General features: G+C 49.9%; 1 protein-coding gene across 6 annotated transcripts; it reads left to right on the top strand.

Annotated features, from left to right (window-relative positions):
- Positions 1 to 23,028: 23,028 nt before the first annotated feature.
- KIAA0232 (KIAA0232 ortholog) lies at positions 23,029 to 60,728 on the top strand. 6 transcript variants are annotated; one of them, XM_023737968.1, is made up of 10 exons: positions 23,029 to 23,505; positions 25,386 to 25,884; positions 34,100 to 34,237; positions 40,384 to 40,450; positions 41,936 to 42,017; positions 44,111 to 47,396; positions 54,208 to 54,316; positions 57,422 to 57,516; positions 59,704 to 59,763; positions 60,027 to 60,728. In XM_023737968.1, exons 2-10 carry the CDS (start codon positions 25,654 to 25,656, stop codon positions 60,030 to 60,032), a joined length of 4,074 nt encoding a protein of 1,357 aa, XP_023593736.1. In that variant the 5' UTR covers positions 23,029 to 23,505; positions 25,386 to 25,653; the 3' UTR covers positions 60,033 to 60,728. The 6 variants fall into 6 exon arrangements, 5 of the variants coding, with proteins under 5 accessions (XP_023593736.1, XP_023593735.1, XP_004383554.1 ...); XR_002825188.1 differs by lacking the exons at positions 59,704 to 59,763; positions 60,027 to 60,728 and adding an exon at positions 55,423 to 55,540 and having other exon boundaries at positions 57,422 to 57,497; XM_023737967.1 differs by having other exon boundaries at positions 59,704 to 60,728.
- The last annotated feature ends 9,546 nt before the right edge of the window (positions 60,729 to 70,274 follow it).

Consider the following 70,274-nt stretch of genomic DNA (forward strand, 5'->3'; position numbering starts at 1 on the left):
AGATTGCCAGGGCTTTCTTCCAAGGCACCTCTGGGTAGACTTGAACCTCCAACCTTTTGGTTAGCAGCTGAGTACGTAATTGTTTGCACCACCCAGGAACCCCTACCCTATACTTTTCAGTAAAAGAAGAACTCGATGAACTTAATAAAGACTGGTTAAGATGAAAAGTTTTCACTTTAGTCTTATTATTACTCATTTAGCAACAGAATCCCCCTACTTCATATTTGGGATGACTGTTGAAGTTCTGTGCTTGATGTCATCATCTCCAAGGCTTTTTCCTGTCACTGGGTTCTCTCCACCACCCTTTCTCTCTTTGTGGGCTTGTCAGCAGTCTTGCTCCCGGTTTAGACGAAGAGAAGGTAGGTGCGGAAAACCAGCCCTAACCTTGAAACTATTTTAGTTAGATATTTAGTTACTACTTGTAAGTATTTAAGTATTTTTAAGTATATATGCGTTACTGGTTGACAAGTTGTATCCAGAAACTTTTGAAAGTGACATCAGTTCTTAAATAATACGGGATTCCTTGGCTTGCAGGCACATAGAAATTATATATCGATATTTAACTTACATTAACTGTTTATAATTACGAAGTTTTTATAATCATTAGAAATCTGTATATTCCTAATAAATCTGTTAGAGACCTGTCCCAAAGATTTGGGGATGATAGGACTCCCCAGTGGAAGTTGTCAATATTACTAGCGTCTGTATTAGAAATGAAAAGCATTAGGACAGTTAGAAGAGCCCTGGTGGCGCAGTGGTTAAGAGCTCGGCTGCTGACCAAAAGCTCGGCAGTTTGAATCCACCAGCTGCTCCTTGGAAACCCTGTGGGGCAGTTCAGCTGTCTTAGAGGGTCGCTGTGAGTCGGAACGACTTGACGGCAGTGGGTTTAGTTTTTGGTTTAGGACAGAAGGCTGATGGTTGAAAGTGTGCTTGAGAATGTGTGTGTGTGTGTGTGTGTGTGCGTGCGTGTTTCTAACTAGAGTGTGTAAGAGTGTGAGCTCTGGGAGTACAGGCCATGCGTGTGTGCGCACATGTGCCTCTAGCTAGAGTGTGTAAGAGTGAGCGCTGTGAGTGCAGGCCGGGGTGTGTGTGTGTTTACGTGCGTGTGTGCCTCTAGCACAGTGTGTAAGAGTGAGCGCTGTGAGTGCCGCAGTCTTTACGGTGCCTGGTGTGTGTGTGTTTATGTGCGTGTGTTCACGTGTGCCCTAGCACAGCGTGTAAGAGTGAGCCCTGTGAGTGCCGCAGTCTTTACGGTGCCTGGTGTGTGTGTGTTACGTGCGTGTGTGTGCACGCGTGTGCCGTAGCACAGCGTGTAAGAGTGAGCGCTGTGAGTGCCGCAGTCTTTACAGTGCCTGGTGTGTGTGTGTTTACGTGCGTGTGTGCACGTGTGTGCCCTAGCACAGTGTGTAAGAGTGAGCCCTGTGAGTGCCGCAGTCTTTACGGTGCCTGGTGTGTGTGTGTTTATGTGCGTGTGTGTGCATGTGTGCCCTAGCACAGTGTGTAAGAGTGAGCCCTGTGAGTGCCGCAGTCTTTACAGTGCCTGGTGTGTGTGTGTTTACGTGCGTGTGTGCGCGCGTGTGCCCTAGCACAGTGTGTAAGAGTGAGCCCTGTGAGTGTCGCAGTCTTTACGGTGCCCGATGCGGTAGCAGTCCTCAACAAATGCTTGAATGAAATGAGTCTGAAGTTTGCAGGGAAGAGAAGTGGAAAGAGATCTGCCTCTTTGCATTTTTAGATGGTTTGGTGATGTGGTTGTTACCTCGTGGTGGGGGCTGGGTAGAGAATTGGGGGGATTTATTTTTCTTTACAGCCAGGCATTTGTTCTGCCTGAATTACATTTTCCACAGTACCTGTGGAATCTTAATAGCCAGTACGTAACTATTCCAGAATTGTTTGTCCAGTTTGGAGGTTTGCTCAAGCCTTTTATTTTTCTCTCCACCTGTTGACCTTCTCTGAGGTGGCCATGTAGCGTTTTGCTCCTTGTTAGCGTCTTTCTTTAATGAAGAGAAAGCTGAAGTGGAACAGACACGTTTTTGGATCCTTTATTACGTGTTGCTGCTTTCTTTGGTCGCTGTAGGTCATTGAGTGCTGATGATGTTTTTGTTGATAATCTTGTGCTATTACCATCTGAGGGAGTTCCTTGTTTTTATAAACTTTAAATATTAAGTAAAACCTGTTAAACTATGTTTCATGTTTAACAAAACACTGTTTTGGATATAAATAGCTGCTGTAAAGCCTATTTACAAAAAAGAGAAAAAAAACCACTTTAAAAAAAGCCTAAAAGTGCCATAAGTTGCAAGATGAAAAATGAGTCTCTTCCTTTGCCCCCTTCTTATCCCGTACTCATCTCCCCTTGAAAACCACTGATAAGTTTGTTGGATATCACAGAAAAAAAAATTATGTGTATACTTCTGAAAAATGTGTCACGGTTTAAAATCCCACTCAGCCTTGTATCTGGGACGCTGTTGTCGTCGGCATGTGGAGCCCCCATCTCACCTGCTGTGGTTTCTGGTGCGTGGGCTTCCACTGTGGCGGGCCCAGCGGGTGGGCTGGGTCTCCTCCCTTAGTGACTAATGCGGTGTCACGGTGAACCCTCAAACACCCTGGTCTCAGTGAGCTCCTGTGAGTCATCAATCACCTGACTTTAAGCAGCCTTAACAGCATTGACCCAACAAGGTTCTAACCTGAATTATCATTGGTTGTGTTAGAATTTTGGGGGGCTATATTAGTTTTAATAACTTTAGACATTAGACTGGATATTGTCCTCTCTGAAGTGGTTCTGTCTGATATAATTTCAGAGTGTTCAGGAAGCACGAATCCTTTGTAGTTCACATTGAGTGTTAGGCTAATAGAAGTTATAATGGCTTCATGGGGGATCACCTAGGACCCCACCTTGGTTTCCTGCTTGCTGTCACTGTCTTGGGGCTCTTATTCATCTTCTAAGAAGGGTTCACACATTTTCATTTCGCTTTGGGCCCCTCCAATCAGGTAGCTGGCCCTAGAGACTTCTTTAAAAGAAGCGTAGGAAGTAGAACCTCCCCTCCCGGCGTCCCCCAGCCCTGTCCCCTGTCAGTGCGTGACTGCTGTTAGCAGTTGGTTTACGCGCTTGGAGACTGAAAAATGCAGCATACACACACATGCTTGGGTCTTTTTGAAAAACTACTGAATTGAAATTCATGCAAAGTCAATGTGTACTTTCTTGAACAACTCGATAATTGGTCTAGAATGCTATACACTTTAAAATTTAAAAAAAAAATGACTCTAAAAAAACCTAGCTGTACAGAATATTTGTTGAACGTGCATCCTGTGTCAGGTGAGAATAGCTGGTCTATGTCCCATTCCTGCTGTCACTGGCTGGGGGCAGCCCCAGGGACATGTGGCCTGGTGTCCATGCTGTGGTGGCGCTGAAGGTGCAGCTGTGGGAGGCTGTTGTTCAGTCTCAATCACCTTTTATAAGTGATTGTGGAGCCTTGTTGGCACCGTGGTTAAAGCGCTTGGCTGCTAACCAGCAGGTCAGCGGTTCAAACCCACCAGCTGCTCCAAGGAAGAAAGATGTGGCAGTCTGCTTCTGTAAAGATTTACAGCCTTGGAAACCCTAGGGGGCAGTTCTCCTCTGTTCTGTATGGCGCTATGAGTCAGAATGGACTCGTTGGCAGTGGGTTTTTATGTTGATTGTATTTGGAGAGACTCTGAGATGAGCTGTCAGTACCAGTACACTCCAGATGTCAAAGCCTTAGTGCAAAAAAAGTGAAGTGTCTCGTTAATGATCTTTTATACTGATTACATTTAGAATGACGATTTTGGATATGTCATCCAGTATAATGATGTTTTGGATATATTGGGTTAAATGAAATCTATTATTAAATTCAGTTTCACCTGTTTCTTTTCTTGATATGGCTACTGGAAAATTTAAAATCATCGAAGTGGCTCCTGTTGTTTTTCCAGTCGACGTGCTCATGGAGGAAGGAGTTTAGGGGGAGAAGGGCGAGGACTGGGCCTGTGGCGGAGGAGCCAGCTGAGGAGCCAGCCAATGCGCGCAGGGGGCGGAGCCATCCAGTACGCGCAGGGGGCGGAGCCAGCCAGGTGGGAAGAGCATGGTTGTGTTTGTGGCGGTCTGTGTGTAAGTGAGCTTCAGGGAGATTTCTCTTTATCTCGGGTAAAAGGAAAGTAGGCATAATCAGTATGTAATAGATGGGATAGGTTATTTACGAAAGTGAGCCTATCTATCTAGAGGATTGAATGTCTTCCTGTACTGTCTTTTTTTTAAGTGAGCTTCATCATGACAAGAACGCAACCTGTTCAAAGAAAGCTGTAATGCAGCCTTCCTGAGACATTAGGCACGTGCACAGTTACAAGATTTGGCCCAGTTATTGCAGGAAGCTGATTCTAATGACCCCTAAAGGTCAGAGAAGAGAGAGGCTCCTCTTACATCTTACAGTCTTATGATAAAACTATCTGAAGAATGTCTTAACTTCCCTTCTCTAACTCTGAACTCCTTGGGCTACGTTTTGATCCTTATTAGGTCCTTGAGGCGGCATGTTGGTTACCATGGTGGAGAGGGGTTGTTACCCTCCATCATGTAAACTTGTATTGGTTTCTGGTTTACACACTGGTCCCTCGAATGCTGGAGCAGCGTTGTTTGGCACCCTCAGCCCACCCGTCCGAGAGCTGTGGACAGACTTGGGCCACTCACCTACAGCACTGAGTCACAGCCTGCCTTGGTAGCTCATGACTGTTGCTGCTTTTTTTTTTTTTTTTAATTTCATTGTGGTGAAAATATACTTAACAAAACACAGCGTAATTCAACAATTTTTACACGTGCAATTCAGTGATGTTGATTACATTCCTCAAGTTGTGCAGCCATTCTCACTGTCCTTTTCCAAATCATTCCACCACTGTTCACATAAATTAAATGCCCCCGAAGCAAAAGTTTTCCCTTGCTCCCCTCCCCCCCAGTAACCCCTGATGATCTTTGGTTTCTATATATTTGCTTATTTCATATCAGTGAGATCATGCAGTGTTTGCCCTTTTGTGACTGACTGATTTTACTCAGCATGGTGTCTTCAAGGTTCACCCATGTTGTGGCATGCAGCAGGACTTCATTTCTCTTTATGGCTGAGTAGTATTCCATTGTGTGTGTGCACCGCATTTTATGTATCCATTCATGGACATTTATGTTGTTTGCACCTTTCGACTATTGTGGAAAGTGCTGCAGGGAACATTGGTGTACAGGTTTCTTTTTGTGTTCCTGCTTTCACTGCTTCTGGGTATGTACCTAGGTTTGGGATTGCTGGGTCCTATGGTAATTCTGTGTTCAGTTTGTTTGAGGAGCCACCAGACCTTTCCGCACCGGCTGCACCATTTCACATTCCCACCAGCAGTGGATGAGGGTTGCAATGTCTCCACAGCCTCGCTGACACCTGTTTTCTTTTTCTTTTAGATCATTGCCATTCTAAGAGGGGTGAGGGGATGCCTCATTGTGGTTTTGATCCGCATCTCCCTAATGGCTAATGATGTCGGACATCTTCTCATGTGCTTGTTGGCCATTTGAATGTCTTCTTTGGTGAAATGTCTGTTCAAGTCCTTTGCCCATGTTTTGATTGCATTGTTTTTATTGTTAGGTTGAAGTTTTATATGTGTTTTGGATATTAGATCCTTATCAGCTAGATGGTGCCTGAAAATTTTCTCCCATTCTATAGGTGGTCTCTTCACTTTGTTGATAAAGTTCTTTGATGAACAAAAGTATTTACTTTTTATGAGGTACGATTTATATATTTTGTCAAAAGGTGCTGATGCTTTTGTTGTCATATCTGATAATGCATTGCTAATAGCTAGGTCCCACAGCCTTGCCCGTACATTTTCTTCTGAGAATTTTGTGGTCTTAGTTTTCACACTTAGGTCTTTGATCCATTTTGAATTGGTTTTTGTGTATGGTGTGAGGTATGGATCCTGATTCATTCTTCTGCATGTGGAAATCCAGTTTTCCCAGCACCATTTATTCTTCCTTCCCCATTGAATGGACTTAGCACCCTTGTGGAAAATCAGTTGACCGTCGATGATGTATGGATTTATTTCTGGACCCTGATTCTATTGTGTTGGTCTATATGTCTGTTATTATACCAGTACCAGACTGTTTTAATTACTGTGGCTTTATAGTATGATTTAAAATCAGGAAATGTGTGTCCTCCTACCTTATTCTTCTTTTTCAAGATTGCTTTAGCTATTCGGGGTCCCTTGTCCTTCCATATAAATTTGAGGATTGATTTTTCTATTTCTGTAAAGAAGGCTGTTGGGATTTTGATGGAGTCATGGGCTTCTTTTTGGTATGTTGGAAACTCTAGCAGTACAGTATTAGACAAGTGTTTTTTTCTCTTCAAGCATCATAGTCTCTTCCTCTGCTTTTCATTCTCCCATTTTCAAAAAATCTCGCTTGCACATTGAAGAAGAGCAGTGTTCCTAACAGCGTCTCCCCTTCCTGTGTGATAGAGACTGTCATGGAAACAGAGACTCTGGGTGGAACTTCTCAGCCCTGCCAGGCAGCGGAAGATTCCACTGGAGAGGATCAGGTCGCGCCCTGCAGTTGGCCACGGGCTGATGTTGGGCCAGAAGTGCTCTCACTTTTCTCTCTGGCTCTGGGATCAGGCCTGTCAGCGTCTCAGAATGCCTCCAGGCCTGTGGGGACAGTGACCTACTTCTGGCACGCATGACCAAGCCAACAACTTCGGTTAAAAAGGATAGACTGAATGCAAAGTCAAAAGACTTTGCTTTAATTCTTCAAACCGTACAAAGGAAAGGCTACAAGTTAGCTGAGGCAGATAATGTGATGGAAAGGACACCAGCTTTGGAGCTTGGGGACAGCGGCCCTGGTTGTGACTCGGTGTGGGACCCTGAATACGTGTTTAAGTTTCTTTGTCCATAGATGAGGAGTTTGGCTTAGCTCTGTGTATCTTCTGTGAGGGCAGTGACCCGCACAGAGTGGTGCTCAAATATTTATTGCATGAACGAAGGGGTCAAAGAATTCGTGAGAGTCTGGGTACTTCAGGCCTGAGTCAGGGTGGGGTGGTGGGTGCCAGACAGTGCCCCACTGCTCACCTGCTTCCTGGTAGCCTGTTTTGGGTGCAGTACTGAGCTCTCCTGCTTACAGACTCTGTGAATGGCCCTGAATGAGAGGATCTCTCTGAGCATAAAGGTGGCACACTTCTGATGCTGACACCAGCCACTTCTTTTTCCTCACCACCACATCCCCACGTGCTGCTCACTGAGATGAAACTTACAGGACAGCCAGTACAGCTCAGTGGGACGCAGGAGAAAATGCTGCCAAGACGCTGAGTTGGGGTAAGTTACCCATACAGTCGGGACTCGTTTCCCAAATCCATCTTTTCTTGATAGTCAGATCTGTCGTAGAAGTTGGGGTTAAAAAAAAAAATCCACACCTACTAGGAACTATCCATTAGGCCCCAAGCTGGGTAGAAGGCATCCTTTTACACCATGTAACTGTTAGAAAGACCGCTGTGGAGATCAGGGATTGACTCTTCACATACATGGTTTTTGCTTCGAGATTAGTTTGATTTTCGGTTTATATGTGTTCTGTTTCCCTGTTGATGTAGTCTAATTTTATATTTGAAAATTTGGAGGAAAACAACTTGCCTGTTATACTTGTTGAATCAGGCAGATCAGGCAGAAATGTCATTTAGGAAAATGTTGTAAAGGTTCCAGTCGCTTACTGAAGATGCAGGACCAGGTTGGAGCCTAACCTCATGTGCCCATCACTACATGAAAGGTTTAGGTGGTGGGGCTGATAGAGCCTGACCTCATGTGCTCATCACTACTTGAAAGGTTTAGGTGGCGGGGATGATAGAGCCTGACCTCATGTGCTCATCACTACTTGAAAGGTTTAGGTGGCGGGGATGATAGAGCCTGACCTCATGTGCTCATTGCTACATGAAAGGTTTAGGGGGCGGGGATGATAGAGCCTGACAGCATGTGCTCGTCGCTACGTGAATGGGTTAAGGGATGGGGATGATAGAGCCTGACAGCATCCTTATCATTATGTGAAAGGGTTAAGTGGTGGGTTGTCATCAAGAACTGGTTAAGGAGGGTTTATTCAATTCAACAAACCTTGACAAATTGCCTATTAACGTGGGATGTAGTAGGAATACAGAAAACATCAATCTTCATAGGAAGTGTGGAAACATTTCCTGTGTGATCAGGTACAAGACAGAGGACACCCCACTGACACCACTTCTTCAGTGTGCTCCTCAGCTCCAGCCAACATGGAGAGAGAACAGTATTAACAGGCTTGGATGGGAATGCTGGAAGCAAAAAGCTACTGTTGTTTGTAGATGATGATTGCATAGAAAACTTAAGATACTCTGTGGTCCTATCTAGGAATAAAGTAATACTGAAGGTCTGGATGTCAAAAAATTGAAAGATATGAAAGGAGACCTAAACACGTGAGAGATGGCCCTTGGTGGTGGATGAGAAGACTCACTATAAAGAAGTCAGTTGTCTTCAGGCCGGTCTTTATAGTCAGTGCAGTTCCAATCAAAATCCCAGCAGGGACTTTCATAGGATGTGCGAGCTGATTCTAAAATTACAAAAGAGCAAAGGGCTGAGAATAGGAACGACTCTCCTGAAGACCTATCCCAAGACTTCATGTAAAGCTCTAGTAATTAAGACAGTGTGGTATCACCCTAGAGGGTCCCAGATAGACCTGTGGTTCTGTGGAATTTTGATCTGTGAGAGAAGTGGCATTACAGATTGGGGAGGGGGGGAGGCTGATGAGTGTTGCTGGGACAATTTGTTTTCCATACAGAAGAAAATGAAATTAGATCCTTTCATGATACCAGCTGGATTAAGGACTGGAGTGTTTGGTTAGCTTTCACTGGCAGTTGCGAGTCAGCTACGTGGCTCTGTTCTACGTGTCTGCTTCAGCCTGGAACCCAGGCTCAGGGGATGCCCCGTTGTGAACATGCTGTCCTTGACACAGGGAGGACAGGAGGCTGGGCCACACAGTCACTTTAAAGCCTCTGCCTGAACACAGTGTGTCCACCCCCTGCACACATGGGCCAGAGTGAGCCACCTGGGGCCACACAAGGACTGCTCCACCTGCTGGGAGGCAGCATCAGTCCCCTGGCAACAGCGGGGGCACACCATGCAGAGGGGCCTGAAGGGTAGCTGGGAACAATAACTCAGTCCACCCTAGATGAGAGAAGAAAAACGAATACTTTTAGAGGAAAATGTAGAAGGTTCTTCTCACCTTGGGGTAGGGAAGGATGTCTTCAAACAGTGTTTTCGGACTTCAAAGTACGTCACCTGGGGTCTTGATAAAATGCAGGTTCTGATTCTGTGAATCTGGGGCGAAGGCCAGGATTCTGCATTTCTAACAAGCTCCCAGGTGACCCCAGACCACAGTTTGAGTAGCAAAGTTTCAAACACAGAAAGTGCCAACAGTAAAAGGAAGAGATTAATAAATTCAGTGCATTAAAATTATGAAGCTTTAGGGACAGCATGAAGAAAATAAAATGATGAGTCACACAGTGGGAGAAATGTTTATGACTGAGAGCTATATACATATGCATGTACACGTATAGGACAAAGGACCAGTGTCCACATATAAAGAACCCCTACAATTCAGTGTAGTCCCTGGGTAGTTCAAATGGTGAACACTCTCGGCTGCTAACCAAAAGGTTGGAGGTTTGAGTCCACCCCGATGTGCCTTGGAAGAAAGGCTTGGTGGTCTACTTCTGAAAAATCAACTAACGAAAGCCCCGTGGAGCACAGTTCCACTCTGACATATGGTGTCACTGTGAGTTGGAGTTGACTTGATGGCAACTGGTTTATAAGTCAATAAAAAAGGGGCATACTGTACAACAATAAACAACAATGATGAATCTGTGAAAATGTCACAATATGGATGAATCTGGAGGGCATTATGCTGAGTGAAATAAATCAATCACTGAACGACAAATACCATATGAGACCACTATTATAAAAACACATGAAAATGTTTCCACACAAAAAGAAAAAATACTTGATGTTTATGAGGGAGCAGAGGAGTGGGGAGGGAAAAACACTCACTAGATAATAGATAACTGGTAACTTTGGTGAAGGGTGAGATAGTACACAATACTAGGAAAGTCACCACATCTTGACCAGGGCAGAGTCATAGAAGCTTCACAGACACATTTAAATGTCCTGAGAGACCGAGCTACAGGGCTGAGGTCTGGGGACCATGGTCTTGGGGGACATCTAGCTCAATTGGCATAACATAGTCTGTAAAGAAAATGTTTTACATCCAACTAGGGTCTTAAAAGCCTGTGAGCAGCCATCTAAGATACATTACCAGTCCCATCTCGGCTAGAGCAAAGGAGAATGAAGACGACCAAAGACACAAGGGAAGGATTAGCCCAAAGGACTAGTGGACCACAACTACCACATCCTCCACCAGACTGAGTCCAGAACAACTAGATGGTGCCTGGTTACCACCACTGACTGCTCTGGCAGAGATCACAATAGAGGGTCCCAGACAGACCATGAGACAATGCAGAACAATTCAAATTCACACACACACACACACACACACACACACACACACACACAAAAAAAAAAAAAAAAAAAAAATAGGCTTGCTGGTCTGACAGACTGGAGAAACCCCAAGAGTGTGGCCTCTGGATACCCTTTTAACTGAGTACTGAAGTCACTCCTGAGGTTCACCCTTCAGCTAGAGATTGTTGTTGTTAGGTGTTGTTGAGATGGTTCCAACTCATAGTGACCCTGTGTACAACAGAGTGAAGCACTGCCGGACTTGAAGCTGAAAGAACTGAAGAAAAAATTCAGGCGTTGAGTTGCAATATTGAAGGATGTAAAAACAGCATGGGGGTGGTGTCTGACCTTTTCTAACTTCCCAAGGGGGAAGGAGAACCAAGATCAACAGCCCAAGGCTGATTCCTATGAGGCAGAGGTCAGACATGCCTCCTCTCTCCGCCATCTTTACCAATTCTGACACCAACCATGGCACACTCTACTTCTCTGCTGGGTTCAGTAATTCATTGTAATGGCCACATAGAACTCACAGACTATACTCATGATTATGGGGTTTATTAGGGAAGTAACAGGTACAGTTCAGGCTCAGGAACACTCAGGATACAGTTCTTCCGTCAGGACAGCGTCTCCCCAGCTGTGGTCACAGGCACGCCTCTCCCTGACCGTAGGCCTCTGCCCAGAGGCGCTCAGCCTTCTCTCTCCGTGGACCTTCTCCTGCTTCCGAGTCTGTGCTGCTGTTTCTCAAGCTCTCTCTCTCTCTCCTGGGTCCATAAGCTTCTCAGCGCAAGGATCTTGGGTCCAAAGGATGCTCTGGCCTACTGGCTGTTCTTCCTTGGTGTGGTAGGGTCCTCTTCATTCTCGCCTCTGGGGTGGCTTATTTCAAGCCCAGCGGGATGGCAAAACTGACTAATCCCTTTGGTGGACCATAATTACCATATCTGCCCAGTCCCACCCAAACACTTGGGTGGGAGTTATAAGACCATGGCTAGAGAGGCCACACAAAAGTGATCCATCACCCTGCAAAGGATTCTGTGGGCAAAATACTAAATGATGCAGGAAGTATCAAAAGCAGATGGAAGGAATACACAGTCACTGTAACAAAAAGAATTGGTTGATGTTCAACCATTTCTGTACCAAAGAGAATTGGTTGTTATGTTCAACCATTTCGGGAGGTAGCATATGATAGGGAACTGAAGGATGATGGTACTGAAGGAAGAAGTCCAAGCTGCACTGAAGGCATAGGCGAAAAACAAGGCTCCGGTAATTGACGGAATACCAATTGAGATGTTTCAACAAACAAATGCAGTGCTTGAAGTGCTCACTTGTCTATGGCAAGAAATTTGGAGGACAGCTACCTGGCCAACCGACTGGAAGAGATCCTATTTATGCCTATTACCAAGAAAGGGGATCCCAACTGAATGCAGAAATTATCCAACAATACCATTTAATATCGCATGCAGGTAAAATTTCACTGAAGATCATTCAAAAGCGGTTGCAGCAGTACATTAACAGGGAACTGCCAGAAATTCAAGCCAGGTTCTGAAGAGGACGTGGAATGAGGAATATCATTGCTGATGTCAGGTGGATCCTAGTCAAAAGCAGAGAGTACCAGAAGGAAGCCAAAGATTAGACAGGTCTGCAGGGCCAACAGTAACACATGTGAGGGACATGCTTCGTAGTTCAGTCATGTATACGAGACTAATGGGCACACCAGCCCAAAAGCAAAGGCTAGAACTCAGGAAGGGACAGGAAAACTGGATGAACGGAACCAGGGAACCTGAGGTGGAGAAGGGGAGAGTGTTGACACATTGCGGGGTTGGGAGCCAGTGTCACAAAACGATTTGTGTGTTAACTGTTTAATGAGCAGTTAATTTGCTCTGTAAACTTTCAGCTAAATCACAATAAAAAAATAATTAAAAAAGGAACAATTTCAAAAGAAAACTGAGCAGGTAGTTCTGAGAAGAGGAAACATACAGCCAATAAACATATGAAAAGTGACTCGACATCATTAATGATCAGGGAAATGCCAGTTAAACCTCCAGTGAAGTGTTTTTTTACACGCACCACACAGACAAAAAGTCACCAGTCTTTCAGTGCCGACTATCGAGGACGTGTGTGAAGGGATGACTTCTACACATGGCTGTTGGGAGTATCAGCTATGTATTAAGTATTAGCCCAACTAATGTGGGAGATGATGTTATACTTTCGTGCCAGGTCACCATTTGTAGATCCTGTAACTTGGCAGTCCCATTCCTAGGTATATGCCCAGGAGAAGTATGTACCAGGAGCCAACTATAAGACTGTTGATAGCAGCAAACAGCTCAAATGTCCATTTACAGTGGCATTCATTAATGAGAGGTGGTTCTCATTTAGTCTCATTACACACTTAATATGGATCTCACTTGTTTTGCTTTAACAACGGTCTGTTTAGTACTTCTGATTCTACCTAGAACTGCTTCCAACCTATACCCCTCCCCCCCAAAAAAAAACCAAACCTGTTGCCATTGAGTTGATTCCAACTCATAGCGACCATATAGGGCCTAGTAGAACTGCCCCATAGGGTTTTCAAGAAGCGGCTGGTGGATTTGAACTGCTGACCTTTTGGTTAGCAGCCAAGCTCTTAACCACTGAGCCAATACTTGATCATTATATTTTTCTACCTTCTATTTTAAACATGGATGCTAACCAGGTCTGTTATGTATCTGGAGCTCTGGTGGCATAATGATTAAGAGCTTGGCTGCTAACCAAAAGGTCGGCAGTTGGAATCCACCAGCCACTTCTTGGAAATCCTGTAGGGCAGTTCCACTGTGTCCTGTAAGGTCACTATGAGTTGGAATCGACTTGACAGAACAGGAATTTATTAAGATATTTAATAGTTCCTGTTACTGTCTTGTCTGTAAGAACAATCCTACTTTCAGGAAGAGAATTAATTTTATTAATGTTTTTAAAAATATTTTATTGTGTTTTAAGTATTAGCTCAAGAGACAGGAATGGCCACATAAACCAGAGACTTCATCAGCCTGAGACCAGAACTAGATGGTGCCTGGCTACCACCAGTGACCGCCCTGACAGGGAACACAACAGAGAGTCCCTGATGGAGCAGGAGAAAGGTGGGGTGCAGAACACAAATTCTAGTAAGAAGACCAGACTTAATGGTCTGAATGAGACTGGAGAAACCCCGGAAAGCATGGCCCCCGGATTCTCTGTCAGCCAGAACTAAAACAATTTCCGAGGCCAACTCTTCAGACAGGGATTGGACTGGACTGTGGGACATAAAGTGATACACGTGAGGAGTGTGCCTTTTAGCTCAAGTAGATACAAGAGACTAAATGGGCAGCTTCTGTCTGGAGGTGAGATGGGAAGGCAGAGAGGGTTAGGAGCTGGTTGAATGGACATGGGGAATCAAGGGTGGAAAGGAGGAGTGTGCTGTCACAGAGCAATTAGAGTCACGTAACAATGTATGTATAAATTTTTGTATGGGAAAAAATAAATATTGTGTTTTAGGTGAAAGTTTACACAGCAAATAGATTTCCATTCAACAATTCATACACAGATTGTTCTGTGACATTAGTTACCATCCCCATAATGTGTCAGCACTCTCACAGTTTCTACACTGCCTGCCTGGTTTCCATCCATCCAGTTTCCCTGTCCCTCCTTGCCTTCTCATCTTTGCTTTTGTGTAAATGTTGACTATTTGGTCTCATACAATCAGTTGTTTAAAGGAACACATTCCTCACGGGTATTATTGTTTATTTTATAGGCCAAGAGTTTGAGTTTTGTTCTACTACAATTTTCTCTCATTCTAACTGGGACCTTCTATTGTGTCCCTGCTTTGAACGATCAGTAGTAGTAGCCGGGCACCATCTAGTTCTTCTGGTCTCAGGCTAGAAGAGGTTGTGGTTCACGCAAACCATTAGTCCTGTGAACTGATTTCTTCCTTGAGTCTTTGGTTTCTTTCACTCTCCTTTGCTCTATATGGGAAGAGACCAATAATTGTATCTTAGATGGCTACTTGTAAGCTTTTAAGGCCCCAGACACTACTCACCAAACTAGAATGGTAGAACATTATCTTTATGAACTAAGTTATGCCAGTTGACCCAGTTGTTCCAAAGGAATTCATTTTAATTTTAATTGGAGAATAGACACTTATCAGTTCATTTCTGATAACTTGGCTAGTAAAAATTCAATTTCTTCAGTTTTATGCAGTTCTTCCTGTTTGCATGGAAGGTACTGAGATCCCAGCTAGTTTTGTTGATTATAATATCTTACAAAGAAGACTGATTCGTATCCTAGGACTTGAACTGCTTCTAGAAGGGGGCAGAAAACTGCAGGTATTGTTGTCCATTTCTACATATTCTTTCAGATACCTGCAGTAAACAAGTTTATGTGGTCAGTTTTTACCCCTTGGTTCCTTTTGTCAGTGACAGAGTTCTAGTTTAGGTTGCAGATTCTCTATGGATTTTTTCTTCTAACCATAGATTGGCATTGAAGCCAGTCTACCTACTAAAAATAAACAATACCTTCTGTTCCAAATTGATGCACTGAGATCATGAAATAACAGGGAAGAATTATTTATAAATGCATAACTACCTTGTTACGTGTTTGTACTTGCTGGTTTACCAAGCAAATATTATTTAGGACAACGGTGAAAAATAGTAGAATCTAAAAGCCAGAATCTTAGTGTTTCAAACATCTGTTTTCTTTATTCTCTTTTCTGTGTTTTTCTATTTTTTGTTATATCTCACATCCTTTACTCCTTCCCTTTCAAGACGTTTCTTTGTGTGAAAACCCTGTAGACACCCAAAAGTGGATAATTATGAAAAGACAGTTGCAGATCATGCAGACCCTTGAGTGCGGAGTACTTTAACAAACTTACTGAGAAATTTGGAGTGAAGGAGGGCTGGTTAGAAAGGTGTAAGCTGCCGAAGTTCCACCCTAGGTCAAAGGGAGGTGTGGCAGCAGGCTTCAGAGGGAAGAAGCACCAGTTAGTTTGCTCAAGGACAAAGACCAAGGCCCACTAATACAGGCTCATAAATACGGAATGAACAAACCCGAGGGTCCTTGTCTTTGCATCACTAATACCACACCAGGACCTGATACACAGGAAGCCCCCAGTGTGTGTGTGTGTGTGTGCACATGTGTGAGAGAGAAAGAATGAGCTGGAGGCCCTGTAGGTGCAGAAGCTGACTAGAGTTGGGGTTTTTACCACAGCTGGTCCTGTGAATATTGTTTCATTTCCCAGTCCTCTCCTTTTCAGCATTTATTCCCCTCTGCGTAGATTTGGGACATGTCTCCGTCGGGTTCTGTAGAGAAATAGAACCAGTGAGATATACGTAGGTAGATGGATAGATAGAAAATTTACTTCGAGGGAATGACTAATGCGATTGTGGCAGCTGGCAAGTCCACAATCTGTAGGTCTGGCAGCAGGCTGGAGATGTCTGCAGGCTTGCATCCCAAGATCTGGTCAGGCAGTGGGAAGAGTGCAGAGTTGAGAGAGAGAGAGATCTGCCAAATATCTACTTATGGTCTGGAGGCAGACTACACACTAAGGAAACTCCCCTTTCAGCTGATTGGCTGATTACATTAGATTACATCGTGGAAGCTCATTACGTTCGTTACTTTACAGCAACTAGTCTAGCATTTGGCCAGAACACTGAGAATGGCCTACCTAAGTTGACACATAGAATTAGCCATCACAGGACGTTAGTTCAGCGTGGCTTTGAGCACCTGCCGAGGCCTAAGCGTTCTGCCCTGGAGTGCACAGCATGCGTCGCTTTTGGCCCTTGAGGACTTGAGCTCTGTGTGTGCAGTCGAGACCAGTGGGAATGGGTGTCCTCGTGAGGCAGAGGATGATGAGGACAGGGGATGCCCAGTGTCAGAGGAAGAGGGCAGGGAGCCCTAGGTGGTTAGAGAAGGTATCTTAGAAGAGGTAGGCAGGGTGGGCTTGTTGCTGTTGGGGTGTTCACGTTCCCGCCGTGCTCGTGCTTTGTGCGGCCTTTCTGCGTACACTTTGTTTTTATTGAATGGAGGATAACTCCTCTGCCTCTGACGGTCCGCGGTCAGCAGAAGGCTGCTTTCAGCCTTGTTAGGCTTTGGAGCTGTTGCTGTGAACTGTACGTTTACAGCCACCTAATCAAGAGCCCATGTCTTGCTCTGCTGCTCTGTCCCTCGGTGTAGTCACTAGGGTATTGCCAGTGTCCCTTCCCCCACTGCCCACCCTGTTGAGGTGAAGTAGGCTGCCAGACCTGCTCTGGCTCCAGGAGGGCTGGCAGAGCCCCACTGTGGCCAAGGCGCAGACTCCCTGGTTCTCTGCACCAGCAGGGCTCCAAGAGGGCTGGCAGAGCCCCTCTGTGGCCAAGGCACAGACTCCCTGGTTCTCTGCACCAGCAGGGCTCCAGGTGAGGCCATCTGCCTGTGTCCCTGAGAGAGCACCCTGCTGGTTCAGCATGGACGTGCGGCATGTGCAGGGCATAAACCTTTGTCTTAGTCTCTGAGGTTTGGGCGTGTGTGTTTCTGCAGCAAAACCCACCCCATCCTGGCTAAAAACCTTTCCTCCCACATGTGGTCTCTTGGCGCCCTTTCCGAGTATTCTCAGTTCTGTTTTTGCTTTGTCTGTGGGCTTCATCTTTTCTCATTCCATGCAGTCCATCTTCTTGGTGAAATCTGCTATGATCACATTCAGCTGCTGAACGTTGAGACCTGTCAAGCAGGAAGATTGGTATTGTCTCAGATCTCAGAAGACCTATGATTACCATCTTCTAGGTGTGAGGGATTGCGTCTTGTAAAGTCTGCAGGTACATGGCAAGGGGCAGATGAGCTCTGCTGGGCAGAACTGGTACGTCTTGGTTTAGCCTAGCTGTCATGGCTGGAGACAGTGAAAGCCAGCGTGGAAGTCTGGGTGAAGATAGAAATGCCCTGTATCTGCACTCACATGTGGCCATTGTGGCTGAGCAACCGATGTCATGGCAGTGGCTACCATGTGGGACGGTGCAGGGAGATCCTGGAACAGCATGGAGTGATAGAACGTGGGCGTGAAAGAGCAAAGTACAAGCATATATGTATATTATTGTCTTATATGTTGAAATAAGAAAACATTTTAAAGTGCTATGCAGAGGAGAAAACCGCTTGTAATAAGCACGCCAGAATGCTGACCCTGGCTGATAGCAGGGTGCTAAGATGACGTGTGTGCGCTTTTTCCTGTGTTCTTTAAAATACTTTTCAAACACACACACAAAAACCCTTTAATAGTAAGGTATGTATAGTAATAAACTCGAGCAGAAAAGAGAAGTGGTTGGGGCCTCGTGGAACCTTCAGCTGGGGAACACCCAGGCTGGCAGCAGGGCTAGGCTCCCCACGAGCCCCGCATCGTCCGTTTGCCCAGAAAAGCCCCACCTCTCACTGTCAACTGCCCGGTGCTCGGGGTGACCTGCCACACAGGCAGACTGAGGAAAGGTTCCACCAGTGGTAGTTACATACTCTGAGAAATAATTTTCATGTCTTCTGATAAAGCCTAAAAACATTTACAGTGGATTATGACAAAAGGAGAGAAATTCCTTAACATGTAAATGAAGTGGCCACGCCCGCTCTTCCAGAGCAGGAAAAAGCTGAGCAGGCAATGGTGTGTGGTCCTCAGCTTCAGGGCCACATGGCCCGGGCACCCCCGTGGCTGTCTGGCGGGGGGGGGGGGGGGGACGGTGGTGACTGAGACTGGAAGTATCTACCCACAGTCGCACATGTGGCATTGTGAAGGGCGTGAGAGAGGGCACCTGTGTCTTAGAACACTGTTACATAAAGGATGAGATTTTGGAAGATTAGTGAACTTCAAAACGACCCCTCCCTCCAAAAAAAAAAAAAAAACCCTTTATTAAATTACTCATTTGAAATTTGTGATGTTACTACGTTTTATTTCTTTGTTGAAAAAGGATTTGCTTATGCAATAACCTAAGTACTTGGATCTGTTTTCTTTTTCCTTAATCGACAAACCATTTGGAAGTAATTATGTTGCTCTGACAGCGTGCAGGATAGATTGTTAGGGAATCTGTGCTTTCTGTTTAAAATCCCCGGTATTCCTCTGGCCCTGGGTCTCACCGGAAACTGCACAGGCCCTGTACTTAAACTCAGTCCCAGGTTTCCTGGGGCCCGTCCTGGGGTGAGCAGGGCGGAAAGGGTTCCCCCCTCCTCACCACACTCCACTGCCAGCTAGATTACAATTGAGGATCATTTTCAGTCACCACTGGGGCTATTTTTAATCTTGGGGTCCTTAGAATGTCTTTGTACATTGTACACTAAGCAGCAGAAGGATCTCAACTGTTTGGGGAGAGTGGGGTTAAATGTCCACATTCCAAAACGAATATAGAATCAGGCAGCAGAGAATGCTCATTGTGCACTGACATCTGTGTTTATCCTCTCCTCATGCCTTGGGTTCTTTGTGGTGCCGTGTTTGCACTTTGAAGCAGAAAACTAAAGTGTACCTAATGAGGAAAAGCTTTAATATAATTGGAACTAGATATTATAAATGAATATGATTTCATGGTTTATTAATTTCTTAAGCGTTATGGGGACACTGAGCATTTTTTGTCCTAAAAGGCTAATATACTTCAAATAATAACTACTATTCTTCAGATAATCCTGTTAGCGAAGGAACCTGTAAGGTTAAGCAAATATAAACAGTTTAAGGGGGTAGTTTTTAACAATACCTTCCATTTATGTGACATTCTGTGTAATGCAAAGGCCACAAAATGCGTAGAAGACCTTCTCATTTGCTTGTAGGAGGTAGGCAGACCAAGTATTTGTATTTCTGTTTTACAGATGAGAAAACAAAAATTTCAAAGCGGGCCCAGCTATTAAGTAGCAGAGCTCGGACGGACTGTAAAACCCAGGTAGTAGGACTCTTCAGGAAGTGCACTGGCCGCTCTCCGATACCACTGCATAAACTGAGGAATACTCAAGTGTTATGCAAACTCTATCATGGGCCTTTAACTATGTTGTTTTTGTATCCTTAATAAAACCACTTAAAATTTAAAAAAGCAAAAGAAATTCTAACATACATGTAATTATCGTGGGACCTTTTAAACCACCGTTTTTACAGACTTATCTTTAGAATAAGGAGCCCTGGTGCCTCAGTGGTTAAGCGCTGGACAGGTCAGCGGTTTGCACCCATCAGCTGCTCCTTGGAAGAAAGATGTGGCAGTCTGCTTCCGCAAAGGTTACTGCCTTGGAAACGCTATGGAGCAGTTCTACTCTGTTCTGTGGGGTTGCTTATGAGTCCGAATAGACTTGACAGCAGTGGGTTTATCTTTAGGATGAACCCCTAGTTGCGCAAACAAATAAGCACTTAGCTGCTGACTGAAACTGAAAGACTGTGGTTGCAGGCCACCCAGAGGCGATTGGGCGGAAGAAAGGCCTGGTGATCTACTTCCAAAACCAGCCGTTAAAGACCCTGTGGGGCACAGTTCTGCGCTGACACACGTGGGGGCACCATGAGTTGGAATCATCTCAACAGCAACTGAGTTTTTTTTTTTTAATCTTTAGGATGATTTGGGTTAATTCTGTGTGGGAGAAAGATACCCAGGATACTTTGAAGGTCCTTTTGGGGTGGAGCTCTGGTTGCGCAGTGGTTAAAGAGCTTGGCTGCTAACCAAAAGGTCAACAGTTTGAATCCACCAGCCACTCCTTGGAAACCCTATGGGGCAGTTCTACGAGTCAGAATTGACTCGATAGCAACAGGTTTTGTTTTTTTTTTTCTTTTGAGGTAAACCTTTGAAGAAGACAACGTTAAAAAAAAATTTGTATATAATGGCGCTTTTTCCCTAATACAACTTTTGAGAATATAAGCTAGAATTAAATTTAACTTCATAATGACTAAATTTCATATTCAGAATGAAAAAAAAATATGAATAAACAGAGTTTGGGTCTTTGTGCCTGCTAGATTCTTGAACTTGCCAGGTGAATGAGAATGGGCTCGTCAGATCCCTGCATTATTTTGACCGCTAGTGGAAAATAGTTACTGGTGGATCACACCTGAAAGGAGTTTTCAGTGTTGTTAGTTGCTGTCATGGATTGAATTATGTCCCCAAAACATATGTATATCAATTTGGCTGGGCCATGATCCCCAGTATTTCTGCATCAGACTTTTACAGTGACATCTTTCACATTGTGAATTTTTAAGGCCTTTGTGTATTTAAATAATGAGAAAAAGAGTGTGTACTAAGTAGTTCACTGTGAAACTAATATTTTGGAGATTCTATGGGAAAGACAATTATGTGGATTTTTTTTTTTAAGGATATTATAAGCATCAGGGCAGTGACTGACCTCCAACCCCATAAGGGGGAAGGAGAACCAAGGTCAACCATGCAAGGCTGACTCCCATGAGGTGGAGGCCAGACAAGCCTCCTCTCTCCGCTATCTTTTATAATTCTGACACCAACCATCTCTCACACAGCACTCTGCTTCTCCTGGGTCTGATAATTCATTCAATGGCCACACACAACTCGCAGACCATACTCACAATTAGGAGTTTTATTAGGGAAGTAACAGGTTACAATTAAGGCTCGGGAACACTCAGGATACAGTTCTTTCTTCAGGACAGCCTCTTCCCAGCTGTACTGGGCATGCCTCTCCCTGGCCCTAGGCCTCTCCCCAAAGGCACTCGGCTTTCTCTCTCTGCGGGCCAGGAAGCCCACCGCGCTATCTTCTGCTCCTGAGTCTCTCCTGCCACCACTTCTCACTATCTTCAGGGTTACAGCTTGCTCGCTTGCTCTCTCGGTCTCCTGCTTCCAGGAGCTTCTCAGTGCAGGCATCCCTGGTCCAAAGGACGCGCTTTCTGCTCCTGGCTGTTCTTTGTTGGTGGTGGTAGGATTCTTTTCTCTACTCTGGGATTAGCTCTCTTTTGAGGCAAAACTGACCAGTCCCCTTGGTGGGTGACAATTACCTTGTCACACAGTCCCGCCCAATCACCTGGGTAGGGGTTGCAAGACCACGGCTAGAAAGGCCACACAAAAGTAATAAATTGCACTGCAGACGTTCTTTTTTTATTATTATTGTTTTTTGATTGTGCTTCAGGTGAAAGTTTACAGGGTAAATTGGTTTCTCATTAAAACAATTAATATACATACTGTTTTGTGACATTGGTTGTCACCTGTTCCCCTTCTGACTTTGGGTTCCCCATTTCCATTCATCCAGCTTTTCTGTCCCCTCTTGCCTTCTTGTACTTGCCTCTGGGCTGGTGTGCCCATTTAGTCTTGTATACACGGTTGATCTCTGTGTGTTACTGTTTTTTTATAGGCTTATCTAATCTTCGGCTGAAGGGTGAACCTCAGAAGTGACTTTAGTATCGAGTTAAAGTGTGTCTAGGGGCCATAGTCTTGGGGTTTCTCCAGTCTCTGTCACAGCAGTAAGTCTGATCTTTTTTTATGAGTTTGAATTTTGTTCTACATTTTTCTATAGCTCTGTCCGGGACCCACTATTGTGATCCTTGTCAGAGTAGTCGATGGTGGCAGCCAGGTATCATCTAGTTGTGCTGGACTCAGTCTGGTGGAGGCTGTAGTAGTTGTGGTCCATTAATCCCTTGGACGAATCTTTCCCTTGTGTCTTTGGTTCTCTTCATTCTCCCTTGCTGCAGATGGGGTGGGACCAGTAGATGTATCTTAGATGGCCACTTACAAGGACATTCTTCTGATATCCTTGCATTGTATACTTCTGATGTATATTGTTGGATTTAATGTCCTAAAATTTTGTTTAGAGATTTCACACCAATGTTTATGAAGGATATTGGTCTATAGTTTCCTTGTAATAACTTTGTCTGGTTTTGGTATCAGGCTGGCCTCTTAAAGTGATTTAGGAAGTATTCTCTGTACTTCAGTTTTCTGGAAGAGCTTGTATAGAATTGATATTATTTTTCTCTTAAATATTTGGTAGAATTCACCTTTAAAGCCATCCGGGCCTGGAGATTTCTTTGTGTGAAAATTTAAACTACAAATTCAGTTTCTTTTATACATATAGGACTCTTCAGGCTATCTTTTCTTCTTGACTGCCGACTCAGTGGCACCTAACAACAACAACACTGTTTTAACTGCATCTTATAAATTTTGATTTTATTTTTCATTTTCAATCAATTTGAAATAATTTCTAATTTCCTCTTTGATTTTTTTTTCTCTGCCCTGTTGATTATCTAGAAATATGTTCTTTTAGAATCCAAATATTTGGGGATTTTTTTCAGACATCGTTCGGTTATTAATTTGTAATTTAATTCTATATGATCCGAGAACATACCTTGTATGACTTGAATCCTTTTAAGTTTGTTGAGACTTCTTTATGGCCTAGAATATTGTCTTGATAAATGGTTCATGTGCACTTGAAAAGAATGCATATTCTGCAGCTTTTGGGTGGAGTGTTCTATCAAAGTCAACTAGGTCAAATTGGTTGATAATGTTTGATTCTTCTGTATCCTTACTGTTTTTTTTTTTTTTCAATCTACTCATTCTTTCAGTTTTTGAGATAGACAGTGAACTCTTCTAGTATAATTGTGGATTTGTCTGTTTTTCCTTGCGGTTCTGTCAGTTTTTGCTGCATGTATTTTGACACTGTTGTGAGGTATGTAACATTTAGTCTCTTGATCAATTGACCCCTTTATCACTGTGACGTGACCTCTTGCTCTGAAGTCTGCTTTGTCGGATACTGATACAGCCCCTGCAGCTTCCTTTGCGCCAGTGTTCACGGCGTGTCTTCTCTCACCCTTTCACATTGAACTTTTTTGTCTTTTTTTTTTTAGGTTTTAACGGAGAGAAGTTTATTTCCTCACAGTAAAGTAGGCTAAAAGTCCAAATTCAGGGCGTCAGCTCCAGGGGAAGGCTTCTTCTCTCTGTCGGCCTTCTTCTCTGCGGTGTTCCCCTGGGCTAGCAGCTTCTCTGCGCGGGGACCCCGGTCCAAAGGACGCGCTCTGCTCCTGGCACTGCTTTCTTGATGGTATGAGGTCCCTCCTTGTGTCTTATTTTTAAAGTGAACTTTTGTAGGCAGTATGTGATTGGGTCTTGCTGTTTTAAAGCCCAGTTTGGTTATCTCTTTCAATTGGGGTGTTTAGACCATTTACATTTATTTAGATTTAGGATTAAATCTTTAACGTTTTGGTGTTTGTTTTCTTTGTTACATCTGTTCTTAGTTCTCTTTTTCCTTTATTTTGGATTTTTTAAAAAATTCCATTTTAGCTCCTTGCTGTCTTATTATTCATAACTCTGTAACTAGCATTTATAGCATACATCTTTATCTTATCACAGTCTACCATTTCACCAATGTGATCGGTTGATCTGCTTCAAATGACGCCTTGGAATCAAGTGTCCTGCTTGTTGGTGATCTGTACCCTAACACCCAGACAGATTAAATGGTCACCTGGAAAATTGCTGAGAGTTACAGAAAATCTTTGCTTTCATTTATCTAATTTCCCTAATTCAGAATCTATAGGATGGTAGAGAGGAGTTTGGAAAACAGCCGAGTGTATATTGTAGCTGGCGTTGAGGTGGCTCTGACTCACGGCGACCTCACGTACGCACAGTGAGACGTGGCCAGCCTGCACCGTCTTCCCAGGAGCTGGTGTGTTTGAGACCGTTGTTTTGTCTGGGTCAGTCTGTCGCACTGAGGGCTTCCCTGGTTTTCGCTGACCTTGTACTTTACCAACCATGATGTTCTTTTCCAGCAAGTGGCCTGTAGTGCCACGTTAGTCTAGTGACTTAGTCTTATGTAAAGATTTTTTTTCTATTTTTAATGTTCATAAAATTAACTGTGTAGTTATAGATGAAGTGTAAGAAAGTGAGTCTTGAATCTTTGGGGAGGAGATTTTGTCTTTCTGACTTGATGCTTTTACGAACGAGAATTATTTATACTTTGAAAGTCGCTTTTGGTAGCTCTTATCGTCTGCTAGCATTCATGCAGAAGTTGAGCCGTGAGACTGACTTCTCGCTGTGTTTCGTTTCCTGGTGGTATACGTTAATCGAAACGCTACCATAAAGAATATTAGGATTTGTTAAAGGCATCATTAGGTGAGTTTGACACTGAGGGAATGATAGTTTAGGGGGGAAGCTGTTAAATTAGAAAGGTGTAATCATCACGTCAGAGCCCTGGTGGCGCAGTGGTTAAGAGCTTGGCCGCTGACCAGAAGGTCGGCAGTTTGAATCCACCAGCTGCTCCTTGGAAGCCCCATGGGGCAGTTCTGCTCTGTCCTGTAGGTCACTATGAGTCAGAATTGAGTGGACAGCAATGGGTTTGGTTTTTGTTAATCAGCAAGTTTACCTAGGTGTGTAAGAAGAAAACTTACAGCAGATGTCACGGTATAGCCTGGTATAGCTGTAAAACAAATGCATATTTCACCTTAACTTCCATGAAATAAGTGATGACCAGCCCTAAAGTTTTTAGCCATTGGAAATAATTGAGTACCTGTAGAAAACGTCAAGGATTAAGTTTTTACCAATATTACAATGAAATTACTTTTCAACTGCTTATTGATGTTATACTTAAACATGGACTAGTGAGCTGTCACCAGGTAAATTCTTTCGCATTACAGATAGACAACATTTTGCTAGTCCATTCGTTCTCTGAGATGGCAAAATAGATAGTGGTATAATTGAACACAGGGAGGAGAACTTCAGTTTCTGATTTTTCCTTTCTTTTCGGCATTGTTAAGCTTTTAAAATGCCACCACTTAGTTTTAAATTTGATCACAGGGAAAATCAATGTTCTAAGATGACTAAGACATTTTTAAAAAGAGGAACAGTTCATTTGGATTTTATTTCATATTTTACATAGGTAATTTGTGTCTGTACATACACACACCTTTTTTTCTCTCATTCTTGTAGGTTCTGCCGGAGACGCCATTTGGCCTCGATGTGAAGTTAAAGGAGGAAATCACACCCATCTGCGTGCTGCTCTCGGGATGCTGACCCACTGGTCCTGCCTGAAGAGGGACATCCTGCTCTAGATGCCGACTGCCAGCAAAAACACAGGCTCCTGCTGGAATGCCAGGCAGCTCTCCTTCCCCCTGGAGTGAAGACCCCCTCCAGACTTGAACAGAACATCCGCTGCAGAAGATGCTTCACGCCGCGCGGCTGACAGCAACCTAAGCCCATGCGCCCCGTCCTCACCGTCGTCGTGGCTGGTCTGCCACCTGGAAGCGCTTCCAGCTCTCACCCCGGCCCTGGGTCTGTCTCTGAAATGTCTCTGCTTCACGCCTTGGGTCCCGTGCAGACCTGGCTGGGACAGGAGCTCGAGAAGTGTGGCATCGATGCTGTGATTTACACTCGGTACGTCCTCAGTCTGCTGCTCCAGGACAGCTATGACTACGACCTGCAGGAACAGGTGCGTGCTGTCGCGTCTTGGGAGGACTGATGATGGTGTCCGTGTGTGCCGCCTTCTTGAAAGGGCACCTCAGTGCTGTGGGACAGGGACGTGTGGCCTGTAGCCTGCCCAGGTCCACAGCTTTTCTTCAGTCAGTAGTGACGAGTACGGAAATGGCACCAGCGTGAGGATCAGCTGTGTGGCTAGCACACTGTTGAATGCCGCTCTTTGCTTCCTGTTAGACTTTCTCAGAGGAGCCCTGGTGGCGCAGTCGTTCTGCACTTGGCTGCTAACTGAAAGGTGGTTGGAACCCACCAGCAGCTCCACAGGAGAAGGATGTGGCAGCCTGCTTCCGTAAAGATGACAGCGTTGGCAGTACCGTGGGGGCAGTTCTGCTCTGTCCTGCGGGGTCGCCGGGTCGGGGTCGACTCGACGGCACACGACACAGACTTTCTCGGTGAAGGAAGCAGTGTGCTGGTTACGTTTCAGCACAGACCTTTGAGTAGTACTCTTCTAGAATGTTGATTTCTGCTATTTAGGAAGATCACCCATCATGATGAGTTTGTTTAATTATTACTGTGGTGAAGGATGTAACAAAGCATTTAGAGTTCCGCCATTTTCTGCGCACAGCCCACAGTGATGTCGTCTTCACCTTGCACAGCCGTCGTCACTGGTCATTTTCACGTTTTCCCATCACCGCTTACAGGAACTCACAGCTCCTTAAGCAGTAACTCCCCGTTTTTCCCTCCCATCTACCCCGATACCACTAAACTACTTTCTGTCTCTGTGTTCGCCTAGCCTGTTGTCCTTAGATGCCGTGGAGCCGGTGCCGACGCATAGCAACCCTGTGTGTGACAGAACGCGACGCTGCCTGGTCTGCATATGTCACACGAGTGGGGTGACACGACATTTGTCCTTTTGCGTCTGGCTCCTTTCACTCAGCGTGATGTTTTCAGGGTTCACCCATGTGGTGGCGCGTATCAGGACTTCGTTTCTCTTTATGGCGGAGTCATCTGTTGTGTGGATGGACCACACTTGGTGTATTCGTTCTTCTGTTGATGGACACTTTTGGCTGTTGTGGACAGTGCTGTGGTGGACATTGACGTACCTCTGTCTGTTGCTCTCAAGTGTTGTGGGCACATAGCTGAGACCAGGCATTTTCATTATGTCTGTTTTGTCTTACCTGCAAGAATGATAGGTGCCCTGGTGGTGCAGTGGTTAAGTGCTCAGCTGTTAACCAAAAGGTCAGTAGTTCAAACCCACCAGCTGCTCCGTGGGAGAAAGGTGTGGCAGTCTGGTTACGCAAAGATGTACAGCCTTGGAAACACTGTGGGGCGGTTCTCCTCTGTCCTGTAGGGTTGCTGAGTCGGAATCCACTCAGTGGCAGTGGTTTTGGGTTAGGCAAGAATGATGTTAAATTGCTTATTGATTAAAGTGTGCATTACAAATCAGCCGACTCAGATTCAGTCAAACAGATAACTTTGTCCTAAGTCTCTGCAGACCACCTTGTCAGCCACCGCCTTGTCGGTCAGCCAGAACACATTTTATCTGACTTAGGTGCTGAGTTTCAAGTGAGGAGCTAGTCACATCTAGGCTCTTTTCAAGAGGAGATGCTGGTGGTGAGACGCAGTGTCTGACCTGCCAGCAGGGTCTCACGCGCGGCCAGCCGGCTCCGGGCTCCTCCACGTGCACATTCCACGTCAGATCCTTCCTTTGAATGGACCCTTTGGTGGGAAGAGGGCGTATTCTGTGGGCATGTTTTGTTGTCGTTGTTGTTGTCTTAAACCGTTGTTGTTACCACTGAAAGCAAAGTTTCATTGACAGAAGAAGCTGGCTTTGTTCCCCCAAACCACAAGAAAGCCTCAGAGTCCTGTGAACACATACGGAGGATCTCAGAGATGCCTAGCGTCCCGCCTGTCAGTTACCAAGCCTGTTTTCTCATTGCCGACATTCCTCATCACCTCCAGCTGGTGCTACTGCATTTCCTTGCTTCCACGTCGCTTACTGTCCGTGGCTGGTGGGAACTAGGTAAAGTGCGGTTTTGAGGGGATTGGCTTAAACCTAAAAATGAGAAAATGTGTTGTTGTGGTGGTCAGTCCAGAAAACCAAACCAAACCCGTTGCCATCGAGTCAATTCCAACCCATAGAGACCCTAGAGGACAGAGTAGAATGGCCTCATAGGGTTTCCAAGGAGCAGTTGGTGGATAAGAACTGTCAAACTTTCGGTTAGCAGCCGAGCTCTTAATTGCTGCACCACCAGGGTTCCAGGTGGTGGTATTCCGTGTAATTTTATTACCAAGGCTCCACTATTTAACATCATCTTTACAGTAATTGTAAAATACACATCTTTTGGGGGGAGGGGCAAGTAAAATGTTGAATCCACAAGTGTGGAAGAGTTTTTATTTCCTGGTATGAGGAAGATACTTCTCATACGTCAAATACATAGTACTTTAGTTATAAACGTCCTCGTAGGGAATGTTAATAAGACTCATCGTTTCTTAGAGCTGTAATGTTAGCAGTGTCAGCCTAGAATGCTGAATCGGTGCCAGTAAATATATTTACCACAAAGTATGCACGTGCTGCTGCTGTTCTTTGTTAGGTACTTTAGCTACTCGACGTTCACTAGCAAGTTTCAGAGTGTCTTCTGACATCCGTTTGGTCTTTCTTTCCCGTCTTTTTAATGACCTCTTGCTTTCTTCATGTCTGACGTCCTTGATGTCGTCCCCCGACTCATCTGGTCTTTGGTCATTAGTGTTCAGTGAGTCAAATCTATTGTTATAAGATGGTCCCTAAATTCAGGTGGAATATACTCAAGGTTGCATTTTGGCTCTCGTGGACTTGTTTTAATTTTCTTCAGCTTCAAGTTGAAATTACATATGCGCGTTTGACGGTCTGTTTTGTAGTCTGCCCCAGCCTTGTTCTGACTGATGATATTGAGCTTCTCCATCATCTCTTTCCATAGACGTAGTCAGTTTGATTCCCGTGTCTTCTATCTGGTGTGGTCTGTGTGCGTAGTCGCCGTTTGTATTGTTGAAAAAAGATACTTGCAATGAAGAAGTTGTTGGCCTTGTAAAATTCTACCATGCGATCTCTGGCATCGTTTCTATCACCGAGACCATGTTTTCCAAGTGCCGATCCTTCATGGTTTCCACCTTCCGCCCTAGGTGGCAGCGGTGGGGGCGGCGGCGGTGGGGGCGGCGGCGGTGGGGGCGGCGGCGGTGGGGGTGGGAGGGGAGCGTACAGCTGTCTGAGTCCTAGGGCTGCTCTATCAGAGTACCACAAACTGGGGGCTTCAGACAACAGGAGCTTCTTCACTCGCAGTTAAGAAGGCCAGAAGTCAGAAAGCAAGGTGTCGGCAGGGCCGTGCTCCCTCTGGAAGCTCTAGGGAGGACACTTCCTTGTCTCGTCAGCTCTGGTGGCCCCGGGCATCCTTTGGCTTGTGGCAGCATGACTCCAGTCTCTGCTTCGTCTTCATGTGGCGTCTTTCCCGTGTCTGTGCCTCTGTGTCTCTTCTCTTGTGAGGACACCAGTCGTATTGGATGTGTAGCATCTTGCTCGTTGAGGGTACTCAAATGTTTTTTGCAAGAGGGAAGGGAACATCTAAAAGAATAAGAGAAGACTGCTTTCCTTTCTCTTACCTTCGGGTCTTGTTTCCATTGAGAAGGAAGGGTTTATCTGAGATGGCTGTGTTCGCTAGAGGTAGAGTGTCTCTGGGAGGCAGTCGTGGGGGAGAAGGGCATAATTCACTCTGATAACACTGTGCAGTCTGAATGTCAGCTCATCAGTAGTTCTTCACTCTACCCCCTCTTCTCTGTCCCCTTTCCCAGACTTACTGCCGTCATCTTTCTTCCTCTCCACCTCAGCCTGGGGCTCCCCCACTGCAGCCTGCAGGCCAGGTCTGGGCCAGCACCTGTTGTGTACGGCCCGCAAGCTAAGAGCGGCTTTGACGATTATCAATGCATGAAAAAAATTGAAGAAGAATGTTTTGTGGCACATATAAACTATATGAAATTTAAATGTCAGTGTCTGTAGATAAAGTTTTATTGGTGCACAGCCCCGCTCCTTTGCACATGTAGTGTCTCTGGTTGCTCTCACGTGACCTCGGCAGAGTTGTGTAGTGGCCATGAAGTCCGTGTGCTGCATATCATTGCTTCACAGTGAGGCCGTGTGACTTGACAGCGTTTCCAGTGCCACATGTGCAGGGCACTGGAACATTTTATTGTATTACCGGTGCAAACCCATCATATAAAACAAGAAGAGAAAAGTAGGCTTCAGCTCTCACGTGTAAGGCACAGTAGAGTGTGGATTACTTTGTTGTAAATTAGGTGAATATGGTCAACATTACCAGACCAAACACTCATAACAGCATTTCCAATGCCCAGGAAAGCAACAGACAGACTTGAAAATGAGGCTGCATCCAAAGTAAGTTCCTGAGTGGCTCGTGTGCTAGCCAGACAAGCTGGTGAGTTGATGAAATCGGTGTGAGTGCAGCAGCTGAAGCAATGCGTCAAGTGTCCTCGAGACTGTTAGCCTTTTGGTGAGAACAGCTCTCAGAGTTGAAGACCCTGGAAGCAGCGTCAGTTGTCACTTAAAACACCAGGCAGATGGTTTGAGGGGTTTGTCTCTGCTCTTGATGAGGTGACAGATGTTACTGAAACCACTCTGGGGTACTTGTTTATTTGAGGAGGCAGTGCAGGGTTTGAAGCCTCTTTGAGTAGCCCCTGTGGAACAACCATGGCAGTTGAAATCCACCAGCAGCTCTGTGGGAGAAAGATGTGGCACTTTGCTTCCGTAAAGATTGTTGTTGTTAGGTGCCATCGAGTTCGTTCTGACTCATAGTGACCTCATGTACAACAGAACAAAATACTGCCCGGTAATGTGCTGTCCTCACAATCGTTGCTATGCTTGAGCTTGTTGTTGCAGCCACTGTGTCCATCGCATTGAGGGTCTTCCTCTGTTTTGCTGACCCTCTACTTTACCAAGCGTGATGTCCTTCTCCAGGGACTGGTCCCTCCTGGTAACATGTCCAAAGTATGTGAGACGTAGTCTCACTATCCTTGCTTCTAAGGAGCATTCTGCTTGTACTTTTTCCAAGACAGATTTGTTCGTTCTTTTGGCAGTCCGTGGTATATTCAGTATTCTTCACCAACACCATAAATTCAAAGGTATCAATTCTTCTTCATCTTCCTTCCCTAACACACACCTTTCCTGACTTTAAACCAAGCAGTATCCCCTTGTTCTGTTCGAACAACTGCCTCTTGATCTATGTACAGGTTCCTCATGAGCACAATTAAGTGTTCTGGAATTCCCATTCTTCACGGTGTTATCTATAATTTGCTATGATCCACACAGTCGAATGCCTTTGCATAGTCAATGAAACACAGATAAACATCTTTCTGGTATTCTCAGCATTCAGCCAGGATCCATCTGACATCAGCAGTGATATCCCTTGTTCCACATCCCCTTCTAAATCTGGCTTGAATTTCTGGTAGTCCCCTGCCGATGTACTGCTGCAGCTGCTTTTGAATAATCTTCAGAAAAATTTTACTTGCATGTGATATTAATGATGTTGTTCGATAATTTCTGCATTCGGTTGGATTACCTTTCTTTGGAATAGGCATAAATATGGATCTCTTGCAGTTGATTGGCCAGGTAGCTGTCTTCCAAATTTCTTGGCATAGACGAGTGGGCACTTCCGTTGCTGCATCCGTTTGTTGAAACATCTCAATTGGTATTCTGTCAGTTCCTGCAGCCTTGTTTTTGCTAGTGTCTTCAGTGTAGCTTGGGCTTCTTCCTTCAGGACCATTCGTTCCTGATCATATGCTACCTCCTGAAATATTTGAACTTCAACCAATTGTTTTTGGTATAGTGACTCTGTGTAGTCCTTCCATCTTCTTTTGATGCTTTCTGCATCGTTTAATATTTTCCCCGTGGAATCCTTCAGTACTGCAATTCGAGGCTTGAATTTTCTCTTCAGTTCTTTCATCTTGAGAAATGCCAAGTATGTTCTTCCCTTTCGGTTTTCTAACTCCAGGTCTTTGCACGTCATTATAATACTTGATTTTGTCTTCTCGAGCCACCCTTTGAAATCTTCTGTTCAGATCTTTTACTTCATTGTTTCTCCCTTTTGATTTAGCTACTCTATGTTCAGGAGCAAGTTTCAGGGTCTCTTCTGACGTCCATTTTGGTCTTTTCTTTCTTTCCTGTCTTTTTAGTGATCTCTTGCTCTCTTGATATATCAAGTCCTTGATGTCATTCTGCAACTCATTTGATCTTTGGTCGTTAGTGTTCAACACTTTAAGTGTATTCTTGAGATGGTTTCTAAATTCAAACTGAGGGTCGTACTTTGGCTCTTGTGGACTTGTTCCAATTTTCTCCAGCTTCAGTTTGAAGTTGCACATGAGCAATTGATGGTCTGCTCCGTCGTCGGCCCCTGGCTTTGTTCCGACCGATGACACTGAGCTTCTCCATCGTCCCTTTTGACGATGGAGAAGCTGTGAAGATTACAGCCTTCGAGACCCTAGTGGGCGTTTTTACTCTGTCCTGTAGGGTTGCTGTGAGTCGGAATCAACTCGACAGCAGTGGGTTTGGTTTTTTCTTACATACGACACCAAAAACACAAGCAATCAAAGAAGAAATAAGTAAACTGGACTTCATCAGAATTAAAAACTTATGCTTCAAAGGACAATCAGAAAGTGAAATGGCAACAAACAGAAAGGGAGAAAATATTTGCAAATCATATACTAAAAGATATTATCCAAAGTAGATAAAGAACTCTTACAATTCAAATGGGAGTGTACTTCCATTTATCTAATGCATTTAGCTGGAGTATCCATGAAGCCTGATATTTCTTAACAATGACATCTTCTGCAGATAGCGCTTGTTCTTTCTAGGACCAGACGGTAAAATCATAGCAGTGAGGCTGTAAGCATCTTGAAGGCAGAGAAAAATGGTATAATTTCCTCTATTTTTCATCGTGTTTAAAACAAGGAAGGTAGAAAAATTATTTGTGCAAGTATACTGATGGCCCTTGTTCAGCCAAGCACGTTTTCCCTTGGAAAATGGAAGTAACACCACTCAGCTGAAAATACATCTTCCAGGCTCATGAGATCTGAAAAAAGACCCAAGAAAATAAGCTTAGGATGTGCTGATTAGGATGACTGTGTGGCAGGAGGGCTCTTTCTCTTACTCTTAGCTTTTCTCCCACTTTTTAATATGTTGGATCAAAGTAAAAATCAGCTTCGATAGTTGACAACATGTGATTGATTTTAAAAGACCTTTTAAATGTGTTATTATGATGATGATGCTTTTCGTTTATCCCATCTCATTCACTCCTTCACTCATTCATTCACTCCTTCCTTCAGTCATTCATTACCAACTTCCTAAGGGCCTGCTATAGGCCAAGCACTCTTAGAGTTGGTTGTCTTATAGTTTTTTCTAGTTCTTTCTTTGATTCTTGCTGTCTGTCCATTGGTTTAAGTCATAATACATGAAAGGAAAGGGCTTAAAAGGCAGAACAAAGCATCAAAGCAATTAAAAACAGTCCCTGAGGTCCCAGTCTAGGGAGTTAGCTGAGTAGACCTACCTCCTGGAATGTTCTGTAGCTAAGCCATTGTTAGTAGTGTGGAGACGATGTGTCCAGTGTAGTCAGTGACAGCGCATACAAAGGGGAGTAAATAGAATGAATTCAACTGTGCTTTTTAAAGTCTGCAGAAGAGACTGAGCGACGCCATCATACTGCTCATGTCCACCGGGCCGTGGGTCATGGCTGACTCTTCCCTCCTTTATTCCTGCTTTTCAGATGTTCTTCAGGTTTTTATAATGGGCATATGTAATCGGAGAAAATAAAGTGTTAACATGAACTACTTGTATGTATATTCTGTCTCTTGTCTTTCAGACTACAGGATACAGAAGAGAGGGACTAATTGTCAAACGTGAAATTGATAGTAGCAGGGATGCTCTTTACTGAAGAGTGGGAGAGGGCAGAGGGGACCCTGGATTGTGTGTATGAAGTACAAGTTATACTGAAATTTAAATGGTAATGCTTACATTAATAAGAGTCTAAATACTCACTACACCAGACAGACCTGGGTCGCTCCGAAGTGCCGTGAGTGTTCTGTGATGTCTGTGAGTGTGTGTGCCCGCCAGGGCAGGGTGTGTGTTAGCACGTGGACACAGCTGCACTTGAAGCTGGTCGTTTGCCGTGGTCACTCAGCCTTGTCCAACCTTGTTGTAGGAGAACGACATCTTCCTAGGCTGGGAGAAAGGCGCTTACAAGAAATGGGGAAAGAGTAAGAAGAAGTGTTCAGACCTGACTCTCGAAGAGATGAAAAAGCAGGCTGCTGTCCAGTGTCTTCGATCTGCATCCGATGAGGTAAGTTTACATTTCACGTCTGGGCCTGAGATGAGAAGGGAGGAGGGCAGCTTCTGAAATTTACAAGTGTGGCAGCTTGGCCCAGGAAACTTAGAAAAATAAGTTACTCATCATCTTACCACCGTAACGTAACATCTATACAAAGTTTTATAGAACATTCTTCTGTGTACCATTGTTGTAATCAGAGTACATGCAGATTTTCATATGTATTTTTTTCCATTTAACATTATGTAGTCTGTTCTTGCTGTTACATTTTCTTTGTTCTTTTTCGTGTCTAAGTAATATTTCTTCAAACAATAGCCCCACAGACAGTGTGCAGCTCTCTGGGACACACAGGCGGCGGTTCTGGATCCCCGTTTTCTGTGACATACTGTGCATTTGCTTTGGTTACAGTTAGCAAGGGCCCTGCTGAGGAGCAAAGAATACTGTGACTCAGGCAGCCAGGCTAATGAAAAGCCTGGGCTCAGACCCTGCCCATATGCCTGTTTTTCATTAAGTGCTAAGATTCTACGCTGTCTCATTTTGCTGTCAGTGGACACGGGCGTATACCTGTCAGGTTCGCTAGCCTCAGACCTCCCTCCCCTCCCCCTGTAAGAAATGGAAGACAGAATTCTGGACAGCTCCAGCCACTGCTGTTTGGAATCCTCAAGCTTACTCAGTCCTGTTTTCTCTATCCTCAAAGTTAGGTGTGTTTTTTTTTTTATATTGTTTGTTTTGTTTTTGATAATTAATTATAATCCAGTTTTATTTTTATTGAGCCACTTAAAACTGAAGCAAAGCTAGGATTTCATCTATTGCTTTGGGAGGTGGTTAGAAGATTGGAGGCTTACTGAGGCCATGCTTGGTATGAGTGGAGCAGAGGACAGTGATGACTGTTTCAGTGCAATTAGTTTTGAAAGGAAGCAGGGCTTGCCCTGGTCATTGACACGGTCCGGCTCATTGAGGGAGTGAGAGAAAGCAGTCCGAGGGTTTGGGCCCCAGGTGCCAGGGGTCTCACTGTTTCATTGAGAGAGAAAGAGCAAGCCGAGGGTTTGGGCCCCAGGTGCAGGGGTCTTAACTGTTTCATTGAGGGAGAACCTGGCCAGGGTTTGGGCCCTGGGTGCAGGGGTCTCACTGTTGCGTTGAGAGAGAACCTGGCCGGGGTTTGGGCCCTGGGTGCAGGGGTCTCACTGTTTCATTGAGAGAGAAGCTGGCCAGGGTTTGGACCCTGGGTGCAGGGGTCTTGCTGTTTCATTGAGAGAGAACCTGGCCAGGGTTTGGACCCTGGGTGCAGGGGTCTTGCTGTTTCATTTGCTCGTCTTCTTGTATCCACCCAAGCCCACCTTTGGTGTCTGCGTGTGCACTGTCTGCAGTCTTACGGGGTCAGACGTATAAAACAGTGGACAGTATTCATGACGGTTTGCGTTCAAGGTTCATATTGGCCATAGGTATTGATCGTTTCTTTGAACACTGGTTTCTGAACTTAACTCCTTGATAATAAGAGCAGAACAATGCTAGGAAACATGTTGAGCACTGAGAACTTGCCGGCCGACAGTCCAGGTGCTTTATACACATTGTGAGAGACGACGCTGCCCTCCAGGCCAGGCTCCTAAGACGCCTGTGGTGACCGAGAAGCTGAGGGCCCACCCACCTCTGGGCTGTCCTCACCGCCCTGCCCAGGACGCTCGGACCGTGTCTCCCTGTGTGTGGATGGAGCCGAGGCGTTTACGGAAACTTGTGGATAGAACTCGGGCTTTTTCTCGGGGAGATTTTGAGCAGAGGAGCCGTGTGATCTGACTTAGATGTTAGTAGGATCACACTGGCTGCTGTGTTGAGGCTGGACAGAGTCAGAGAGACCCATTAAGAAGCTGTGGCTGTCAGAGACGGCTAGCGCTGGTCCCTGTGCCTCCTGGTAGCTCAGGCCTGTGTCCAAGGGTGGGAACGCAGCCCCGTGCAATGGGTGCCTGGGTGCAGATGTCAGTGTGTTGGGCACCCAGCCTGGGAGGGGGGCGGGCAGGTGTCTGCGAGCCCTGCCCTCTGCTCTCCGGTCTCTCACCTGTGCTCTGTCGTCTGTTGGCTTAACGTCAGTTTAGCTCACAGTGTAACAACGCCTAGTCATTCAGGAGTGGAAGTGACCGCATCCTGTCCAGTATGTGAAAACCAGTCATCATCTCATCCCTGTCTACTGGGGCTTCCTTGCTGATCTGCTGACTCCAGTCTGTGGCCTAGAGAGTCCAGAGGAGCTCAGGCAGGGCAGGAAGCAGGAAGCAGGAGGTGAGCATGGAAGTCAGTGCTGGGTTGTTGCCGCTTAGCAGAGTTCCCGAGAACGGGGAGGTGGTGTTTAGCACCGGCATCTCGTTTGCTTAGGGTTCTGTGGGTTAGTGTGGGCTCGGGAGCTTCTGGTGCTGGTCGCGTGCGGGGTCTCATGCAGGTGCAGCCAGTGGCAGCGGGAGCCGGGCCCCCCAGGGTCGCTCTGCCTGCTTGTCTGGCCCGCCGCAGGGACTGCTGGGAGGCGGCGGCTCTGTCCTCTCCACACGGCTGGTGTGGGCTTCTTCCCATGGCAGCAGGGACTCCAGAGCTGGCGCCCACAGGGGGCAGGGCCACCTGCAGGCACTTCTCGGGCTCGTCTTCTGTCAAAGTGCTGGTACCCCACTAGCCAAGAGGAGCGGCACTGGGGGCCTGGTCTGGGGCAGTGCCAGGAGGCGTGGTTCACAGGGGTACCTGCCCCTCCCTGAGAGAGAGCATGAGATGCCATAATAAAAGTGGGGGGTTAAAGAAGGTCGGCAGATGGATCAGTGAGCCATCCTCTCTTCATCCCACCTGGCGGCCAGAACGCGGACACGTGGGTTTACAGGCCAGAGGTAGATTGGAAGGTTTCTTGTCAAAGAAAAGGTTGTTTTAAAGAAGGAACAAGAGTATCTCTTGAAAATTATAAACATGACAATACCCAAAAAAACCATTGCCATCGAATCGATTCCCACTCATAGCGACCCTATAGGACAGAATAGAACTGCCCCATAGGGTTTCCAAGGCTGTAATCTTTACAGGAGCAGACTGCCACGTCTTTCTCCCATGGAGCGGCTGGTCAGTTTAAACCGCGGACCTTTTGGTTCGCAGCCGAGTGCTTAACCATTGCAGCGCCAGGCTCAGTAGAGCAGTTGGAAGATACAGCTGAGGAACTCCCACAGAAGGCAGAACAAAAAGACAAAGAAATGGTAGATGGGAAGGAAAAGAAATGAGGCGCCAGCCCTGGGAGTGTTATAACTGGCTGACAGGAGGTGTGTGGCTGGTGTCGTCCCCACTTCACGGCGGTGGAGATTGAGACTTGGATGGTAAATGGGGTCATGTGGCTAATCTGCACGAAACTCAAACCCAGATTTCTCTGACCCTTCCGTGAGACACCCTGGTGCCCGTGGGTGGAACAGTCCACTCAGTACTGCTGGGTATCATGTAGGCTAGTGACCGCAGGGCCGGCGTTGAGGGCCTGTCCGACCCACACAGGTTCTCCATGGAAGACTTGTTTTTCGGGCGAAGAGCGAGCGAGAGGGTGGTGGTTGAGCAGGCGTGAGCCGGGGGGAGGGAGGAGCCCAGGAGACGTGGAGGTTGGGCTGCGAGGACCCTGGAGCAAGAGGCCCTTGTTGGTGGCTGTGTCTGACCAGACTCCAGCTCCACTGTAGTGAGGCAGGGCTGGCAGCGGCAAGGACGCAGTGGTGGACCTGGCAGGACCATCTTCCTGACTACCCCCACCTCAGACTCGGGTCACAGCAGCATGAACGGCATTTTAGGTAAATCCAGGGGGACAGGCTCGGGCGCTGACATTGACGGGACTGGTGGGTGGGCCTCATGTGATGTCGTTCTGGGTGGACAGCACTCGGGGACCTCATGCCATGTTGTCCAGGCTTACCTTCAAGATGCTTAATTACAGGACGGCGTCTGGGGCCCAGGGACAGTGACCTATGTCCCCTTTGTTGCCCGTAGGCAGGTGGCAGGGCAGGAGTCCAGACCCGGGCCCATCTCCAAGAAGGAAGTGCTGATGGAACGAGGCTCCGTGAGGGCAGGGCCTCTCCATGTGGCCTGCGTGCACGCGGAGGCCGCTGCGGGCGTGGGTGGGCGCAAGACCCAGGAGAGGTTACATGTTCACAGGCGGCTTGCCCCTCCGTTGAGACTGCCGGTTGCCCCGTGAAGTTTGCCATACTCGGCTCTGGGTGCTGTCACTTGAGCCTCAGAGGCTGTCGGTGCACTGGTCCCGCGGCGAGGAGGGTAGTGCGCCAGCTGTGCAGGGGTCAGGGGTCGTGTTCTTGTGTCGCCTGAGTTGTCACCAAACACTGAGTCTGATTCAGTACGTCCTTCAAGGCTCTCGAATGCCCTTACAGACGTGATGTGCTATCAAAACCTCATCATTAGTGGCTAAGAGTTCACATCATAGTCGAGAGAGCGAACGCGGTTGCTCATCAACACTTCAGCTCTGTGCACATCAGTGATTATTGTACTTATTGATGGCATCTAGCAGGTACGTCTGGTTGTTCTGGGCAGTGGATGCAACCTTGGCTTTACCTTAGAGTCCCTGCCAGGGGACAATGGGGGCCATGGCCACTGCCGACACCCTGCGTGCATCCCAGCTCCGCTGTGGTGACAGCTGGTGTTCTCATGGTTTCTTAAATAGAGGTAGGGTGCAGTGTTCAAGCAAAGAAAACAAAAACCTGGGGGGGAGGGTTGACTTTTGCATAGAGTAAGCTCATTATTCCTCCTGCTGTTTGTGTGTGTACACATACATGTACACACGCGTATGCACACACATCTAGACACAAGCACACGCACACACTTCTAGCCACATCGCCGTCCAGACAACTGCATTTCATGGCCGTGTGGAGGTCCTTTCCAAGACAGCGTAGACGTCCCCGGCCAGTCGTCAGGTGCTTGTGGTCACTTGGGTGGTGTGCCTAGTGGCAGCCACTTCAGCCTGGAGAAGCCAGATGAGTGGTCCCCAGAGGCTGGCGTTCTCTCTGAGACCGGCACTTGGTGTACGGACGCAGGCCGGGCGGCCTCCTGCGCCCACAGAGCAGTCAGCTGACCCCGGTGTGGCTTTCCTGCTCGGAGGGAATGGCGCGCAGCTGCTGTCCTGGTTGCCCCCTGCACGTTGTGGTAAGCAGCCGCTTGCTTGTGGGACTGTGATCGGAGCGCTGTTCATGACTGATTCTGCCACGGTCTGTAGGCGTGTCCCTAGGGAGGGCCGCCTCGTCGGGCTTGTCCCCTTGCTCCCGCGGGCCATCTTCCTGTGAACGTCTGAGGTGTTGGGATGGAAAGTCAGCGCTGGTGTTCACAGCTGACGGTTCGCACAGTCGTCCCCGTGTGCTGCTCACACTGTGTGGCCGCGGGTCCCTTGTGGAGATGTCTGCGGCTTTGTGCTGAGTCATTCCCGCTGAGTGAGTGAATGGCTGGGTTCTATTTTTAGCCCCGCGAGGCCCGGCGAGGGCAGGGCCAGCTGAGCTCCCTGTCCTCTGGGCTGCTCTGGGCTGTGGCCGCCGGGACGGCTCGGCGCCCGCTCACATGGCACTTCTGGCCACTGAGTAAACCCAAGCTGCTAAGCCGTGCGTTTGCTCTTTTGTCCATTGTAAAAGAGCTCTTTCGTCTTGAGAAAATGAGAATTTAAAAGTTAGATAACTTTTGAAAGGCCCAGCATGGATTCTCCTTAGAGGCTGACTCTTTCGTGGGCTCTGGCTGCAGACTGTCCCAGGCACGCTCCATCACATGGGTCCCACTCTCTGTAGAGCTCTGGATCGCACTTCTGGCCCCAGAGAACGACGTGCCCACAGCGACCTCAGTCCTGACTGCTGCGTGCCCTGCGGCTCTTCCGCAGTCCTGAGCATTTGCCTTAATAAAGAAAAGCGCCACCCTGTTTTCTTTCGGCTGAGCTCCTGGAGGACCAGCCTGAGGTTTTGTGAATGTCTCTGTATTGAGCCTGGGAGAGGGCTTAGCTCACCTCGGTGTTCGATGATGCTCTCGATGGTGACTGACCTTTTAAAACTCTTAAGTTCACTTAAATATTGATCATATATTTCTTTGGGAATTGGAGGACGTGTAAAAGCTTTGTATTAAAACACAGTCATTCAGAGACTTGGCATCTGTATACCTGGCGGTGTATTGATTTGTGTTTTGTTCTCTTGCAGAGCTCGGGCATCGAGACCCTAGTGGAGGAGCTGTGCTCCAGGCTGAGGGACCTGCAGAGTGAGCAAGGTGAGAGCTCATGGGGCCGGGCAGGCATGGGACCCCACCATGGGGCCGGGCTGGGCAAGCGCGGGACCCAACCACGGGGCTGGGCTGGGCATGCGCGGGACCTCCACCAAGGAGTCCCTGCTGAGCACATCTTAGAACTGACAAAAGAGGAAGTTGGCAAGGACCCCGTCTTTGTGTTCAGGCCTGGTCCTTAGCTGTCAGTGGTAGCGGTCCCTGTTCCCCGAGGGTGACCTCTTCCACTCCTGCTCCTGTGGGTGGGAGGCCTCTCACTGTCTGCAGATGTGAGGTCGTCTCTCCTCTCCCCACCCACGCCTCCAAAGGTGCTGACACAAACTCTTTCCAGTTTGGAAGAAACTTCCGTCTTGGCTCTAGAAGTGTTTGGAAAGGCAAACTTGATGAGCCCACGAAGCCGTTCTCACTCATGGACCCTCACGTTTCCTTCCCTGGCTCTTCTGCCAGCCCTAAACAGACCTGCAGCTGTGGTATCAGGATCCAGGTTCCCTCAGGTCCCCTCGCCCGCTTCATGGCCATTTTGCTGCCCACCAGGCTATGAGCTGTCCTCTTAGGGGCTACTGTGCGTGTGCACGCGGGTCTGCGTGTGTGTTGATGGGTGTGTGCGTGAGTACGTGTGTGCATGTCTGTATCTTATGTGTGTACGCGTGTGTGCATACATGTGAGTACATGTGTGCGCATGCGTGTCTGCGTGTGCTTATGTACGTGCACGTGAGGGCATGCATATGCTTACGTTTGTGCTGAGTGTGCGTGCCTGCGTGTCTGCGTGTGTATGCTTACCTGTGAGTACGCGAGTGTGCACGTATGTACGCGCGTGTATGTATGCTTACCTGTGAGTACGTGAGTGTGCACATGTAGGCACGTGTGTCTGCGTGTGTATGCTTACCTGGGAGTACGTGAGTGTGCACGTATGTATGTGTGCGTGCGCGTGTACACGTGTGTGCTTGCTTGTTTTTAGTCTAAGGCCGTGTGGTGAGCTACCCTGAGAGCAGAGCCCTTTGCTCCTGTTGTAACTTAAAGGAGCCTGTGCTCACCGCGATGTCGAGTAGTGGAGAGCTAACTGTAATGAGGGGTTTTCTTTACAGCTTAGTGTTTGTCAGGGTGGCTCTATGTAAAGTCCATAACTGTACAGTTCTGTGGGAAGATGTTTTTGGATGTAAACAGATGTCTGATGTTCTCTCCTTGTGGACCTGGGAAGTGCTCGGGGGGCTTTGGCCTCTCAGCTAAGTGCTTTAGAGCTCTATGTCGGTCAGGAGATGGGCTGATGCTCACGCAGCTGAGCCAGAGAGGCCCTCTGACACACCGAACGAAGAAACGGATTTTTATTAAAAAGACAAACTGGTATAGAGTTCACTTTTTAAACCACAAAAGCTTGTTTAACTTCTGATTAACATTACTTGAGAAGCTTTGAAAAACACAGGCATTATTAACTAGATATAAGACAAATCTTTCTGAATTTTTGTTTCATAACAGAAGAGAAGATTCACAAAAAGTTGGAGGGGTCTCCCTCTCCAGAGGCAGAACTGTCCCCTTCAGCAAAGGATCAAGTGGAAATGTATGTATGATGGTGCTCAGTGGCAGAGTGTGTGCTGGTGAGGGCGGGACTCGCGACTGCTGCGTGGGGTACAGCGCTCGTTTGTCATCTGCTTGTTTCCATATCTTGTAATCAGGAAACACGTTGAGCACTTGTGTGCTTGACACTGAGTCAAATGGTCCTGTCCCTACAGGACGTGTGCAGTAAGTGCTCGTGAAACAGGCAAGCTTATTGTTTACTAAGTCCGTCCCTGTACTGTCACCTTTGAAATTCAAGCAGTCCTTGGAGACAGCTGCAACAAAGTCTGATGATTCTTGTTGTACAGACAAGGAAAGTGAGTTCTGCCTGCTGAGAACCAAGGGAACACGGGCAAACCCCTGCCCTTGCCAAACCTGCCTCCTAAAAGCATCTGTAGTTTGTTCTTCATGAGTAAAAACCAAGCCAAACCCACTGCCACTGAGTTGATTCCGACTCACAGTGATCTCATAGGACAGAGTAGAACTGCCCTGTGAGGTTTCCTAGGCTGTAATCTTTATGGAAGCTGCCACATCTTTATTGCCGACCTTTTGGTTTGCGGCCAACCACTTTAGCCGCTGCGCCACCAGGGCTCCTTCTCAGTGGACAGTTTGTATTCAGGTTAGCTGTATTATGAGGAGAGTCCCTTACTGTACACTTTATGGGAATCTTCCGAAACCCTGAGAACTAAGCAGATAGTGTTCAGTGGTTGCTCAGAATTGCGCTGCCTGGCACGGCGGCCGGGTGCTGCTGGGCTGCCGAGCTGCAGCCTGGCCAGATGGAGGCCTGCTGTAAGGAGTGTCACGTACTCACCGATTCCAAGGCCTTAGCCTAAAAGACGTAAGACACCGCACTGATCATTTTTAAATATTGATTACATGTTGAAATGAAATGTTGAAAATAATACTTTGGATATACTGGATTGAATGTATTAATGGAATTAATTTCTCACTCTTTTTTAATGTTCTTCTTACTCTTTTAACGTGAGTACTGGAACGTTTAAAGCTGCAGGGAGGCACCCAGGCTAGTCTGTGCTGTACAGCTCTGTGTAGACTGAGGAGCAGAGCCAAGGCTGGTCCTTGGTCACGAGGCCCTTGGCCATTGCTTGATGACCTTGACTGTCTCCGGCAGAACAGCGTCTCCCTGGTAGCGCCCCAGCCTGACTCTAGGTCACCCGTTGCAGTCTGTCCAACTCTGAAGCCTTGAGCGGCCAGTGGTTGTCCAACACATCAGACACTGCTCTCCTGGCTGCCAGCCCCCTAAGCCAGCCCTCCTGGTTCCTGCGCCACCTGCTGAGGTCTGGCAGGTCCAAACAGACTGCTTTCCACGAGCACAGTGTGCCCACCTGCTCGCTCGCGGCCCCACAGTCGGCATTGCTGAGTGGCTGTGTTTCTGGGGCTTCCACAGGGCTCACTGCAGCCCACTCTGTTCTGGGTCTCGCCGGCGTCCTCTTTTTTAAGCACTGAGTATAATCACCCCTGCCACGTCCGAGGGCCTGCTTTACACCAGGCCCCGTGCTAGCCTCTCAAGAGCAAATCGCGACGACAGTGGCCGTCACTCAAGATGCTGCTCTATTTCACATTTTAATCCCTTTTATCCTTACAGCAGCTCTGTGAGGTAGACTATTATCACCCCATTTGTAGATGAGGTCTGTGCCACAGAGAGGTTAAGTAACTTGCCTAAGGTCACACAGCTTGTAAGTGACCAAGCCAGGATTCTGAGCTGAGATTCAAATGCAGATGTTTCTCACTCAAAAGACATAATTCTTCCTACTACATTTTAGTTGTGATTTTTAATTTCTTAATTAAAATGTTAACTTTGAAGCCCAAAATAGTCATCTTACTTATTTTCTGAATATTCTGAATCTTTTTAATCTAAGGCCGTAGTGCTTATCACAGTGTTGATCATAAAAGTACCTGATACACGGGGCTCGTTTTAATGTAAGGCGTATCAGAAGTGATTTAAAAGTTGATAATTTGTGGGTGTTGTAAATGTTGATCCTGTTAAAATGAGATACCTGTTTCTCTGATTGGTGATGTTGTTTTGCAATACCTGACATATTTAAGTGCTCACCTTTGAACCTTTACTCTGTTTTTCAGGTACTACGAAGCATTCCCACCACTTTCTGAGAAAACAGTTTGCCTGCAGGAAATCATGACCGTGTGGAACAAGTCCAAAGTCTGTTCTCACTCCAGCCCCTCTTCATCATCCACAGCCCCACCTGCCGGCACAGACACGTCCTCTCCCAAGGATGGCCACAGTGAGAGTGAGGCCGCCAGGGACAGGGGCAGGGGAGCTCCCGCCAGCGCACACGAGATGGTCCCAGGTGGCGGTCGGAGCAAGAAGGAGGGCGCACTCAGCAATGGCATGGCAGAGGAACCATCCATGTCCTACAAGAAGCAGGCCCGGCACAGGCCAGAGGGGAAGGCCCGCCCTCGCTCCTGGTCCTCGGGCTCCAGCGAAGCCGGCTCAAGCTCCAGCGGCACCCAAGGAGAGCCGAGGGTGCCCGCCAAGTGCGTCAAAGCGAGGCACCGGGCACGGGAGACGCGGAACAAGAAGGGGCGTGGCGGGCAGAGCCGGTTTCCAGCAAAGAGCGGCGAGAAGGCGGAGAGAGGCGTCCGCACGGGGAGCAGCAGCAGCAGCAGTGGCAGTGGTTCTGTCAAGCAGCTGTGCAGACGGGGAAAGAGGCCGCTCAAGGAGTCGGGGAGGAGAGACGCTGGCGGGACTGACGGAAAGGACCTGTGCCTGGAGAGCAGGAGTGACAGGGAGTACAAGGAGGAGCCACTGTGGTACACGGAGCCCATCGCCGAATACTTCGTTCCCTCGAGCAGAAAGAGCAAGCTGGAGACCACGTACCGCCACAGGCCAGAGCCGAGCACGCTGACGCCGGAAGCCGGCGAGGAGCTGTCAGAGGCCATGCACGGCCTGTGTGTCGGCAGCCGCACCCACAAGACGTACCTCGCGGCAGGCACCTTCATTGACGGTCACTTTGTAGAGATGCCTGCGGTCAGCGAGGCTGCTGACCTCTCTGGGACCTCGTTCTGTTCTCCGCCAGAGGACGACAAATATCTGGATGACATTCATCTGTCAGAATTCACACACTTCTATGAAGTGGACATTGATCAATCCATGTTGGATCCTGGTGCCTCAGAAACAATGCAAGGAGAAAGTCGGATCTTGAATATGATTCGGCAGAAAGGCAAAGAGAGGATGGATTTTGAGGCAGAATGTTGCATAGTGTTAGATGGAATGGAGTTGCAAGGGGAGCGTGCAATATGGACAGACCCCACCAGCGCGGGGGGCGCCGAGGGCCTGCTCCTACAGGGAGGTGCTGGGAACCTGGCTCAGTTCTGGGACTGCTGCTCGTCCAGCTCCGGCGACGCCGACGCCGAGAGCTTCGGGGGAGACTCTCCGATCCGGCTCTCTCCACTCTTGGACGGCACGATGCTCAGCTCACACTTGCTGGCTGGCAATCACGAGCTCTTCTCAGACATTAATGAAGGATGTGGTGTAAACTCTTGTTTTTCAGTGTTTGAAGTGCAATGCAGTGATTCTGTTCTACCCTTTTCTTTTGAAACACTCAACATGGGAAACGAAAATACAGATTCTAGTGCTAATGTGCTTGGGAAAACACAATCTAGATTGCTAATATGGACCAAAAATAGTGCCTTTGAAGAAAACGAACACTGTTCCAATCTTTCGACGAGAACGTGTAGTCCCTGGTCCCACTCGGAAGAGACACGTTCAGACAACGAGACGCTGAGTGTCCAGTTTGAGGAGTCCACGCAGTTTAACGCAGAGGATATTAATTATGTAGTCCCTAGGGTCTCGTCAAATTACATAGATGAAGAACTTCTAGATTTTTTGCAAGATGAAGCTTGCCAGCAAAACAGTAGAACTTTGGGAGAAATTCCTACATTAGTTTTCAAAAAGAAATCTAAACTAGAATCTGTCTGTGGAATTCAGCTAGAACGAAAACCGGAAAGCAGAGACTTTGAGACTGCACAGGTGTGTGGTGGGAGCAGTCCACGTGGGGACAGCTACCACTCAGGGGTCATGAAGGGCATCTGGACACACGTGGCGGGCGGGAACCCGGTGGCCGCGGCGGAGACAGACAGGATGGACGGCGAGTTGTTCTCTGCAGACGTGAATAACTACTGCTGCTGTCTGGACGCTGAGGCAAAAACCGACGCCCTCCAGGAAGCCAGCAAGGCTGTGCAGAGGTCGGAGTACCGTCTGTGGGAGGGGCAGAAGGGAGGCCTGGAGAAACGCGTGTTCGCCCCCAGCGAGTCGGCAGAGGTGGATGGGGGTGACTACACGACGCCCTCGAGGCCATGGGACGCAGCCCAGGAGAAGGAGAGCGCCTTCATTCTAGGGGGCGTCTATGGGGAGCTCAAGACCTTCAGCAGTGAGGGGGAGTGGGCCGTGGTGCCGCCTGGCCCCTCCAGGGGCAGCCTGCTGCAGTGTGCCGCCTCCGATGTTGTGACCATCGCAGGCACCGATGTCTTCATGACGCCCGGAAACAGCTTTGCTCCAGGCCACAGGCAGCTGTGGAGGCCCTTGGTGTCCTTTGAACAGAGCGACCCACCCAAGAGCGGGGAGGGCGGGTGGAATAAGGGGATTTCTTTCATCTTCCATGAAGACTTGCTGGGCGCGTGTGGCAACTTCCAAGTTGAGGACCCTGGGCTGGAGTGTCCGTTCTCCTCCTTGGGCCTGAGCAGTCCGCTCTCACAGGTCCTCCACGTCGAGTGCTCCTTTGAACCTGAAGGGATTGCCTCCTTCAGCCCCAGTTTTAAGCCCAAGTCCATCCTCTGCTGTGACTCGGACGGCGAGGTGTTCCACCCCAGGACATGCGGCGTCGATAGGACTCAGTATAGGGCCATCCGCATCTCTCCCCGGACCCACTTTCGCCCCATTTCTGCATCTGAGCTGTCCCCGGGTGGGGGGAGCGAGTCGGAGTCTGAGTCTGAGAAAGAGGAAGCGAGTGTCCCCGTCCCTTCTCAGGTGGACGCCTTCCAGGACCCACAGGCAGACCTGAAGCCTCTCGAAGAAGATGCCGAGAAAGAAGGCCCTTTCTATGGGAAGTTGGAGCTTGAGTCTGGGAAGTTCCTTCCCAGGCTGAAAAAGGCCGGAATGGAGAAGAGCGCCCAGACGTCCCTGGATTCCCAGGAGGAGGCGGCCGGGGTCCTGCCAGCCGGAAAGCGCAGTCCATGTGTGGAATGCAGCGCCGGCGAGACCCTGCAGATGGATTTAGGAAGCTCGGAGGCAAATTGCAAAATAATGGCACAGTGCGAAGAAGAAATTAGTCATTTTTGCAGTTGTAAAGCAGGTTGTCAGTTTCCTGCTTATGAAGATAGTCTGGTTTCTTCAAGACAGCTGGACGAGGTATGCGTCTGTGTGTATTTGTATTTGATTAAAGATGTGATCAGACATTAACCTAGGAATAGTCATATCGGGCAGGGAGAGATAGATCAACGTTACTGGGAGTTATCTGTTTGCTGTTAGGTGCCGTCCAGTCAGTTCTGACGCGCAGCGACCCTGTGTACGACAGAAAGAAACCCCGCCCGGTCCTGCGCCGTCCTCGCAATCTTTATGCTTGACCCCGTTGTGGCAGCCACTGTGTCAGTCTGTCTTGTTGAGGGTCTTCCTCTTCTTCGCTGACCCTCTACTTTACCAAGCATGATGTCTTTCTCCAGGAGCTGGTCCCTCCTGATAACATGTCCAAAGTGTGTGAGACATAGTCTCGCCATCCTTGAGTCTAAGGAGCATTCTGGTTGTACTTCTTCCGAGACAGATTTGTTTGTTCTTTTGGCAGTCCGCGGTATATTCAATATTCTTTGCCGACACCACAATTCAAAGGTGTCGATTCATCTTCGGTCTTTCTTATTTATTGTCCAACTTTCGCATGCATATGAGGCGATTGAAAACACCATGGCTTGGCTCAGGGGCACCTCAGTCTTCAAGGTGACATCTTTGCTTTTCAACACTTGAAAGTGGTCTTTTGCAGCAGATTCGCCCAGTGCAATGCGTCATTTGATTTCTTGATTGCTGCTTCCGTGGGTGTTGATTGTGGATCCAAGTAAACTGAAATCCTTGAAAACTTCAGTCTTTTCTCTGTTTATCATGATGTTGCTTACTGGACCAACTGTGAGGATTTTTTTTTTTTTCTTTATGTTGAGGTGTAATCCATACTGAAGGCTGTGGTCTTTGATCTTCATCAGTAAGTGCTTCAAGTTCTCTTCACATTCAGCAAGCAGAGTTGTGTCATCTGCATATCACAGGTTGTTAATGAGCCTTCCTCCAATCCTGATGCCCCGTTCTTCTTCACGTAGTCCAGTTTCTCAGATTAGTTGCTCAGCATACAGATTGAATAGGTATGGTGAAAGGATACAACCCTGACACACACCTTTCCTGACTTTAAACCACACAGTATCCCCTTGTTCTGTTAGAATGACTGCCTCTTGATCTATGTACAGGTTCCACATGAGCACAATTAAGTGTTCTGGAATTCCTGTTCTTCGCAATGTTATCCATAATTTGTTATGATCCACACAGTCGAATGCCTTGGCATAGTCAGTAAAAACACAGGTAAACATCTTTCTGGAATTCTCTTTCAGCCAGGATCCATCTGACATCAGTAGTGATACCCCTGGTTCCACGTCCTCTTCTGAATCCAGCTTGAATTTCTGGCAGTTCTCTGTCAATGTACTGCTGCAGCCGCTTTTGAATGACCTTCAGCAAAATTTTAACTTGATGTGATGTGAATGATATTATTTGACAATTTCCGCATTCTGTTGGATCACCTTTCTTTGGAATAGGCATAAATATGGATCTCTCCAGTCGGCTGGCCAGGTAGGTGTCTTCCAAATTTCTTGGCGTAGATGAGTGAGCACTTGCAGTGCTGCATCTGTTTGTTGAAGCATCTCAGTGGGTATTCCGTCTATTCCTGGAGCCTTGTTTTTCTTCAGTGCCTTCAGTGCAGCTTGGACCTCTTCCTTGAGTACCACTGGTTCCTGATCAATGCTGCCTCCTGAAATGGTTGCACACTGACCAGTTCCTGTTGGCACAGTAACTGTGTGTTCCATCTTCTTTTGATGCTCCCTGTGTCGTTTAATATTTTCCCTGTAGAATCCTTCAGTACTGCAATTCGAGGCTTGAATTTTTTCTTCAATTCTTTCAACTTGAGAAATGCCGACCGTGTTCTTCCCTTTTGGTTTTCTGTCTCCACGTCTTTGCACATGTCATTATAATACTCTACTTGGTCTTCTCGAGCTGCCTTTGAAATCTTCTGTTCAGCTCTTTTACTTCATCATTTCTTCCTTTTGTTGAAGCTACTCGATGTTCAAGAGCAAGTTTCAGGGTCTCTCTGACATCCATTTTGGTCTTTTATTTCTTTCCTGTCTTTTTAATGACTTCTTGCTTTCTTCATGTATGATGCCCTTGTTGTCATTCCACAACTTGTCTTCTATCATTAGTGTTCAATGCGTCAGATCTGTTCTTGAGATGGTCTTTAAGGCTCTGAAGGAGCATGGTTGCCTGTTTGCTGCTGTGATTTGAGCAACAGCACTCGGCTTCCCCTGGGAGCAGCTCTGCCAAAGGCAGTTGGTAGGCTCAGAAGTCCCTGCCGCTGCTGCGTTTGCCTCCCCGCTCTGTCCTGCAGCCGAGTCCTCCACCGTACTCCCTCCCAGCCCCCTTCTCGCCCTGCTCCACCCCCTCCCTGCATCAGAATTAATTTCTCCCTTCTCTTAGTTTTCATCCACTGTATGCCTCCTTGTGTGTGTGTGTGTGTGTGTGTGTGTGTGTGTGTGTGTGTTTTCCACTTTTTCCTGTGTTATTTACATGCCTCCTCCCTGCCTGGACTGGCCTTACCCACGTGTGGAGTCAGAGGCCCTGGGGTGGAGCTGAGTGCTGCGGTTCAGGGAGCTCCCCGGGGAAGCTGCTGTGCCCCAGGTGACCAGAGAGTGCCTGTGTCAGCCTAGAGGTCCCGAGAGGGACCCGCTGAGAGTCTGAGATGTGAACAGCAGTGTTGTGAGCTTTTGTCGACGTGTTTGCTGCCGTGGACCTCATTCTTCAGTACGCCTGTATGTGCTCTGTACAGCACCTGGTTCCAGACCGGGAAGAAAGAAGCGGGATTCTGCCCCACGCCACTATCACGTTCCTTCACTTTCTAGTGTGTTGATGTATTTATGTGTTACCAGAATTCTAGGTTTTCTTGAAAGCTCTGAGTCTCCAGTAAAATTCCCAAGGACGTTTTGGGGTTACCTGATAGTCTTGGAGTCATCGGTCTTGCCAGCAGCATGCTCTGAGCTCTCCCGTCTGCAGCCACCTTTCAGCTTAGTGCTAGGTTGGCGCTCACTCTGCTGATGAGCTCGAGGTGCTGGAAGGCGCGAATGGCCTGAAATAGCACAGCGGGGCCGCCTGGGACCAGGCCCGTGTCTTCCTGTCTGCCACTGCCCGGTCAGCGTCTGAGCTCACAGGAGAACTCTCATGCCCCTTTTCCCAGGGGTTTCCACAGAGGACAGCCAGAAGCCCCTTTGTGAAGGCCGGCCATTGCCCACCTGTGCAGAGTGAGTGAGCCAGCAGACCCAGGGGTGCAGAAGGCGTCTGCGTCTTTGCACAGTCTCAGTGCGGTTCTGTATATGTTGCCATGGCAGGTCCCGCAGGCGGACTAGACCTGGTCCCTGCCCGTGTCGGTGTAAACAGACCATTCGTTTTCATTGAAGTAGGTAATCCATTCACGTGGTTCAAAATTCAGGAGTTAGAAGAGGGTGTAGATAAGGGAAAGCCACTTGTGAATCTGTGCTGCTTCCCTGACCTGTCAGCCCGTGGGAGCAGACGCGTGTTTACAGGCATCTCCTGCTTGTTTGCTTTCACTTACGGTAGATAAGTATATGTAGGAAAAAAACCCAAAACCAAACCCGCTTCCATCAAGTTGATTCTGACTCATAGTGACCCTGTAGGACAGAGTAGAACTGCCCCATAGGGTTTCCAAGGAGCGCCTGGTGGAGTCGAACTGCTGACCTTTTGGTTAGCAGCCGTAGTACTTAACTGCTACGCCAGCAGGGTTTCCACGTGTGTACAGGTGTGTATTTTTTCGTTTTTATTGTTGTCACCTGTCCTTTTTCCCGGCACTGCACTCTGCTGTACGACATGCATCATTTGCCTGGCCAGTCGCTCATCTCTGAGGGCGTCTGGGTAAGCGTGGGTTTAGGTGACAGGGTGGGATGAGCACTGGGTGCTTGGGAACCTCCACCGCCTGTGTGAGTTGGCTTTTGCACATGCCCCGGCACCCGTAGCAGAAGGAGCACCTTAGCGAGGTCAGAGAACCTGTGTGCTCAAGGGCTCTGGGTGGTTTGGTCACTGGGTACAGTGGAGGTGAGGGTGACAGGGTGCAGGCAGGGGGCCATCTACACTGGTCACCAGGTACAGTGGAGGCAGGATGGCATGTTGGAGGTGGGCTGGCGTGTTGGAGGCCATCTGCACACGCTGGGAACGTGGTCTCTGTATCGGTCCCTCGATGGCTCGCAGTGCCCAGAAGTGCAGAAAAGAGCAGGAGACTGTCAGGAGAGGCGGCTCATGTCACAGACACTGCCAGGGGACTTGGTGAGTGGCATGGAGCAGCCGCCCAGCCCTGAGGCCACCACACGAGCTGTGCCGTCCTGGCCTCCCGAGCGCTAACGCTGGCTCAGTGGACAGCTTTTTTCCCCTCCTTGGCTGGGAAGGGTGCAGGCTCAGGGGCAGAATGACTGCCCGCGGCTCCTCCCCTGCCCTGACCCACCTCTGAGTGAAGGGGAAAGAGCAAGGCTCGTAGGAGGGTGTCCTGTGCTTTTAAAGTGACCCTCATAGCTGGGAATTGACCGTGGCAAGGGGGCGCTGTTCCAGAGTGAGACTTTAGGACGTGAGCTGGGCCAGGTGCCTCCCTTCACCCAGACCTGGGCACCACGTGTCGCTGACAGCACTTAATGGTGAGGCCTGGCGCTGGCCGTGTGGATGTCCCCCCCTCCTCACCGTCTCCACCCTTCATCATATACTGTTGAGGGCCCACTGAGTGCTGGCGTGAGTGACAGGCGGACAGCCCTCCCCCTTGGCGCAGCCCCTCAGAGCGCCAAGTAGGTCAGGGCCGCTTTGAGATGCAGACTGGGGGGAGAGAGGGGCTGGGCTGCGGGCAGCACTGAGCCGGAGTCTCCGTGGGCTGGAGCTGTGCAGCCTGCTTCATTCTGTTTCCACTTTCTTTCATTCTTTCATTCGTAACTACAACCAGAAGTTGAGTTAGCGTAGGTGAGTGAAGCATGTTGGGCGCAGCCTGAAGGCTGGAGCCAGCTAAGCGGAAGGAAGGAGGCTGTGAAGCGCGCATGCGCCTTGGGGCCTGACTCCCAGGGCAGACAGCCCTGCTGGGGGCTCGCCCTCCATGGGGGCTCAGAAGAGCACGCCCGCAGTGGTTCCGGGAGCCAGCACATCTCACGTCGGCATCCGCAGGAGCCCCTGCTTGGGACCAGCGATGTTAGGCTGGGCGGGAAGTGCTCCTACAGCTGAGACACCGGGCATCTGCTGTGCATGCCCTAGGCCCTGGGCAGCTGCCCCCTGGTCCTGCTCTGCCCCCTCCTCGTTCCTGCTGACCGAACGCTCAGGGTGCCTGTCCCCTCAACCTGGCTCCTCCCGCTATGCCTGTCCCCCACGGCTAAACCTGCCCCTTTTCACCTTGCCGCGTCCCCACAGGGTGTCAGCAGAGGAATAAGGGGTACGCCGGGTGGGTATACCACCCGCGTCACACACCAGACACTCCCCAGCCCACCCAGAGCCATCTTCTCGCAAGCTGGAACTCGTCCCCCCTCCCCGCACATGTCTCTCCAGCAGTGGGGGACGGGTGACATTCTGGGCGGGGCCTTCCTTGCTCTCCAAGTGGCATTCAGTGATGCTGTGAAGAGGGGGTCCTCGGAGAGAGGTGAGCTCTTTTTGGGAGGTAGTCGGGGCTGTGAGTCAGTGGCCAGGGGCTGCTGGTTACTCGAACTGTTGCCTGCCTCGTGGGCTGCTGGCTGCGTGGGCCTGTGGCAGCAGGCTGGCTTCAAGTCTGGCCTTGCTGTCCCCTTGGCCTCCTGTCTTTTGCTGACTGCCCGCACTGATTCTTATTGTTGGGGTGAGCTGCTGGGGAAGACGGGCAGACGGTACAGTCCTTCAGTCCTTAACTTCGGAGTATTTCTGCAGTTACTGGGAAGTGGGAGTCTGAAATGCGTTTGCCATTTAGTGGTGCAATAAAAAATCACATGTTCCTGAATGACCACATTTTAGACGCATAAAGTAACATAGTTTAACGCGTAAAAAATCCTGTTAGAATTGATGATCATTAGTTGTCGAAACAATTCAGTTGTAAACTTGAACACAGAGGTGTCTTGTAAGGAGTAAGGTGTGTGTGGTGCTTAGAGGCTGCCATGGAGCAGACTGCTGAGAGCGTGTGTGGGGCTGGGGGCCACCATCAGCCCAGTGGAGGTATGCAGAGGGGCCGTCCTGACCCCGGGTCACGAGACACGCCTGTAACCACACGTGGCCGCCAGTCTGAGTGGCCGTGAGGACACAGGAAGGCAGCGTGGTTCCACTGGGGTGCCTGCTATTAGCAGAGAGTAGGCCAGGATCCACACACGTTTCCTGAGCCTGGGGGCCTGTGCTGGGCGACCCGGGCAGGTGCTGCCCTCAGGTGCCACCTCATCCCATCCCATCTCTCCTCTCCCTCCACGCTGCTCCTTCCACTTCTGCATGTGTCGTGTGTCGTGGGTGTGGTAACTCCACCTGTGAGAATTTCTTCTCTTCCCTGGTCCCCCCAACCCCCGCCTGAGGCCTGGATGTAGCACCCCAGAGCCCCCCATGCCGCAGCCCCCTGGTCTCTCCGGCTGTCCAAAATCTAGCATCCCCTTTACCCGGGGTATTTCCTGTTATAGTTCATGTTTTTGTCTTGTAAGAATGGTGGTTTTTATTGTCTTTGTTTTTTTTTATTTTTAAGATTTTTATTCCACTTCCAGTGCAAGTACTTCTCAGAAAATCTTCTTTGTGCTGTGAGCACGTTGAGTTTTTTAATTCACCTTACCCAGAATAGCAAAAAAACTTGCCAGTTTAAAGTTCTGGTTTGTGGTCCATAATTAATAGTGCTGAATGCTTTTCTGTATCCCGACGCGTGTTAAACCTTCCTGTGTTTTGTTTCATCCAGTTTTCCGTGTTGAACACAGACATCCAGGGAGCGAGGAGACGTCAGGAGAAGCCGACCTGGTGGGAGAAAGCCCTGTTCTCTCCTCTCTTCCCTACGTCTGAGTGTGCAGGTAAGGACGCCGCGTTGGTCCGCTCGCTCGCCTGTTCACTCGTTCACTCATGAGGTGCGATGGTCAACCTGCTGGAGGGTCGTCCACGAAACATTGACTGAGAGGTTTCCCTGTGGCTGGCGCAGCGTCACGCGAGGGGACCCAGAGGAACGCGGGTTGGGCAGGGGGGCCAGGCAGGTGTGGGAAGACGTGAAAGCTGGGCTTCAGTGAAGGGTGGGACCGAGGGGACAGGGGAAGGGAGGGACCCCTCAGAAGAGTGTCCTCAGCGGGGCCAGGCCTGCGGCTGGTCAAGGGAGCGGGGCCCACCGGTCTCAGCCAGCGGTGGCTGAGGCTGGAAAGGAGGTTTGGGCCTGGTGGAGGGCTGTGAGTTGAGCTGGGCGAGTCTGACAGCAGGAAGATTTCAAACCAGGGGTTGAGGCGAGGTGTGTCTCAGAACAATCCAGGGCAGAGACGGAGTTGACAGCAGGGTGACGCTGGGGCCTGGGCCGTGTGTCATGGGGGGTCAACGGGAAGCATCAGAGCGGGGGCCACCTGGGCAGACAGTGCTGTGTGACTGGCTGCTGCTGTGACCCACCAGTCCTCGTCACCTTTCCCTTCACAAACCCTGACGGAAGCCTGGGAGGCACCCCCCCCCCCCGGTTGTCAGGGGAGGAAGCGAAGCCTCGCCCAGAATCACACAGTGGCGGCTGAGCTGGGTGTGAGTGAGCTGGTCTGCTGGGTTGTCTCCTTCGAGGTCTGCAGCAGCTGCCTGCTGGGTGCGGGTGGATACCGGGGGACAGCAGCTCTGACCTCGGCTTCCAGGCTGCTCAGTCTGGGTCAGGGGACGCAGTTAAAGGGATCGCCAGATGGCCGCGCTGTGTGCCCAGGGGCTGTGCCGCCGAGGGCCACCCTGGGGCCACGAGGCCAGGTGTCGGGAGACCGAGTCAGACTTTCAGACACCAGGTTCATGCTTGCTGTACCAAGGCGCTCTTGGCATCTGGCACTAGTTGGTGGGGCCCTGCTCCTGGCCCAGGTTCCTGTCACCTTCAGAGACCGTGGTGGGGGGGGCAGAGAGAGCCCAGGAATCCAGTCTTTGAGCTGAGTCCCCACATGGCTGCTGTTTGCAGTGACAGCATGAAGTGTCGTCTAGTCTAGGAAAAGGTCAGCCAAGAAGCAAAGAGCCACACACCATCTCCCAGGAGCGGCACTGGGCCACGGCCACCGCTTCCCTTACCTGTGAATGAGGTGAAGGCAGCACCCGTCACGGGTGGTTGTGGGGACAGCGTCCAGCGGCTGGTCAGAACTGGGTATGGGATCTGCGCACACTGCCCCTTCCCGAGCCCATCCCAGCGCCCACGCAGGACCCCAGAGCATGAGGGTGGATGGGCTTGGCGTTGGCCTGTGAGCGTAGCGTGGTCAAGGAAACCATCGTTGGTCCCTGCTTGCCTCACCTGGGACAAGTAGTAACCTGGCAGGGGGCGGCTGGGGGAGTGACCACTGGGACAGACGCACAGGGGTCTCCCCGGCCTCAGTGGAGCAGGTCATCCTCCCAGCTGAGTCCCCAGACCCTGACTGTGGCCCATCGTGATTACCTGAGCCCCCAGCCCACAGTTCTAGGCTGTCATGGCAGCTGAGCCCCCAGCCCACGGTTCTAGGCTGTCATGGCAGCTGAGCCCCCAGCCCACGGTTCTAGGCTGTCATGGCAGCTGAGCCCCCAGCCCATGGCTCTGGCCCGTTGTGATTACCTGAGCCCCCAGCCCACGGTTCTGGGCTGTCACGGCAGCTGAGCCCCCAGCGCACGGCTCTGGGCTGTCGCAGCGGCTGAGCCCCCGGCCCACGGCTCTGGGCTGTCGCGGCGGCTGAGCCCCCGGCCCACGGCTCTGGCCTGTTGTGGTCCCAGCAGGTGGTGTGAGTGCCCCCCCGCCACCGGCACAGAATCCCGAGGGCAGGGCTGATGTCCCTGCTGTAAGACGAAGAACTGGGGCTCAAAGAGGTTAGATAGTCTGCCCCAGGCTACACCTCAAGTTAAGTATTTTTCACAAATAATGCACCCACACAGAACATCCAGCATAGCTCACTTATGAAAATAGCAAGGGAAGTTGTGTAGTTGGCAACAAAATGTATACCGTGTGCGTTATTTGGGTAAAAATACGGTAAGTAGCAGAGCCAGGGATTGAACCCCTGGGACTAGTGCCCGGCCAGGAGGAGGAAGAGGAGGGATGGCTGTGGTGCATCCAGTGCGGCCGGCAGAGCAGGCCCGGCTGTCATCACGTCCTGTCACGTTTTGCTTCCTGTTGACCGAGCGCCAGCCTGGTCCCCGCTGTGTCACCTGGCCCGTCAACTCATGGAGCCCTCAGGGTGCGTGTACTGGGTAGGGGCGGGGGCATTACCCACTTGGCGGAAACAGCCACTCAAAGGTACAAGTGTAGCAGACGTGCAAGCCAGCCCTCACCCTGGCCGCCCAGGTCCTTTTCTTGACTCCCCGCCACCTGCTGTTCTCTCTCCTGGCTGTGCCTGTGCCCAGGCCTGACCCTAGAGCGGCACAGATAGGCTCATGGTGAGTCTGGGCTCTGGGCCTGTGTTCCTGGGCACCACCTGGGCTGAGGATCGTTGGCTGCTCCCACTCTCAACACAGTCCCATCCGCCCTGCGGGCCCTAACGCCACCAAAATGGCCGCCTTCTTATCCCTGCTTAACGACCCAGCACACGGTGTGGCCTTAGAGTCGTGGACGGACAGACAAGCCATTTCACACTGCAGTGTGAACACCTGGTCTGTTCCCAGTGTCAGCTCCTGTAGGTGTGGCCGTGCAGGCCTGTGTCCTACCCTGTCATACTGCAGTGTGAAAACCTGTCTGCTGAGCAGGTGTCTTGTGGTGGGTTGGGGTGACGGGTGGAGGGCTGTGCTGCTCTGATTTTTAAAAACCCAATAAAAAGTCCGTTGTACGGCTCTCTAAGCTGGCATACATCTGGCTGGTGACACACGGCTTCCATCTTTCCGTGAGCACTTTGTCCGAGGGCCAGGGGATTGATGGATAGAGCCTTTCAGGGTTAACGAGGCAGGATGTTGGTTTCACAGCTGTGTCTTGATGGGCCTTCCTTCTTCTTCCTCTGTTCCCCATGGTTAAGAATGTCACACCGACGCCAAGGCGGAGAACGGTCTAGAAGAGTATCCGGACGCTAAAGACATGCCCAGCACTGAGCACCCGCTGGACTTCAATAGGGTGAGTGGACTGTCCTGCTGCTTCTTCATCTGGTGAACAGCTACTGTCCCTGTCACCTGATCACACCAGTGTACCTCCTCATGCCCCCCAGTTCTGTGCATGTCCTCTTTCCCATGTCTGCCATGGGAGGTTCCTGGACAGCCTCCCCTGTCACGCGGCAGCCAGAGGGAAGCTCTGCACGTGGACTGGGTCTCCTTCCCCTCGGACCTGCGGGTGGCGCCTTGTGCTGTGCGCCCCTGCCGCCCCACCCCGGTGCCCCAGCCCCTGATGCCACGCCCCTGCCACCCCGCCCCGGTGCCCCAGCCCCTGCTGCCCCACCCCGGTGCCCGAGCCCGACGCCCCGCCGTGGTGCCCGAACCCCTGATGCCCCGCCTCTGATGCCCCAGCCCGACACCCCACCCCGACGCCCCGCCCCAGTGCCCAAGCCCGATGCCCCGCTTAGGTGCACCTGCCGCCTTGCCCCTGACGCCCCTCCCCTGCTGACCCCACCCCAGTGTGTGCACCCCTGCAGTCACGTCTGGGAGCTGGCCGCCAGGCTCATTCACGTCCTGGGGTGCTGGTGTTCATGTGCTGCTAGCCAGACGCGGGCCCAGCGTAGACCCCACCAGGCACCTGTCGCAGTCGGGCACCTCTCGCCTACCCACAGCCCCACGGCTGGAGGTGGGCTCCATCCTGCCTCCCCTCCACTTCCCCTCGTACCCTCCCCCAGCCCTCCATCCCTCTGCCCCATCCATCGTCATGGGCAGCGTGATCTGCGGGTCTCCTGCTTCCGCCCTCCCCTTGCCCCCAGTCTCCTCTCCACACCGCACGCCCTACAGCATCTCCTCCTCTGACCCTTCCCGCGGCCGAGAGGGGGTGCTACCACTGCCCCCGTCCCAGCACAGACAGCAGACAGCAGGTGCACACACACACACACACAGACGAACTGTGTCTCAGGGTCACACCCACCCTGAGTGCAGTCCCCGCTGGCGGGGGCAGCCCTGGGACCCAGGGCTCACACACTTGGCTACAAGGTCCTCTGCAGTGAAGCCCACACCCCTGCCAGGCCTGTGTTCTGTGTCCTCCTACCTGTGCGCTGGGTCCCCTCATCTGTGCGCTGGGTCCCCTCATCTGTGCGCTGGGTCCTCTCACCTGTGCGCTGGGTCCCCTCAGCTGTGCGCTGGGTCTTCTCACCTGTGCGCTGGGTCCGCTCACCTGTGCGCTGGGTCCTCTCACCTGTGCTCTGGGTCACCTCACCTGTGCGCTGGGTCCCCTCACCTGTGTGCTGGGTCCCCCTACCTGTGCACTGGGTGCTCCCACCTGTGCACTGGGTCCACCTACCTGTGCTCTGGGTCCTCTCACCTGTGCCCTGCAGTAAACCTTATGCCCTTGCCAGGCCTGTGTGCTGGGCTCGTCCGCCCCTGGACCGTGTCCCTCCACGCAGCCCTCGCTTGGGGTGGCCTAGCTTCTTGTTGGGCGCCACCGAGTCGATTCTGACTCACGGTGACACCGCAGGACAGAGTAGCACTGCTCGTGGGGTTTTCTTGGCTCTGATCTTTACGGGAGCAGATCACCAGGCCTTTCTCCCACCCAGCCGTTGGGGAGGTTCAAGCTGCGAAGCTTTCAGTTAGCAGCCAAACACTTAACCACTGTGCCACCAGGGCTCCTTTGGTGTGGGGTCATCCCACACAACAGGTGTGTCCTAGGAAGCTCTGGACCAGGGACCAAGTCCAGGACAAGGGAGGTGACTCAGAAGCCCGGCCCCAAGGTCCAGGCGGCTGCCTGCTGATCTTGTACTCGCACAAGCTCCTCAGCCTCCCTCCCTGCCGCCTACCATGCAGTCCCTTCTCTTGCCCTCCCCACCTGTCCCTGCAATCTGAAGCATTGCTCCTTGGAATGGGAGCCCCGGGAGAGAAGAGGGGGTCTGCTCCGCCCCACCCCGGCCCTCTCACGGCCACTCAGAGTTGGTGACAGTGAGAGCAGTGTTGTTCCTGACCCGACCTACTGCGGTCAGTGTCCTCCAAGGGACTGCACATACAGAATTGGGGTGGGGTCCTCCCGATGGGGGAAGGTGGTCTTGTTTTGCTCTGAGATGGCGAGACTACGTGTCTGTGGCTGTCCACAGGAGACCAGCCCGCTGTCAGTCTGTGTGTGAAGAGGCTGCCAGTGCTCTTTCTGACCTGTCGGGGATTGTCTCTCCCACCCCAGGTGTCCTCAGTGTATGAAGCCAGGTGCACCGGGGAGAGGCTCTCGGGCTTCCGCAGAAAGGTGGGCTCCGGCACCGGCTCGGCCGCGGACGACACCAGCCCCGACGACAGCGGCTCGGAGGGCGGGGGCGGATGGGCGGGCCCCGGCGAAGAGGAGCTCTTTTCTCGAACTCATCTCTGAACCTGCGAGTAGTGCACGTTGTGTTCTGAAAACCGTGTGCGATGGGAAATGACCCTTCTGTGAGGCCTGTTGATCAGCTTAGGTTTCTTCTTCGATTAAGTGGTTCCGATCAGTAATTCTCTTTCTCTTCTTGCTTATTTTAGAGTTGAGGCCAGCTATCCTGTTGAAGATTTTTTTTCCAAGCTGTTAATTCTTGGCTATTTGAAGTAGACTAGACTGTGTTGTCCGATCCGGAGTGGGTGTGCATGTGCTTGTCTTAGAAGCATCCCTGCTTTCTGCAGCTCCGCGCAGCTCTGTCGCCTGGTAGCGCCCGTCCTGCCGCACTGTCCACAGCCACGCTTGCCGTTCAAGACTCAGTGTGGAACACGCAGGCTCTGCTCTCTGAGGCCTGGGACGGGCCCTCGCCCCGCGGTGGGCCTCGGGGGCGCAGGGCTGGCCCACGGTCTCCGTCCAGCCAGCTCTCACACACGTTGGATGCGGGAGCCACAGAGTATGCTTTGGAGACTTACCGCTGCTGCGTTTTCTCTCGTAGGGCTTCCCCTAAAGTACCGTGGAGGATACGTGGCTTGTGACTTTCTTGCTACCTGAAGAAGCCAAGGATGGGTGTGGGGCAGTGTGTGCAGCAGAGTGGGGAGGGGGCCGGTTGCCCCAAAGTCCCCCTTGGGGGTGGTGATTCGAGCAGTACATGCTGAGGACCTTAATTGCGAATTGTTGTTTTCTGGTGACCCCCAGACTCACGACTGGAAGTGTCTGATGCGTGGGGCTCGCCACCCATGGCCCTCCTGGCTGCCGCAGCCCTCCGTGCTCGAGATTCCCACAGTCTGTCTTGTGTCTCATTTTGTGTTGGAGAGAGTGGGCGAGTTCTGCGGGTGGCACGTGAGTGTGCGTGCGTGCATGTGTGCGTGCGTGCGAGGCCACACTGACCGTCTTCCAGCTCCTTGGTGAGGCAGGGCCTCCCGCGCTTCATGATGCAGGGCGGCAGGGTGGAGCTGGGGCCATGTTTGCAAACCCTAAACATTTTAGCTTGTTTTCCTGTTATAACACCTCGTTGTGTTAAGACCCCTGCTCTGTGAGGCCGATTGTGTGCAGCGGTGACGGCAGGCTGGTGATCTGGACCTGACAGCGTCCCACGGCCCCTGGTGGGCCGTGGGCGTGTGGCACAGTCCGCCAGCTGGGAGCCGAGCTGGCCTGAGATGGACCGTCTGCTGTGAGCACTGGGCATTGTCGCCTGTTCCTTCACTGATGACACAGAAAACGACAATGGAGGCCTTGGCGTCATGGGGTCCCGGGTGGGTCCCTCCGCGCCTGAGGGGCTGCTTCTATGCAGCATGCCTTTCGACACTTTAAAGTGGGCTCGTGTGTGTGCGTGCGTGCGTGTGTGCGTGCAAGGTTTTGCGTCGCTGTTATTTATTTACAGATTTCAGATAAGTTCTATGTATTTTTCTTTTTTCTGGAGCTTCCTAAAAATTGACTAGCATCTGCACTGAAATATAATTTAACAGCAAAGCAAAAAAGAATCGGGAGTGTGGGTCCCCAAAGTCACTGCAGTGACCGTGTCCTAGAAACCATTGCTTGTGTAGCAGAGACCAAAACTCATCACAGACCAGCCTTCAGCTCAGCGGGTTCTGGACGGCTGCCTTCGCGAGAGGCTCCGCAGCCGGGCAGCCTTCTCCTTGGGGGCTGGGGGGTCTGCGCCTCCCACAGGAGCCAGGGGGTCTGTGCCTCCTCGGGGGGTTGGGGGTCTGCGCCTCCCCGGGGGATGGGGGTCTGCGCCTCCCACAGGAGCCAGGGGGTCTGCGCCTCCTCGGGGGGTTGTGGGTCTGCGCCTCCCCGGGGGTTGTGGGTCTGCGCCTCCCCGGGGGGTTAGGGGTCTGCGCCTCCCCGGGGGATGGGGGTCTGCGCCTCCCTGGGGGGTTGGGGGTCTGCGCCTCCCCGGGGGGTGAGGTAAGCGTGATTGGGAGTCACACGCAATGTATTGATTTGTTTTCCTAGTTCAGTGGCTGAAACTCGGAGGATTTCAGCAACAGAGTTGAACGTGTGGTTTTTAGTTTGGTGAATGGATGATCACAAAGAAAAAGCATTTTAAAAAGTTGGCAGAAGGCCGCGCCGCGCTGTGGTATGACGCGCCTGCACACAAGAGCCCTGAGCCCGCGCCCCTTGGGCCTGGCCCCGGCTGTATCGTTCTGACTTCACGTTCACCAGAGTAACTGATTTTTTGTTTTCTTGTGGAGTTAACACCAAATAAAAATTTTAAAAAGCAGTCTGTTGTTCTTATTTATCATAGTGAAGTATTCTTTTATTAAAAAATCACAGCGACTTCTTATATGTGCATGAACAGAAGATAGAAACGCAGATTCTTCAGCTCTCCTCACGAGCAGGCACCGCTGGAGACGCTGGCTGCGGCCACTGGAGAACGTGGGGGTGCTGCTGAGAACGAGTGGACCCCTCCAGTGCACACACTGTGCACACACAAACACACTCACACCACGCATATAGTCACACCACGCGTATACACACATGCCACACATACACACCACGCATATACACACAGCACACTCATACCACTCACATACACACACGTACACACCACGCATACACACACCATTCATACGTATAGCACGCGCACACCATACACATACACACACATCACACACACCCCTACATCCCACACAGAGGCTGGAACTGCTACCCAAGTTTTGCAGAGAACACGTTTCTGGTCTCTAGATGGTAGACAAAGCTTAGCCTTTTAATCAGGTCCCCCAGCCCTCGGTGACCCCACCCTCGCTGTAGTGCCCCACCCCCTCCAAAGTTATGTCTCCCCCCGCCCCACACCGGGGCAGTCCCACACGTGATCTCAGAAAGAGTTTCCTCCGGGATCTCCCTAGATGGACGTTGAGGGGTCTCCCCTGCAGGCTGTGCTGCGGCCCTTTTGACTTTTTCAGGGGTTGGAAGGGATGGCTGAGGTACCCCACGATGTGTACCCTACCTCCATTGAAGGCTGGGTGTTCCTCACCCCCGTTTCCCCCCCTGGCAGCCAGGCCCCCCTCTAGACCTGGTGCAGGTGAGGCGCTGGCCCCACTCTGGCCTGGCCCGCGGTGAGGCTGTGCTACAGTTTGGGTGGGGAGTGTCTGATGAGCGATTTTACACTGGAGTGAGCTGCACCCCTGATTTGGAGGAAACCCTGCAGACGGCCCTCTGGGCAGTGTGGTTTCCTCCTGGGTAGCCCCCGGCCCCAGCACGGCAGATCAGACAAGATTTACAGCCTTGGAAACTAACTCAACTCATAGTAATCCTATAAGACAGTAGAACTGCCCCATGGGGTCACTGTGAATTGACTCCACGGCAGTGGGTTTGGTCTTTTTTTTTTTGGACTACCCTCCAAAGCCAGGTGGCCAAGCCCCTTCATAAGTCCCCAGCTAGTTCATCGGTGCGGATGGGTACGTGGGAAGAGGTGGGATAGAGGGTTGGCAGCTGCCAGCTCACGGAGCCTTGGAGGCGGTGAAGGAGTTTGGGTCTCATCCTGGAGGGAGCAGGGGGCCGGGAACAGGCTGGGAGCAGGGCGGGGTGAGTGGTGGATTGGAGCATTAGAATCAGCAGATGCAGAGCCAAGCAGCTGCTAGAACTTATGTAGCTTTAAAAGAAGATGTCCTGGTATTTCCTCCCTTCCCTACAGTGTCATGAGTCATGACCTTGTTTTAGAAACTGGAAGGATGTGTGCTAAGCTCTTGCTCACAGGCTATGAAGGTCGATGAGTCCCAAGACGGGCAGGCAAGATGGCAGGTCAGCTGCCAGCTCAAGTCCCAAGAACTGGAGGTCAGACGAACAGGAGCCAGCTGCAGGATCCAGAGCAAGCAAAAGTTCTCAAGCCTTGCCAGAAAGTCCACCTGTATTGGATGCAGGCCACACCCCCAAGGAAACTCCCTTTCCACTGATTGGCTGCTCACAGCAGATCCCATCATGGAGGCGATCACATTATATCCAGTCTCATCGTGAAAGTGATCACACCATCACATGACAATTGCCAAACCCGAGGCTCATGGCCAAGTTGACACACAACCTTAACCATCACAGTGGGGTCCACAATCAACGCCCGTGGAAGCAGCAGTCAAGAAAGCAAATGACATATGGGATTGGGCAAATCTACTGCAAAAGACCTTTAAAATATTGAAACGTAAAGATGTCACTTTGAGGACTAACGTGCATCTGACCCAAGCCATGGTTATTTTCAGTTGCCTCATATGCATGCGAAAGCCTTTGAATTATGGTGTTGACTATACCACAGGCTGCCAGAGGAATGAACAAGTCTGTTCTGAAAGATGTACAGCCAGGTTGCTCCTGAGAAGTGAGGATGGCGAAACTTCATCTCACGTACTTTGGACATGTTACCAAGGAGGGACTAGTCCCTGGAGTAGGACATCATGCTTGGTAAAGTAGAGGGTCAGTGAAGGAAGAGGAAGGCCCTCCACGAGATGGATTGACACAGTGGCTGCAACAGTGGGCTCAAGCCTAACAATTGTGAGGATGGCTCAGGACCAGGCAGTGTTTCCTTCTGTTGTGCATGGGTCTCTGAGTCGGAACCGACTCAGTGGCACCTGACAGCGGTAACTGTGAGAAGATGGGCGCCCGCTCTCTGAACGCCCGACAGTGGTGTTTTTGTCTCAGTAGCACCAGCAGGCGGAGACAGCAGGCAGCCTTTGGTCAACTGTGTCAAGGGGCCGTTAAGGTAGCCACTACATCACGCTTCATAGTAAACTCGGTCTCACCATTTCAGCCTTGATAGTTGGGCTCCGTGAGGCTGCCGGCCGCTGCCAGAGCGCCGAGCTCATGTGCGTCACGGTGATGTCACTAAAGCCGGACACCCATGCATTGTGTGCCTGCGGATGGCAGCGTAGGAGCACAGCGGGTAGGCGCTGCACAGTCTCCCCAGGCCCCCTGTGGGTCCCTCGCTTGTCCTCTGCTCCCCACCCCTTCCTGAGGGTTCAGTCTGCAGTGCTTTTCAGAGGACACCCTGGGGCTAGTGCATTTCACATCCCCTTCTGCCCTATCCCCTCTGACCCCCTTTGTCCACAGCCAGGGGTGAGACCAGGGAGGGGTGGTGAGAGCCCACCTCCCCACCCAGAGCTCCCTCAGGTGGCCAGGTGAAGCTGGGACTTTTGGGAGGCATTGCACCCTGGCCTGCCTTCTCCTGCCTGCCCCTCCCCATCACTTCCCCTGGGAGCACTTCTTTCTTAAATCACTTGTTATCCACTTCCGGGCAACCCACCTATGACATGGCACCATCTTTCAAGTTTTCTTGGGGAAAAAAAGAAAAAAATTGGACCTGAATCTCATCAGCGTCAACATGGGGTTTTTTGACCTTGATACTGCGACAGTTTGGGCCAGCTCATTCTGGGGTGCGGGGTGGGGGGCCGTTTCCTGCACATTGCAGGGTGTTGAGCAGGATCCCTGGCCCCCACCAGAAGTCATTGACATTTGTGACAACCTAAAATGCCTGCGTACATAGCCAGATGTCCCCTGGGGGGCAAAACTACCCCATCCCACCCCCACTTCCGCCCTCCCATGGGGACGCAGTGTCTGAGATGTAACCATGGTTCATAGGGAATTCCGAGGACAGAGGAGCGTGTTAAACGCACTGCTGGGGTACGGTCAGCCAGTCCACGGTGTGGAAAATTCTACAAACAAATGACTCAGTTTCATCAACAAATACATGGCATTGGAAAAGAAAAAAAAATGAGGAGGAGGAACTTCTAGGTAAAAGGAAACTTCAGAGGCCTGTCAACACAGGCTGTGCGCGTTGGAGCCTGATTTGAACCAACTGTAGAAAGTGGGTTGGTGTCAATCAAAGCAATTCCATATCCACTCCAATCCTATTCAATTCTATGCATGACAGGTAGAAGAAAAGAGGCTGAAAGGACATGTACCGTGTTTGAGGGGCTATCTCTGAAGGGTGGGGTTATCGACACCAGGTATTTTGTTATTGGGACATCTGGGTTTGACAGATTTTCTTCAGTGTGGATGAATTACCTCATGTTGAGAAAAAAAATAAAGTTTTCAAAGTAAAATTAGGTTGTATGCCAATGTTCATTGCAGCAGTATTCACAATAGTCAAGGGTCCATCAACAGATGATGGATAAACACAGCGTGGTCCATCTCGTACGACAGAATATTACTCAGCCATAAAGAGGAATGGAGTTCTGATACTTGCTGTGGCATGGATGAATCTTGAAAACATTGCTGAGTGAAAGAAGCCAGACAGAAAAGGATAAATATTATATGATCCCACGTATGAGGTATTGAACTAAAAAAAAAAAATACTGTGGAGTCCACTCCAACTCTGGAGACCCCCTGTGTGTCAGAGTAGAACCATACTCCATAGGGTTTTCAGTGGCTGATTTTTCAGAAACAGATCGCCAGGCCTTCTGAGGCGCTTCTGGGTAGACTCCAACCTTTCAATTAGTAGCCGAGCATTTAACCATTTGCAGCACCCAGGGGCTCTTCTGAGGTATCTGAATAGGCAAGTTCATAGAGTCAGGAAGTAGTTACAGACCCCCAGGAGCTGGGGGGAGGGAGGAAGGGGAAGTACTGCTTAAGGGGCACTGAGCTTCTGGTGGGTGATGAGAAGGTTCTGGAAGTAGAAGTGACAGCTGCACAATATGGTGACTATAGTGTCACTGAACTGTACACTTAAAATAGTTAAAACGGCAAGTTTTATGTGTATCTCAGCAACAACAACAAAATAACCCATCCTTTTACACAGTTGTCTCCCGTGCAAACTGAGAAAGGACAGTCTCTTCGTCATTTATGTGTTCTTAGCGTTCACCACCCGATCTGGTGCCCCCTCGGTACTCGGTAAATATTTGAGGAGTGATAAAAGAGCAACTTTCTGCAACCTGAAACAAGTCCCCAGGGGCAAAACTCGCAGACCACGTGGGCCCTGCGGCTGGCCGAGGTCCCCGGGACCAGCCCTGCCCGGGCCAGTGTGGAGGACGCCATCCTGTCCGGGCGCAGCTGCCACTGCAGGCTCAGCTTGCCAGATCTCAGCGTCCTTCTCTGCGGGACAGTGACAACGCTCCCCATCCTCTTGTGCTGGCGTCTCCTAGGACGCAGGCCTGTCCCTGCTGCTGCTGAGGTTCCCCCTTCTCTCGGGGGACAGTGGGGTAATGGAGGAACAGCAGGCAGGAACAGTCTGGGGCCAGGGAAGCACCCGCCCAGGGGGGACACCAGGTTGAATTCTGAGGGATGACTCGGGTCATGATTTGTGTGGAAGGGAGTTGTAGATGTAGGGAACAGACAGCAAGTGCAGAGGCAGGGAGGTGAGAGGGAACTTAAACAGGTTTATTTACAAAGATAAGGAGCCCTGGTGCCACAATGGTTAAGCGCTTGGCTGCTAACCAAAAAGTTGGTGGTTTTAACCCACCCAATGGCTCAGAGGGAGAAAGACCTGGCAGTCTGCTCTGGTTAAGATTACAGCCTAGGAAATCCTGTGGGGCAGTTCCACTCTGTCACATGGGCTCACTAGGAGTCAGAATCAACCCCATGCACCCAACCACATTAACAAAGACACTGTATCTCTTCTGTCAATGGGAAACCAGTGTTTCCCTTTGATATCCAAATACAGTGAGTGCTTCTCAGCCGGCTGAGCGCGCTGTCCCCTCTTACATCTAAAATCACCCCTGTGAGACTCTAGGCTGTCTCATTCCACACCAGACCTCAGTAAACCCCACAACTGGCCGGAGGTCTGCAGCACGGTTTCTGATGATGTGTTTGCCCCCCACCCCTCATCACACAGCTGTAGTGGAGCTCCGGTCTTCCTGCTCCTCCGCGGGGCCTTTTTTCTGGCCACGTGGCCTCAAGGGGCTCACGGGGCTTCTCAGGTTGTCATCTGCTCGGCTCGTCGGGTGGGACACCTGGAGCCCCCTGGCCCCCTCCCACATGCAGACCCCCGGGGCCCCACCCCCCTTACTTTACAGATGAGGAGACTGGTGCCCTCAGGGCTTTCAGAAGCGCAGTGGGAAGGGCTGGGTGGCAGTGTAGACCTGTAGCCGTGTAGGAGGCAGCTGTAGCCGGAGAGTGGCTGGGAGTAGCCTCCGGGGGGTTTGCTCCTCCTGGGACGGGGGCTGGCTGAGCTCATTTATAGGCTTCAGTCAGGAGGCGGCTGGATGGCGAGGGGCATGGGGAAACGCCGACAGGGGGCGCCAGATGAACACCAGCAGATCACACTGGCTGCTTCCGGATACAGAACAGTGGTGCCTTGTCATTGTGGGATCTTAAGACCCCGAGACACAGAATTAGGACTGGAAGGAGTTTGGGGAGTTGGAAGGAACACTGTAAAAGCAGATTTGCCAATCCGATGTATTAAATTGCTAATTAAGACAGGACTGAAGCAAGACTGCAGTGTCCTGGCAGAGCTGACTTAAAATAAGCTAGGGAGGGCGCGTGGGGTTTGAAGGAGACCTGGTATTAACTCTTATTTAAAATGTAAGCATTTATTAGGCTCCTTTTATGCACCAAGCACCATGAGGGGCGTTACTGTATTATAGCAAGAGACTTTTTGTGTGTGTGTGTGATTTAGGAGAGATCCCAGTGTGTTACAGAGTAGAACTGCTCCATAGGGTTTTCTTGGCTCTAATCTTTTCGGAAGCACTTCCCCAGGCCTGTTTCTTCTGCGATGTTGCTCGATAGGCTTGAACCGCCAACCTTTCGGTTACCAGCTGAGCACAAACTGTTTTCACCACCCAGGGCCCTTAAGATTGTGTTTTTAAAATTCACACCCCCTCGTGCCAACATAGCTAACCAGCTGCCGTGAGTTGGCTCCGACTCCTGGTGACCCCGTGTCAGGGGAGAACTGAGCTCCATAGGGTTTTCAGTGGCTGATTTTTCAGTAGATTGCCAGGTCTTTCTGCTGAGGTGCCTCTGGGTGGAATCAAACCGCCAACCTTTTGGTTAGCAGCCAAGCACATTAACCTTTTGCAGGGACTCTGCCAGCACACCTAGTAGGCACTAAGAGTTTTTAGATCTGTGATCAGGAGGGAAAGCAAATTATGGGTTCCTTAGACCACCCCTAAATACCAAAGTCCAGACAAATTAATCTCCTGCTGCAGGCTTCCAGATGCTTTCTGTGACAGGGAGATGACCAGTCTTGCCCCTGGCTGTGCTGCTGGTTCAAGTCCCCCCTGTATTCAATCAGTCTGAGGCATCCGTTCTGGCAGCTCCTCTGCCTGTGACAACAGTCAGGCCCCTGGTCTGTAGAACCCAGACCTCGGCTCCCACCCCTCCCCATCATGTTCACGGACTGGGATGAGACTTCACCAAATATTTCAGTGTCTGTTAGATGACTAAGATGCGCCTGACCCAAACTACAGTATTTTCAGCTGCCTTGTATGCATGCGAAAGCCGGTTAGTGAAAAGGAAGACTGGAGAACCGACGCCTTTGAACTGTGGTGTTGCCGAGGAAGGTTTAACACAGCGTGGATTCCAGAAGAAGGAACAAATCAGTCTTCCAGAAGAAACACAACCAGAATGTTCCTTAGAAGCGAGGATGGCGAGACTCTGGCTCGCTTACTTTGGACGCATCATCAGGAAAGACCACTCACTGGAAAAGGACATCCGGGATGTAAAGTAGAGGGTCACCCAAGACGAGGGAACTCTTCATGAGGTGGACTGACACAATTGGCTGCAACAGTGGACGCAGACACACCAGTGATGGTGAAGATGGCGCAGGACCGGGCAGCGTTTCGGTCACGTATGGGGTCACCACCGTCGGCGCCATGGCAGCCGACACGCGCCAGGCCTAGGGAATCCGGCCGAGAACAAGTCAGCGCAGTCTGGCTCAAGGAGCCTTCGTTCTGAGGGGTGAGGGTCAGTGACCACCTAGCAGGCGCTGCCTACACCCGTCTCACTCGGGGCTTGTATCACCTTCTTGAGTGGCAGGGAGGGGGTGAAGGGTGGGGCGCCTGGCTTCTGACCCCGCTCTGCTGCTGACTCGGCACTGGGGCAGGGGTCCGCATCTCGGAGACCGTTCCCCTCTGTAAGGTGGCTCCGACCAGCTGAGCTCTTCACCACCCCGTCTCTGGGGTTGTTTCTGCAGCGTTGAAGTGAAATCATGCCGGGCCAGTGTTCCCCAAACGGATCTGCACGTGAGACCGCTTCCGAAAACCCCTCACTGTGAGTCCCCCACCTCCAGCGTGGTGATTTAAACGACTTGGGACTTTTCAAAGCTGTCCAAACCAAAAATAAATAAATAAATAAATAAAACTAAACCTGTTGAGTGGATTCCAACTTAATAGCGACCCTATAGGATAGAGTAGAACTGCCCCATAGAATGTCTAAGGAGCGGCTGGTGGATTCAAACTGCCTACCTTTTGGTTAACAGCCGAGTTCTTAATCACTGT

Source organism: Trichechus manatus, unplaced genomic scaffold (assembly GCF_000243295.1).
Source record: "Trichechus manatus latirostris isolate Lorelei unplaced genomic scaffold, TriManLat1.0 scaffold00111, whole genome shotgun sequence".
NCBI classification, from domain to species: domain Eukaryota; kingdom Metazoa; phylum Chordata; class Mammalia; order Sirenia; family Trichechidae; genus Trichechus; species Trichechus manatus.

Excerpts from the sequence above, each read along its gene's own strand:
- KIAA0232 (XM_023737967.1), top strand. The coding sequence starts at position 25,654 with ATGCGCCCCGTCCTCACCGTCGTCGTGGCTGGTCTGCCACCTGGAAGC. Across the intron at positions 34,238-40,383 it reads TTCGATCTGCATCCGATGAG|AGCTCGGGCATCGAGACCCT; the intron begins GTAAGTTTACAT and ends GTTCTCTTGCAG. Across the intron at positions 57,517-59,703 it reads ACCCGCTGGACTTCAATAGG|GTGTCCTCAGTGTATGAAGC; the intron begins GTGAGTGGACTG and ends CTCCCACCCCAG.